Source organism: Pistacia vera, unplaced genomic scaffold, assembly GCF_008641045.1.
Source record: "Pistacia vera cultivar Batoury unplaced genomic scaffold, PisVer_v2 Contig412, whole genome shotgun sequence".
Lineage (NCBI taxonomy): Eukaryota > Viridiplantae > Streptophyta > Magnoliopsida > Sapindales > Anacardiaceae > Pistacia > Pistacia vera.
Genome location: NW_022196238.1, coordinates 488,318 through 547,093, shown reverse-complemented (window position 1 = coordinate 547,093; position 58,776 = coordinate 488,318). Strand labels below are relative to the sequence as shown.

The following is a 58,776-nucleotide window of genomic DNA, read 5'->3' as shown; positions in this document are numbered from 1 at the left end:
TTGAGTTTAGATGGTGTTAATGGCTTGGTTGTGTAGTTTAGGTTGTGAACATGGTGGAGAACAATGCGGTTGTTTGTTTTTTTTCACCGACACCCAGGTGTTAGGCGATGTTGATCACATTTAGACCAAATAGCCTTCTGGTCAAGTGACCAATACCTAGGTGTCGATCAATTAATTACGATAATTTACAGTACCCATTAAGACATTTATTAGAGATGACTAACAGTGACTGTAGATGTAAAAATCTACCTGTACGGAAGGGGGGTCTGATCCCGTGAGGTTGAGGTCACTAGCGATCTGCTGCACCTGCACACGTAGAGAAACACACGCGTGAAGCGAACGGGAAACACCGGGGTGGTGTTTGCCGTAGGCACTCTGACGCTCAAGTCAGCAAGGCTGAAAGGCTAATATAGTGAAGGTTAGGGAGTAAAAGGTTACCGGAAGTCTAATCGGGGACTGTGACTACGACAGTGATGTGAAGCTCTCAAGTCAGAGCTTTCAGTGTGAAGGTATATTGTCGTCCCCTTTGTGAGAGGGCTAGCCTCTACTTACATAGTGACTGTCTGGTCTCCCAATCCTGGTAGAAGTAGGAGTCCTAGTATGACTCTGATGCAAACCCTAGAAGAATTAGGGCCATGGTAAGCTGTTTTACCAGTGTCCGAATAGGAAGGTGATTCTGATTAGGAGAGTAACTTCGAGCAGGAAAGTGATTAGGAATAGGAAGGTGACTTTGAATGGGAGATTGATCAGGAGTAAAAAAATATTTTGAGGGGGTCATGGGCTCTGGATTCACCCATGGACCTAGGAAATAAACTGGGATTAGGAGGCTCGTGCCCATGTGATTTGGGCCGGCTATATCTTGTACCGAATGGGCCTAATCCGGTTGGGTAATATCGGGATTGGACCTGACTTCTTCTTCAGTGTCGAGCCCGTTTTTCTATTTGGGCAAAGGACTAACAGTGACCACTAATAACCGATAGGGGATAACATCTAACCATTATCTCCTATCAATTAGATATTGTCTTCAATTTTAAGACTTAGTTTTAACTGATGTGACCGAAACTATCGACACACATATCCAGATTTCGTGAAAAACACCCAAATCCATCCATTTTAATTATGCCCAATCAAATATAAATTAAAACAGCATATAAAAACAATCATCTAACAAAAAGTATCTTCATTTACATGTTTTCTAGACAATATATCTTGACATGTTAAAAAAAATTAAATGTTTTCAAATTTCCAATAACATAACATATTTTCTCTCTTGTGGAGATTTTAATAAAGAAATATGCATAGAAAATCATTCAATGGCGTCCTATTCAGATCATAAAAGGAAGATTTGGTACAGTTTGAAGATCTGAAGAATAAGTTTTAATTTAGGGTTTAAGGAATTGTGAATTTCTACCCATACAGGAGAGAAGTATCCCAAATTGCCCAAATCTTGTCAGATTCCTCAGAAAAAGAACATTGACTAATCCCATATACCCCCAGACATCTCCTTCAGCTCCCAATCGTGCAACTGTGGGGCACTCATTTTCACCGTTTCCAGATTTCCAATGATATGCTTGTTTCTTCTGTTTCCCCAAATGAAAGGAATTCCCAAAATTTTCTGTTCATTTCTCAATCTCAAGAGGGCGAACAACAATGCCACCAAACCCATTTTCTCCTTCAGAAGTACAATCCAGGATCGATTAATGTCCCTGAGGAGAAAAGGATATGTCTGGTGTATAGACCCAGTCCAGGATTTTTTCTTTTCCTGAAAATGTCCCTATACGAACTGGACTGGTGGAAAGCAATACTGGTGATATGGGATCTGAGGATCATGCTAAGAGCGCGAGTGGCAGGATGGGCAGATCAATTGATCTGTTGAGGATGGTCAGACCCGAATTGGAGCGAAATTCTTGCCAATGTGATGCTGCCGAGGCAAGACCAAAGGTTAGTTCCTCAATTTAATTAATCTTGGAACACTTGGGGAACATCTTACTCCCGTTAAATTCTTGTTTGATGCTTAAAATGCATCATACATGAAGCAAATATAGAATTTCATTAATGCAGTTGGAACTTTAATAAATATCTGGATTTGTGTTATTCATCCTATAATTCCTGGACTATTTTTAGCTATATGTCACATTGTAAATTTTTTAATTGATGCTAAAGGGTTATGGAAGGTGGCTGAGCTTAAAACCGTCTCTTTGGAAATGTTTGGTTACCATAATTATGCATTATTGATCATGAATTCCTTTCAATCATATGGTCTTGTATATGTTTTAGTGCAATTGTAGAGAATTTTTTCACAAAACTCAATTCTTCTGCACGTTTTTATTTCCCTTTCCTTAAATTGAAGAGCAGTATGGTGTTACCTTTTTTCCCCAAGTAAAGAATCATTTATCTTATTCATGTGCTTCAATTTTTGTTCTCTGTCCATTTGGCTTTTAATAGTTCTTGACAAATGTGCTAGGTGCTGAAACCTCTACAAGTATCTCAGTGCAAAAACCCCAAATTCATCAGCATCAGCCGTTGCCAAGTGAAGAATTTCATGCTGTTGCTAACCCATTGTCCACAGTAACCCAAACCAAAGCAGAATGCGATGGACTCCAGAACTTCATGAGTCATTCGTGGAGGCTGTGAATCAGCTGGGTGGTAGTGAACGTGAGTGGCCCTTTCAGTAAAATTGTCCCTGATCTAGTATGACCTGGGATATTATTTGTTTCACTCATTTTCGCCAATAACTTAATTTACAGGAGCTACTCCAAAGGGGTCTTAAAGGTCATGAATGTTGAAGGCTGACAATCTATCATGTTAAAGCCACCTGCAGGTCTGTGTATACTCTTATTTATTTAATTCCATCTTTCAACCTTGTTTAGTGGTTTATCGATTTAGCTAAAAATTAAAATTTTGAATTTCAGAAATATAGGACAGCCGACACCAACCAAGTCTCAGAAGGGATGAGCTATTGTTCACACTTGTTTTCTGTTCCTTGGTCATGCCATTGCCATACAAGTTATGATTAAGTTTGGTAGAATACAATTGGTTGAAAAGTATTGTTCTCTTGCAGAAACACAGAGAAGAATTGACCCCTACGAAGAGATGAAATCAATGGACCTGAAAACGTAAGCAAAATCCTTTACATTAAGTCATTATACTATCTAAAAGCCTCATTAGTGGACACCAACAAGAGGTTTATTACCATCATCTAACCCTAAAACACAAAAATTAGATGTGATTTTTGCATCGAAAACTGTAGAATTTGTCTTCTAATGTATTATTACTGTCGCTAATGGAGGTCGGATTTTAAAAAAAATGCAGATGTTTATCTGAGAATTCTTGTTTGTGTGTGTGTGTGTGTGTACTTGTGCCATTCTCTTATCATGTGGCTCAGAGTACTTATTTTCTTTTTTCAGTCTTCTAGTTACCATATCAGTTAATATATCTGAGAACTAGGCAAATTGCCATTCACACTATGATTAGATTCTTAAGACACTTTATCAAGTATAAACTTTATGGCAAAGCAGAAATCAGGAAGTTGCTTAATGGGAATAGAGAGTCCTGACTATATTGCCTCATTTTCTTGAGGAATTAAGTTCAGTCAATCCCTTTGATACTGCTAACTTTGCCCCTGTTAGCTTAATATAGCGGGTTTGGTGGGTGCAGGAACCTGTTTGAGAAATTAAATCTGGACATTCCCTTGACTGTCTAACTTTAACTCCTTATTATCCTTAGCTTTACATACTGGTTCTGGTGAATGCAGGGTCCTGTTTCTTGAAGACTTCTTTGTTGTCCTTCATGCTCCTGAATGCTTACATTGGTGGCCCCTGTAATGACGATCCATCAGTATATAAAAAAACTCTTTTAGTTAATCTAAAAGAAAGCTTATAGATAAAACTATATGCATAAACCATCACCCAAAATAGTTATGACCATTAGAAACTATGTTTTGCATACTGTTCATATAATTTTGATGAAGTGCCAGATATTATTTGACTTTTAGTACCATAAAAATGCCCTTTTTTTTTATCTAGAATGCTATACTTTCCGTTGTTGCTTCTCTGTGTTTGCCTCTATAAATTAACCATAGCAGCTCTTCTATAACTTTTCACTTCCAATGCAATGGTGAACAGTTAGTGTAATTTCAGTGTTGAAATCATACTATGTTGGTTTGATAACAGGACAATGAGCATCACTGAAGCATTGCGAATGCAGATGGAAGTTCAGAAGCGTCCATGAACAGCTTGAGGTACATTATTGATATCTAGGGTCAGTTTTTGGACCTAAAAATGCAGGTAAATTTTAGGGATAAGTTCAAGATAATGCAGTGACTGTTGATGGGATGAAAATAAAGTTGCTCCTGGTAGTTAAACCTGGCAAATCTTCCATATTGCTCTTAGAGTAATATCGTTTACAACCAAACTCACAACTCTCTTACAACCGCGAGTGACTGATACAATTGGTCAGCTCGCAAAAAATTCCGCTGTCCAATTGCGGCGCGCTGTCATGCGATGGTTGTGAAGAAAGTTGAGTTTGGGTTGTAAAGTAGATTATTCATTGCTCTTAATAGTTTGATGAAAACAATGAATTGTTGAGAAGAAAGATGTCACATAGTTGTCAATGTGATAAAGTCACTGAAAATAATGATGTGATAGCAAGAAGGTAAAGCGAGGGAGGATGGGTGAGAATTGTAGTTTGAAGTTCATAAATTTAATTTTGAGACCCTTTTCTTCTCTAATAAAATTTTGTAGAAAATCTGTTAATGTCACACCTACAGTTCTTATATTCGGTGTCATACTATTCAACAGATTCAGAGAAATTTGCAGTTGCGAATTGAAGAACAGGGGAAGTATCTTCAAGAGATGTTTGAGCAACAAAGAAAATTGGAGAATGATAAGCCAATGCTCTTCATCCAACCATGACAATCCTTCCTCTCCAACGGCAAGCCAAAGCAGCATTCACCCAAAAATGAAAAAACAGAAGCTGCAGAGCTGGATCTGACCAAAACAGGAAGAAGTACAGGTACGTCAACACTTCATCGGAAGAAAGTCCACGAGTTCAACAGGAAACAGAAGTCCCCTGAACCCAAACCTGTCGACTGGATGATGAAGTCGGGTCACACTAACACAAAACGAGCAAGAACAAATGAAACAGCAGAATGTTCAGCGGCATAGCATCGGATGACTGAACACCTTATGATGATATTATCTAATTTAGACAGAAGATCATTCAATCCAGGAGTTTCTGACAGTAGGTAATATTTCATCTTAGCAAAGACATATGAAGACTCAGATTTCAATATCATGTTCAATGTGGGGTTGAATTTGCACTGAAAGCTGACAGTAGGAGATGGATGTTCTGTAGAATGTTTGTGGTCTCTCTTCATGGAATAATGGTTCAAGTAATGTGACTGTTTATATGTATATAGATACAACTAATTTGAACCTCTTTTCTTATTTGCCTCTCAAATAAGCAAGTAAAATGCAAATCTCAAAACCACTTGGTTGTGGTGGATGCAAGATTTTAGGTTACCCAGGGTTTGTGTTCGAGTCCCACCAAGTAGTCATATCACATGTGAATTAATCATTGGACTTGTAAGTGTTCATGAACCAAAAAATAATTAAATACGGCAAAACAATTCGGAAGTCACAAACCAAACAGAAAGTTGTTATGTCCAATTGGCAAAGAATGTAAGGTTGAATTTGGCTGTATTCATTAATAATGAAATAATCTTAAATATATATTCTTCTATTTTTATATAAAAAATCGTTTTAAAGATGTTTTATTTTTCAAATTAAAAGGCGCACTTTGTCTGTCCTTCTCCCTTTTGTCATGGCCCAGTCTCCTTTGTTTCTCTTATCTTATCTTATCTTATCTCTTCCCCTCTCCTCCCTCTTCCATATTTTCCATCGCCCGCTTCTTCTTTCTCTGCGCTGGTCTTTGTTCCTGGTCCATTTGATATAGAATTTAAATATAGTTTTTTATTATTTTTGTTCTTAAAAATATTTTTTGTATAAACTAGTGTAATATTAAAAAAATGATTAAAAATTGTTTTTACAGTTTTTTAGAACTTTTGATCTGAAAACGATTTTTAAATTTTATATCAAATACATTTTTATTTATTAAAAATATTAAAATATACTTTAAATTTTTTAATAGTAGTTTAGTTTTTAAAAATTATTTTTGAATCAGCCCTAAATATTTTTACAATTTTAGAAGAATATTTTTTATTAAATTAAACAATGAGGTGTGACTCAATTGGTAACTGAGTTTTAAGTGGGACGAAATTTAACTGTAAAGTAAGGGGTTCAAATCACACTGAAAACACCTTGTGACCTCCAGTACTTACCAAAACCTTGATCATGATTAGTCTTATAATTTCGAGTATGGGGTAACCCGAATTCAAATCACACTAGAAGCACCTTATGGTTAAGGGTACTTATCTGGGGTTCGGACTACAATTGAAATACCTTGTGGCCAAGGATACATACCCGAGCCCCGATCAGGATTAGTCTTATATTTTCGAGTATGGGGTGACTTGACTCAAATTCAAAATGCACTAAAAGCACCTTATATCTAGGGATACTTATCCGAGCCCTGATGAGGGTTAGTCTCATAACTTTATGCATGGAGTGATCCAAGGCTTTCACCTTAAAAAAAAAAAACAAAAAGAGAAAGCAATTTAACTTATGCGTGACGTGAACACTTCAGAAATTACAGTTCTTTTTCTCTTTCACTTTCTTACCCGAGCGGCAATAACCCTTTGACCAAAGAACTCAAGTGGACTCAGCAACCACAAAAAGTACCACAAGAAACATCCAATTGTACTTGGCCCTACGTGTTTCCTTACAAAAGCAGCCATTCTTCATCGCCTACATCACTCCACCACTTCAATCAAATCCCTCCCCACACCATCACCGTTCAAGAAGTCATCAAACTTTGATCACGGGAACTAAACGGCTAAGAATCATGAAGTTAGAAACATTACAAACACGTTAAGCTTGGTAATGATTAATAGAAAGATAAATGAAGCCAAATACGTATTCTCCTCTCAAAAAGTTGTGACATCGTTGTCGAAATCTAGAAGACAATAGCTGTATTGTTTGTCAATCAAGAATATTTTTGTCTGTCTGCGTTTCAGCTCCTAGTCCTAGACATCGGCTTTCTATCCAATCATAAGCTGCTCACTGTTCAATCTTGATTTTAACGTAGTTTAGAGTAAGTTTCATCAGTACCCTTTTGGATTTATTGAGTTATGTTGTGTGTGGACAGGCTTTAAAACCCATTATCTGAAATACCCTTGTTGAATTTGGTGCCTTTTTGGTCTGTTTTGGATAAGTTTGAATCTGGGTTGTGTTTGTTTTTTGATTGAGAATTCGCAAGTTTGGTGCTTTTCTGTTGTGGGATTGATTTCACTATTTTCTTTGAGTTTCTGTGATGGTAAATACATAGCTCTTTCTGTAAAGTTTTGATTTTTGATGATGGGAACTTGATTGTCATTCACTATTCAGTGATTTTATTATGATTTTAAGCTCATGTTCTGTATCTGTCTGGGCTTAAAGGTTTCATTTCAGAATCGAACTTCGAATTTGGCACTTTGATACTCTCTCTTTGTGTTATGATTGGCCCGCAAAAGTATTTGTTTAATTTTGTATGAACAATATAATTTGAGTTGGATAGTATATTATGATTGATTCCATATATAGTGGTTACAAATAATTTTTTTCTGCTTTCCATCAGTCTAAAGCACAATTTCTTCTTTTTAATATTTTGTATCACTTAAACTTGGCGATTTGCTTAATCTAATCGGCTTTCTCTTGGAAACTTCAGTTCTAGTTCAGGAGATGAGGTACTTGGCTAATAAAGCTATGGCCATGAATAAAGAATACATCTAAAATGGCTTGTAAATTAAGTTTGAGTAAATCATTCGGTCTTGTGTAAATTATAGTACTGCTGATTTTTTAACATAACTGTGTTCACCTGATTGTCTATGTAAACTTCTAACTTTGAGTGATCGACTCAATTTACGGTAATAAAAATTATCTCTGAAGGGTTAAAGCCTTGAGAATAAGTTTCATCCTATATCCGTTGATGATGAGCATTTAATATGATTAATTTCTTATTTGATTAGAGTTCTTTTTGTTATCTGGTTATTTATGTTTGTAATGGTATAATTCATTGTTTATTTTTCTTACAGTTTCCACAGTTGTGCTTTACTGTGACTGTGGCCTTCTGAAGTAGTGATAATGAGCTTCAGAAACTGAATTTGACAATTGCATCCACAGCACACAGTAAGTTCTAGTGAGGCTTTAGTTGCTAACATTGGTTGAAACATACAATTTATGGCAGTAATGAGTATGCCCCGTTTTGTTTATTCAGGGACCAGTTGCAAAATAGCTGAGTGATTTGAGGATTCTGTGGCTATGTCTTCATCTTTTCCTTTTCTTCCTACCCATACAGGAGAGAAGTATCCCAAATTGCCCAACTCTTGTCAGATTTCCTCAGAAAAAGAACATATGACTAATCCCATATACCCCCAGACATCTCCTTCAGCTCCCAATCGTGCAACTGCTGGGCACTCATTTTCACCGTCTTCCAGATTTCCCAATGATATGCTTGTTTCTTCTGTTTCACCAAATGAAAGGAATTCCCAAAATTTTCCGTTCATTTCTCAATCGTCAAGAGGGCGAACAACAATGCCACCAACCCATTTTTCTCCTTCAGAAGTACAATCCACAGGTTCGATTAATGTCCCTGAGGAGAATAAGGATATGTCCTGGTGTATAGACCCAGTCCAGGATTTTCTTCATTTTCCTGAAAATGTCCCTATACGAACTGGACTGGTGGAAAGCAATACTGGTGATATGGGATCTGAGGATCATGCTAAGAGCGCTGAGTGGCAGGAGTGGGCAGATCAATTGATCTCTGTTGAGGATGGTCCAGACCCGAATTGGAGCGAAATTCTTGCCAATGTTGATGCTGCCGAGGCAAGACCAAAGGTTAGTTCCTCAATTTAATTTAATCTTGGAACACTTGGGGAACATCTTACTCCCGGTTAAATTCTTTGTCTTGATGCTTAAAATGCATCATACATGAAGCAAATATAGAATTTCATTAATGCAGTTGGAACTTTAATAAATATCTGGATTTTGTGTTATTCATCCCTATAATTCCTAGGACTATTCTTAGCTCATATGTCACATTGTAAATTTTTTTAATTGATGCTAAAGGGTTAGTGGAAGGTGGCCTGAGCTTAATACCGATAGTCTCTTTGGAAATGTTTGGTTACCATAATTATGCATTATTGATCATGAATTCCTTCCATCCAATATGGTGGTCTTGTATATGTTTTAGTGCAATTGTAGAGAATTTTTTACACTAAACTCAATTCTTCTGCACGTTTAGTATTTCCCTTTCCCTTAAATTTGAAGAGCAGTATGGTGTTACCTTTTTTCCCCCAAGTAAAGAATCATTTATCTTATTCATGTGCTTCAATTTTTGTTCTCTGCTTCCATTTGGCTTTTAATAGTTCTTGACAATGTGCTAGGTGCTGAAACCATCTACAAGTATCTCAGTGCAACAACCCCAAATTCATCAGCATCAGCCGTTGCCAAGTGAAGAATTTCATGCTGTTGCTAACCCATTGTCCACAGTACCCCAAACCAAAGCAAGAATGCGATGGACTCCAGAACTTCATGAGTCATTCGTGGAGGCTGTGAATCAGCTGGGTGGTAGTGAACGTGAGTGGCCCTTTCAGTAAAATTGTCCCCTTGATCTAGTATGACCTGGGATATTATTTGTTTTCACTCATTTTCGCCAATAACTTAATTTACAGGAGCTACTCCAAAGGGTGTCTTAAAGGTCATGAATGTTGAAGGCTTGACAATCTATCATGTTAAAAGCCACCTGCAGGTCTGTGTATACTCTTTATCTTTTATTTAAATTCCATCTTTCAACCTTGTTTAGTGGTTTATCGATTTAGCTAAAAATTAAAATTTTGAATTTCAGAAATATAGGACAGCACGACACCAACCACAGTCTTCAGAAGGTATGAGCTATTGTTTCACACTTGTTTTTCTGTTCCTTGGTCATGCCATTGCCATACAAGTATGATTAAGTTTGGTAGAATACAATTGGTTGAAAAGTATTGTTCTCATTGCAGAAACATCAGAGAAGAAATTGACCCCTACCGAAGAGATGAAATCAATGGACCTGAAAACGTAAGCAAAATCCTTTACATTAAGTATAAAGTCATTTATATCTATCTAAAAGCCTCATTAGAGGACACCAACAAGAGGTTTATTACCATCATCTAACCCTAAAACACAAAAATTCAGATGTGAATTTTTGCATCGAAAACTGTAGAATTTGTCTTCTAATGTATTATTACTGTCGGCTAATGGAGGTCTGGATTTTAAAAAAAATGCAGATGTTCATATCTGAGAATTCTTTTGTGTGTGTGTGTGTGTGTGTGTGTGTGTACTTGTGCCATTCTCTTATCATGTGGCTCAGAGTACTTATTTTTCTTTTTTCAGTCTTCTAGTTACCATATCAGTTAATATATCTGAGAACTAGGCAAAATTTGCCATTCACACTATGATTAGATTCTTAAGACACTTTATCAAGTATAAACTTTATGGCAAAGCAGAAATCAGGAAGTTGCTTAATGGGAATAGAGAGTCCTGACTATATTTGCCTAATTTTCTTGAGGAATTAAGTTCAGTCAATCCCTTTGATACTGCTAACTTTGCCCCTTGTTAGCTTAATATAGCGGTTTTGGTGGGTGCAGGAACCTGTTTGAGAAATTAAATCTAGGCATTCCCTTGACTGTCTAACTTTAACCTCCTTATTATCCTTAGCTTTACATACTGGTTCTGGTGAATGCAGGGTCCTGTTTCTTGAAGACTTCTTTTGTTGTCCTTTTCATGCTCCCTGAATGCTTACATTGGTGGCCCTTGTAATGACGATCCATCAGTTATCATAAAGAAAACTCTTATTTAGTTAATCTAAAAGAAAGCTTTATAGATAAACTATATGCATGAAACCATCACCCAAAATAGTTATGAACATTAGAAACTATGTATTGCATACGTGTTCATATAATTTTGATGAAGTGCCAGATTATTATTTGACTTTTAGTACCATAAAAATGCCCTTTTTTTCTATCTAGAATGCTATACTTTCTGGTTGTTGCTTTCTGTGTGTTTGCCTCTATAAATTACCCATAGCAGCTCTTCTATAACTTTACTTCCAATGCAATGGTGAACAGTTGAGTGTAATTTCAGTTTGAAATTCATACTATGTTGGTTTGATAACAGGACAATGAGCATCACTGAAGCATTGCGAATGCAGATGGAAGTTCAGAAGCGGCTCCATGAACAGCTTGAGGTACATTATTGACTATCCTAGGGTCAGCTTTTTGGACCTAAAAATGCAAGGTAAATTTTAGGGATAAGATTCAAGATAATGCAGTGACTGTTGATGGGATGAAAATAAGTTGCTCCTGGTAGTTAAACCTGGCAAATCTTCCATATTGCTCTTAGAGTAATAGTACGTTTACAATTCAAACTCACAACTCTCTTACAACCGCCGATGTGACTGCATACAATTGGTCAGCTCGCAAAATGGGTCCCGCTTGTCCAATTGCGGCTGATTAATTGCGCACTGTCATGTCGATGGTTGTGAGAGAAAGTTGAGTTTGAGTTGTAAACGTAGTATTATTCATTGCTCTTAATAGTTTGATGAAAACAATGAATTGTTGAGAAGAAAGATGTCACATAGTTGTCAACTGTGATAAAGTCACTGAAAATAATGATGTGATTATGCAAGAAGGTAAAGCGAGGGAGGACTGGGTGAGAATTTGTAGTTTGAAGTTCAATAAATTTAATTTTTGAGACCCTTTTCTTCTCTAATAAAATTTTGTTAGAAAATACTGTTAATGTCACACCTACAGTCTCTTATATTTGCGGTGTCATACTATTCAACAGATTCAGAGAAATTTGCAGTTGCGAATTGAAGAACAGGGGAAGTATCTTCAAGAGATGTTTGAGCAACAAAGAAAATTGGAGAATGATAAGCCCAATGTCTCTTCATCCAACCATGACAATCCTTCCTCTCCAACGGCAAAGCCAAAGCAGCATTCACCCAAAAATGAAAAACCAGAAGCTGCAGAGCTGGATCTGACCAAAACAGGAAGAAGTACAGGTACCGTCAACACTTCATCGGAAGAAAGTCCCCAGAGTTCAAGCAGGAAACAGAAGTCCCCTGAACCCAAACCTGTCGACCTGGATGATGAAAAGTCGGGTCACACTAACACAAAACGAGCAAGAACAAATGAAACAGCAGAATGTTCAGCGAAATCTGCATTGGACTGAACACCTTATAGAATTATCTAATTTAGACAGAAGATCATTCAATCCAGGAGTTTCTGACAGTTAGGCTAATATTTCATCTTAGCAAAGACATATGAAGACTCAGATTTCAATATCATGTTCAATGTGGGGTTGAATTTGCACTGAAAGCTGACAGTAGAAGATGGATGTTCTGTAGATGTTTTGTGTCTCTCCTTCATGGAATAATGGTTCAAGTAATGTGACTGTTTATATGTATATAGATACAACTAATTTGAACCTCTTTTCTTATTTGCCTCTCAAATAATGCAAGTAAAATGCAAATCTCAAAACCACTTGGCTTGTGGTCGGATAGCAAGATCTTAGGTTACCCAGTGGTTTTGTGTTCGAGTCCCACCAAGTAGTTACCTATCACATTTGTGACTTATCTGACCCATTAGACTTGTAGGGTGTTTACTGAACCACAAGAATTAATTAAAATACGCGCAAGCAGACTCGAACAATCTGGTCACAAACACAAATACAAACAGAAAGTTGCTATGTCCAATTGGCAAAGAATGTAAGGTTGAATTTGGCTGTATCTCATTAATAATGAAATAATCTTAAAATATTATATTAGTTTGTATTATTATATATCATAATACATTTTTATGAACTTTATTAATGTAAATATGAAAGAAATACCCATCAAAATCACAATTTTATACATATATAGCTTGAAAGTATTTTTTTTTTTTTTTAGTCAATAAGAAAACTCTTCACTTAATTCCTCAATTTATATCATAAAAAAGTTCCCAATTATAAATTAGATTAATATTAATTTCTCAATATTTAACTAAAATACAAATGGATCCAATTAATTCAAAAGAGTAATCTCAATGCAAAAATTTTGAAAGGAATTATGCAACAATCGAATTATTAGAATTAGTCCCTTTTTTTCTGTTAACAAAATGTCGTAGAGAAAAATGAAATAATTTTATGAGAAATTATATTATTTAGTCCAAATTGGGGGCATGAATTGAAAACTAGCCTTAAAGTGGAAAGTATCTCAAAAAATTAGCCTAACCCAATCTTCCAAATTTTCAAAGACGAAATTGCCCCTCCATATAAAAGCTTCATTCAACCAAGCCAGCTCTCTAACCCTTGGTAACCCTAATACTCTTTCCCTCCTCTCCAAAATCAATAGATTTTCTTAAAATTTCACCGGATTTGATCGAAAATCATCAAACTAGGGATGTTGATTTTGATTTGTGAGAAGAAAATGAGACATGTTTAGACTTGGATAGATTAAGATTTGAGTTTAGATGGTGTTAATGGCTTGGTTGTGTAGTTTAGGTAGTGAACATGGTGGAGAACAACGCGGTTGTTTGTTTTTTTTCACCGACACCCAGGTGTTAGGCGATGTTGATCACATTTAGACCAAATAGCCTTCTGGTCAAGTGACCAATACCTAGGTGTCGATCAATTAATTACGATGATTTATAGTATCTATTAAGGCATTTATTAGAGATGACTAATAGTGACCACTAATAACGGATAAGGAATAACATCTAACCAACATCTCCTATCAATTAAATATTGTCTTCAACCTTAGGACCTAGTTTCAACCGATATGTCCGAAACCATCGACACTCATGCCCATATTTCGTGAAAAAACACCCAAATCCATCCATTTTAATTAGGCCCAATCAAATATAAATTAAAATGGCATATAAAAGCAATCATTTAACAAAAAATATCTTCATTTACATGTTTTCTAGACAATATATCTTGACATGTTAAAAAAAATTAAATGTTTTCAAATTTCCAATAACATAACATATTTTCTCTCTTGTGGAGATTTTAATAAAGAAATATGCATAGAAAATCATTCAATAGCGTCCTATTCAGATCATAAAAGGAAGATTTGGTACAGTTTGAAGATCTGAAGAATGAGTTTTAATTTAGGGTTTAAGGAATTGTGAATGAGGGTAATTTTGTCCTTGAAATTTTGGAAATTGGGGATAGGCTAATTGATGAGAGACATTTTCCACTTTAGGGCTAGATTTTAATTCCCACATCCAATTTGGAGTAGATAATCATTTCTCCTATATTTTTATTTTATTTTTTTTATTTATTTTTTTTTATGATCAAGGGTATTCAGATTAGTTTACACATTCTTCAACTAATCTTTTGAAACTCTAAAGTTATGAATCGGGTACGAGTTCCAACAGCTATCTCTAGTAACAATTGAAGAAGAATTTAAACTTAAAACATCTTAAGTAATACATCAAAGTGTTTTTATCGAATCAATCGATCAATTTCTCCTATCTTTATTACCTTATAAAGTACCATATAAAAAATAATAAAAATAAAATAAGTGAGTATTTTTTTTTATTTTAAAGCATGGCTGTGCTGGGTTTCTTCATCAAGAACAAGATACAGCAAACACAGAAATTTATTTTTCCTTTCGAGGCATAATTCAAATTATTGGCGAGAAATCTGAATCATCAAAACGAAGATGTTGTTTCAAGTGGGAGGACAAGGGACACGTCCCACCTTCTTCGAGATGGCCGCTGCTCAACAGCTCCCCGCAAGTCTTCGAGCCGCTCTTACTTACTCTATTGGCGTAAGCCCTTTTCTTATTTTCCTTTTTTTTTTTCCTCTTTCTTCTAACTGTAATTATTGTCTACCCATTTGAGTTTTGGTGATTTTTTTCAAGTTTCTCACTGAATTTCCCTTCCCTTTTAAGTCGTGATATGAAGTGTATTTTACTGTAATTGTTTAATTCTCAAAATCTTTACTGTTTTCAGCTGAAATTTAACTTAAAAACTGAAAATTAAAGCTGATTTTGCTTCCGAAAGCCTTAAAATTACTTGCCTTTTGATGTTTGACCTAAGCTCTGCTATGGTAACTTCGTTGGTGAATTACACATTTGCACATGATTTCTAATTGTTAACTTTGTTTAAAGATTTTCTATAATTTATTTACTCACTGAAGTTCTGCATTTTGATATCAATAGCCAATTTGTTTTAAGCTTGATTGTTGTGTTTAACTTCAGGTGATCAAATGTTAGCCTTTATTTGTGTGTGGTGTTGCAGGTGTTGGCATTAAGAAGACCGTTTCTCCACAAGGTTTTAGACTATGAAGATGAATTCTTTGCTTTACTTATGCTGGTTCTTGAAACCCATAGTTTACGAAACACAGGTTTACGTCTTCAATAATGCTAGACATACAAAGAAATTTACAAATATTTTTTGTACAAAGTGATGTGACAAGAGATTAATAGAAGAGTGAATACAAAAAGTCAAATTCATTATATTCACTCTTCCATTTATCTCTTGCTATATCACTTTGTACAAGAAATCTTTGTAAATTTCTTTGTATGTATGGTATTACCCTTACGTCTTATTTCTCTCTTGAGTTTGTTGATGTGAATTTAATGAATTCTTGTTGTTGCTATTAGTGTTTAGTGCGCTATGGATTGTGTGATTTCCTGTTATTAGAAACCATATTCTTTATTTGGCAAATGTTAATGTTCCTGCTGTTTGAACTCTGCAAATTCCGTCTGAACTGCCTGATTTGAGCCATTATTTGTACAAATAGTATTTGGCTCTTCCATTTAACAAAAAAGATTTCTTGGATATTCAACCATTTCTCTTACATGAATACAGTGAACTCTATTGTTCCAGGTCTATGTAGTATCTTTCCATCAACACCCTAGTCTATAATTTCAAAATCTTATAGGAAGTCACAATCATCCCTAACAAATTCCCACTTAGGTATTAATGTCCATCCTATACTTAGTGATCCTCTGCATGCCGTATCACAACAGATATTATTTTCAATAACCATGCTCTGCATGTAAGCCGGGCATGCTTTTGGGTCATTTGCTGTTGTAATAGTCGTGGTTTCAGGTTGCTAAATCTCATTTTTTTGCTTAATTTTTTCAGATGCCTCTTTTTCTGAGTCACTCTATGGTTTGCGAAGGCGAGCAGTGAAAATAAAGGTAAAAAAGGATGATGCCAAACTGAAGATGAATGATGAAATTCATCATTCTGGATTAGAAAAGCGCCAAAAAGTTCTTTCAGTTGTATTTATGGTATTGTGTTCTTCTTCTTTGTCTGGCTATGTGTTTTTCCAAGTATTTGTTTGGCTTTTGATTAATTGATTGCTTTGAGAAATTCATCTACTTCTTCCCTTGATTTCATGGCTAGATGAGGAATTTTGACTTGTGGCTTTTATCTTATTGTTTAGGTTGTCTTGCCGTATCTTAAGTCGAAGTTGCATTCAGTATATAACAAAGAAAGGGAAGCCAGGTTGCAAGCCAGTTTATGGGGTCCTGGTGCTGAAAGATTTGGTGATGCAGACTATTTTGATGATGGGGGAGGTTCTCTTGTTTCTAGTGAAACTTTGGATACAGTAACATCAGTTAGAACACGTTTGACGAGGAAAATTCAGAAAGTCATATTTGCTTGCTATCCATGGGTACATGCTAGCTGTGAAGGTATATGGAACTTTAAGTTCTCATCATGTCTTTATTGGTAAATTGCTGATCGCTTATAAACTTAGATTTTCTCTTAGCAGATCTTTACTTTCAGAAAAATTAGTATGAACAGAAAATTGCAATAGTTAATTCATTCTTCAATCATAAGAGATTGAATATTCTTTTTATTTAAAAACAAAAATCAAGCATGAGCTGTAATAAAAATCCTTCTTATTGTTTTATGGTCTTATTAGTATTTAAAACCCAAAATATGCTATAAACCTAAAAAATAAAAGTTAGTTTCTTTATAGAAGAATGAAAGTGAAAATTTTGACTAGTGTACTGAACCTTTTTTCCTATCATATTTTAAAAATTTAAGTTATTAGTGCCTGATTATATTTGTGGTGTATAAGCTATGGCAACATTAAAATGATATACTTATCCAAGAATCTTTAAAGTATTATTTTTTCTTTATTTGGTATTATTTTTTCTTTATTTGGTATTATATTTTCTTTATATGGTATTATTTTTTGGTACAACACTTGGCTGGCTAACCATGTAAATCTCATTTAAACTCTTCTTCCATCCAGCAGGATTTTTTTCCTATAGTGAATCAATATTAATGCTCTGAATTAGTACTGATAGGTTTTGAAACTGTGACATTGTTTGATTCAGAGTGTGATCAAATGCAATCACGATCTTTGGCATAAGTTTGCTTTGAAGTAATACATCTGTGTTTTTGCCGTCTTCAAATATATTTTGTTTAATCTGAATAAAATCTCTATTTTAATCTAGTCTTTCATAATGCAGGATTATCATTTACTTACCAGCTCTTATATCTGCTGGATGCTACTGGGTTCTATTCTGTAGGGTTGCATGCTTTAGGAATTCATGTTTGTCGAGCTACAGGGCAAGAACTGGTAATAGATTCAGTTAGAATGGCTATACCAAATTTAAGTAGCAACGTGTGAACCCACACATAAAACTTTAATCTCCACTATTGATTAGAATCCAAGTTTTTGTTTATTATGTATCTCAATATTTTCTTCTTGACTTTTTTGATGTCAAGGTAGATGGATAATTCTTCTAGAATTTCAAAGATACGTACCCGTGAACGTGACAGACTTCATGGCCCTCTTTGGTTGAAGGTATAATTTCAATTTCTTTGTTTACTTGGTGACTTTAGGTAAACTTTCATACCACAGTGAATATATGTTTGCACAATTCTGAAAAGTGAAACAATTTAACTTGAAATCATTATTGAGATTATAGCATATTGAACAGCAACTATAAATGCTTACAGAAATTACAGGGAGCGTTGCTTAGCTGTACGTATGCCATGCTCGACTATGCACAGACTGGCTTGATTGCAGCAGTGTTCGTTTTTAAAGTGAGTGACTTACATGCATACAATATTATGTCCCTTTTGAAGTGGTAATTACTGTAAAAAGCTTAAATAATGCAAAACCTTTTAAGGGTTATTGTTGTTGTTTGGTGATACATTAAAGAAATTATTAGTTTTGAAAGTATCTTTGAACTTCATGTTACAATTATCATTATCTTCACCTCTATAGTGCTTGACTGATTGTTGTTTAAGAAACTAGGAAATAGAAAGTGGAGTAGGAAAGGTGACAGTCTATTTAGATGTAACTACCGGGTATCTTTATCTCCATCAAGATTCACAATACAATGACTTGTGAATGAACTTGTTTTATTTGGAATTCACCTATACTGGTTTCTAGCAGAATTATTTTATTATATTTTGATAAGATCCCAACTCATCCAACTCAAATTTACAAAAGGAATAATAAGGGCAAATGGCATGGTGTGCAAGTGGGAGTTGGTTATCCACGTGGCAATTACAATGGAATTGGTGTGACGTTTGTGAGTATAAATTGAGGGTTAGGAATTGTAGAGGGTAGAGAATATTTTGGTGGGATATTGGAAGGGAGGCCCCTAGCTCCTCGAATTGCTAGGTTATCTTTACATTCAGTACTGTTTTCTTAATTGTTCTTCATTATTGTTGTTATCCATTTCTGTATCAATCAATATAGAGGTGTATTCATATTAGTGCTTTCTCAATTGTCTCTGATCTGTGTTGGAATATTGTTCTGTTTGGGTATATTGTACTTTGTTTGGGTTGTGTTGAGTGTTAAGAGTCCAGATTCCTATCAATTGGTATCAGAGCATGATCCTGCGCCTATGTGGCAGCGCATGCGTGGCAGCCTGACCTATGGCAGGCTGACCTTGGGCTCGAGCTACTACCTCGAGAAAGGGTATGGAGGCCCGAGGGAAAGGGGATCTGCATAGTCACCCAAGGGGTAAAGAGGCCGACGTGGACGTTGGTTGCGGAAGCGTGGTGGAATGTTAGGATTTCACATTGAAAGGGAAAAGGGTGGGCGTGTGGGTTATAAAGGCTTGGGCACCCTCCCTTGGAAAGCCGGTTTTCCAAGGAGAGTTCTACCCAAGCCCATGAAAGACCCATGGCCCAGCCCAAATTGTTGAGTTATTAGAGTGGGTTCCTATCATATTTTAATATATGTCTTCCTCTATGAAATCTTTTTAATTCAATTAAATGGAGTTTCTCTTAGCACTTCTAGAGTTTGTTAAATTGTTCTCAGAATTTATATTCTTTTGTATGCTGTCCATAACTCTTGGAGCTAAGTTGATGTCTCCTTGTTTCATTTTTGCTCTATTTTCTTGGAACTAAATATGCATCTATGCAACGGGACAGTTTGAAATTAATCCTATTCATATCCTCTCATGCATTTTTTTTATTCAAATTTCATTTCCAGATATAAATCAGTGATGTTAAAATTTTTAATCAATGTCAATTACACAGATGATGGAGTGGTGGTATCAATCTGCTGAGGAGAGAATGTCAGCCCCAACTGTATACCCACCTCCACCACCGCCTCCACCCCCACAGGTCAAACAACAATCTGCTAATTATTTTTATCATCTTTGTTTCAATCTGTCAGACTCATGCACATCATCATCTCATTAAGTAGTTCCCAATGTTAGAAGTATTTAACTACTTTGCAATGGTGGTATTACTTAGTTTAACATACAGAAAAATGATGAACTTGAAAATAGTGTGGAATCAATGATTTGCTGTGCTGTGATTGTGAAGTCATTTTTTTTTACATTAACTTCAGCTCTTTTAGTTTTGTTTGTTTACATCATACATCAATTAAGCAGAAAAGTCAAGAGGCAACTAAATTTGGCTCTATGTAGTCTAAATAACAAGTTTAACTTATAATTTAAGCAGGTTGCCAAGGAGGGTATTCCACTGCCACCTGATAGAACAATCTGTCCACTGTGCTCGCAGAAGCGTGCAAATCCATCTGTAGTTACAGGCTCAGGGTTTGTTTTCTGCTATGCTTGCATATTCAAGTACATTTCTCAGGTGAGACTTCTGGACTGTTATTCTTATCTCTTAATTATTAACATGTACGAAGCTTTCTAGTTCCCTCTAATGTGTTGTAACTTTAGGATCGAATGTTACTAATTTTGAATTTTGTTGCCACAGTATAAGCGCTGCCCAGTGACATTGATGCCGTCGAGCGTTGAGCAGATCCGACGGCTCTTTCACGATGTATAGACATTAGACACAGACACATCTTAGCGAGTAAGCAAATATACCAAGAAATGAGCAGTGCCTGTACAAGCCAAATGAAACTGAAAGTGGCATAGAGTTAACGTTATAGTTGCCATACTACCAATTCTTTTGTCTTTTAAGCCATTTGTAAGCCTGGATTGTCCCTGCCAGAGGGATGATTTTACATATTTGAATCCAGTTTTAGAATGAATTGATGTTTTCTTATCTTAACGGCAATTCGTTGGCTTCCCTTTCCTACAATTTTCGATGAATCAAATCCATTGATCATGTTCTTGAGGGCTTACAGTTGATGGAAGTTAAATCTACATTTCACATTGATAAAGAGAGTTTATAATATAATAGACGTTTTCCTATGAAAGAAAAACCCATAGGACTGGCACAAGCCAAGTACCCAACAGGCTAACACACGATCATTGGGCACGACGGCGACTGGTTTGTATGAAAGATAACCTTTCTTTCTCGTAGGTGATATTAACAAAATAAGAAGATGAAGATTAAGATGAGTGGCTTAATTGAGGAAGCCTGACCTCCCTACATAAAGTAGATACTTGGGATAATTTTCTGATCTCTTATAGCTGACTCATTCAACACATAATTCCCCATTACCTCTCCCCTCTTAACCTCCACATAGTGCTTTCCCTTCCAAAAGCAAAATAACAGCAATAATAAAAATAAAATAACTTACTCTAAATAAACAATAACTGACTGTACATAGTGGAAGTGATTCCTAGGTTCCTCCCCGTGAAACCCGATTTGCATGAGATATAGAGGAAGTGGTAACCACCTTCAGACTTGGCCTTGCAAGGGATACGTAGCTCCCACAACTGAACATGTAACAGCGACGGTTCTCTTACGGAACGGCGCCGTTTGCAATCACATAATCAGGAGACCCTCCAGATACATGCGTCGGCGGCGGTGTAACTGGAGCACTTTCAAAGTGTTGAGGAGCATTGAGGACAGGCGAGGGGGGAGGTGATTGAGAAAACATCCTTTTGGAGGCCTCATAATCAGGAGACCCTCCAGACACGTGTGGCGGCGGCGGCGATGGCGGTGTAAATTGACCGCTTTCAAAGTGTTGAGGAGCATTGAGGACAGGCGAGGGGGGAGGTGATTGAGAAAACACCCTTTTGGAGGCCTCAGAAAATCCAGAAACACCTTGCGTTGCATGAGGAAGCTGAAGAATCAGTAGTACTGCAAACAAAGAAAGTAGGTAATTCAGAAACATTTTTTTTTTTTTTATTATTACTATGAGAATAATGTTTGTATCTTCCATGCATGGCCTGCCTTTTTATAGATATAGAGCTACGGAGCGGATGAGCCGTAGAAATACGATACCGTTTAGTGGCTTTTGCCTACTAACGAGTAACGACAAACGTATATAATTAATGTAGGTTCAGTGTCGACTTCGACCGTCGAATACTCAGGTTGGCTATGCGGTGGCTCCTCTTTTTTTATTTTTTTATTCTGCAAAAGATGCCGAAAAGCTTCTGGAAAGATAAGTAATCTAAAGAGTTTGACTCTTATAATTATATGGGTCAAGTCTCAACCAACCATTGTTTTTACCTTTTAGAACATAAAAAAGAAAAAAAGAAAAAGAGATTTCATTTCATGCAGTGCTATTGAGTAAGCAACCCCTCTAAACACGTCTACAACTGGTGGGAAAGGGGGAGTTTGATTTATTTTATGACAAATAAAAATGTAATTGATATTTCAAAATTCTTTCCTTTTTTTTTTTTTTCCTTTGATAACGAGAGATTTGTATTGTAGCCAAACGCAGAGCACGTCTCAAAAAGCTTGTAGCCTTCTAGAACCGTCGTCATCTTCCTTAAAGTACATGAGCAACCTGAAGAGTTTGACTATCGTATCTACCCATTAATATTATATGGCTCAACTAAGCATTGTTTTCATAAGATACAGATAAATTTAATTAGTTTCATCAACACAATTTAGCTCTCAAAGATAACAATTGGAATTATATTAATAGAAAAGAAATGTAATTTTTTAATTGCAGTAAATAATTGTGAATTAAATTATAATTATATAAAGATTTTAAAAGAAATTAAAATATCAGTAAGAGAGTGTTATTGAGTAAAGATTAAGCAACCCCTCTAACATCAGCAAATATGGTGGCACGACGTGGAAGTCAAAAGACTTTTTTTTACTTGCAAGTTGAATTTAATAAATGCTTGTATACTAAACAATTTTCTATTTATTTTATGACAAATTAAAATATATATTTGATATTTCAAAACAATAAAATAAAACAAAATTGGTGATAATGCTTTAGATTTAATAAAATAAAGGTGAGCTAATATTAAGATACAGAGTAAAAGGGTTTAATTAAGTTTTCCAAGTTCAGTGGGGGCATTAGCCCCGTATTCATCCATTAGTGGCTCAGTCTTTGGGTATGTTATTAGATAGTTGTCTTAACGTGTAATCTTATAGCATATGTTAAGAACACTAATTAATGAAATATTTTATTTATTTCAATAGATTTAATGTACAAAATAACACATTTTTCAAAGGGGTGTCTTCCAATGCAAACATGGACCTAAGAGCTAGTTTAGTATCCATAATTCAACTCAATGTGAGAAAAGAGCTCTTTATTCCTTTTCCACACTCGTTTTTATACTTTCCCATAAGATCAACCTCTCTCTTCAAATAGAAACACTTGCTTCATGATAAGTATGAGGTTTCAATCCCCTTTCATAATCACCAACTTTCTTGCTTGATGATAAGTATGAAGTTTCAATCCCCTTTTATAATCACCAACCTTAATATGTCAACAAAAAGTGGACTTTTAATTTAACTAAATTAAATGGTAATGCATTGCCATACAGACATGCACCTATATATACTTTGAATTACATTTTCCCTATATATCCTTTACAAATTCATTTAAAGTTCCTTTTTTCTCCCTTATTAACTTTCTTTGTTACTAACATCTCTTAAAATTTCATCTTAACATCTTTGGAAACTTGACTACATAGAGTTAATGTTATAGTTGCCATACCCATGGCTACCAATTCTTTTGTCTTTTAAGCCATTTGTAAGCCTGGATTGTCCCTGCCAGAGGGATGATTTTACACGTTTGAATCCAGTGTTAGAATGAACTGATGTTTTCTTATCTTAACGGCAATTCATTGGCTTCCCTTTCCCACATTTTTCGATGAATCAATTCCATTGCTCGTGGTCTTGAGGGCTCCCAGTTGCCTCATTCACACATAACTCAAACACTTGCATGTGCCATCAGCTAAAATGGTTGCACGTGCAAGTCAAAAAATGCTAAAACTTTTTTGACTTAAATTTCGTTAGTAAATTTTTGTATACAAAATAATTTTCTATTTATTTTATGGCAAATTAAAATATATTTGATATTCCAAAACAACAAAATATTTAAAGGGCCCGGCTGGAGAATTTGCCCAATGCCCATCCCTTATTAGTGGCTCAGACTTCAGCACGTTATTAAAGGGTTATCTTAACATGTAGTCTTATTCTTATAGCATGTGTTAAGAGCACTAATTAATAAAATATTTACTTATTTCAGTATATTTAATGTACAAAATAACATATTTTCCATATTAATATTCTAACTATTTTGTTTGTTAATAATATTTATGTATGTCTTTAAGACACCCATCAACATAATTCATTATTAAATAATAGAGAGATGCTGTAGATGAAAAGTGTCAATCTTGAAACTTTGAAAGAGAGTAAAAGACTATCAAATCAAACCAATGTTGTAAGATCTGGACCGGGACTCACCCAGTCAAGGGGCTGGTTATCAGGTCGGACCGGTTGGATCGACCGTTCGGATCAATGATGACATGAGCATGGCATAATAAAATTTTAAAATCCTAATAAATTTCTAAAATAATTACATCCAAATCGAAAATCCATATAACAATATAATATAAATAAAATAAATTTAAAATCTCAATCTAAAGATGAAATGATAAATAAAATAAGTCCGAAATCCAAATCCAAATAACAATATAACATAAATAAAATAAATTCAAATCCATTTCAATTTCAATTTCAAAAAAAAAAAAAAAATATGGGCATTATGTGAAGGTGAGTTCTATGTGGCTTTTTGTCGAATAGGTGGTGTGCAGGTTGGAGTCGACAGAAGTTAGGTGGGGAGTGGCCGGCGACCGGTGAACACAACACAACAACACAAACAAACTTCCACAAACAACTCCAAACAATCAACCTCCAACAATTGACTCCAACAACCCAAAACCACAATCTCCGAGCAATAAAAAATCTCACGATTTCAAGGGTTGTCGCACAAACTGACTAAGCGAACTACAATCCATATCGAATATTAGAAGATTTGAAGGAGGGAAGATGAAGAACTATAGATTGAAATTGAAGAATAGAATTTAGGGAATTTAATTTTAGGAATTAGGAATTCGGTTTAGCCACCGATTCTCTAACCAGACGGTTGAACCAACGATTCGACACTGTTTCGTTGGTTCAATCCTAGGTCAATCATGTCCAACTTAGTATGGCAATGGGCGGGGCCAGGACTGGGTACCCCTTAGCCTAGGCCCAAGCTTGACCTCATGACAAAGGCCTAAGCCCGGCCCGGACTCGTCACGGGTATGATAGGTAAAGCCCAAGCCCGTTCGGACGGGCTTTTTGTAACCTCAAGCTGGGCCCAAGCTCACTCATTTTTATAATGTGAATTTTTAAATATTAATAAATTTCAATTTTTTTTTATATTTTTAATTCTAGAAACAATTTTTGAATATTAATTTATTTTTTAATACTCACCAAATATATAAATAACTTTTCACAAAGTGCATCCATCCATCCATGTAGGGTTTGGGAAAAATAAGTATATATATGTAGGATAATCTTGTAATTAAATATATAGTATAAGGGTAATTTAGTATAATTAATACTAAAATTGCCGGGCCGGGCCGGGCCTGAAGACATACCCAGGCTCGGCTTGTACCCGAGGTCAAGCCTTAAAATAAGGCTCAGGCTCAAGCCCAAGCCCAAGCCCGCGAACATCAAGTAAAGCCTGATCTTTTTGGGCTGGGCTGGGCTGGGCCGGGCTGAGTACCCAAAAATATCGGGCCCATTGCCATTTCTAGTCCAACTACTATAACCGGGTTTAGGATGTACCTGGACCGGATAAGGGTCCGATTCTCGGTTGGACCCATTGAACCGGCCGATCCGGTCCGAGTTTTAAAGCCATGAATCAAACCAATCAACTCAAACTCCCAAACCCACACCATCAAATCATCACAAAAGATCATTAAAAAAAAATTTAATTAATTAATGCATGTTAAAAGTAATTCTACAAGTTCGAATCCAAATTTGTGATTAATTGATGTTTATTCTTCTCAACAAATTTATGTGGAGGATAGATTAATGCATATTATCTGAGAGCTGAAAATCCCCAATTAAATTCCAATCAAAAAGTGTTCAGCTATTCAACAGAACCTTATTTTACACATACGCATTTCCACTAAGTTTGCGTTATTCGTTCGTTAAGTTTCATATAACTTCTGTTTCATTGAGCTCAAGGTCATTTTGAAGAACAAAACCAAACATGCAATAATTCTCCAAACCATGTATTTTCGTGGCTAAACCATTAACAATATCATGATCCTGTTTTGAACGTTTCAGGAAATTTATATAATAATAATGTGGAGGATATGTTCTTGTTAACCATCTATAAAAAGCCAACATAAGTTTAACATTTGCATCACAAACTAGATAAAACCACCAATATATTTACAAGACAATTAACAATAGGATCATAATACTACCAAAACACTTTCCCATGCTAAACCATCTCATACTCCATTAGAAAACAAGCTAAACTTCAACAACACCAATTTCCAAAGCTTTCTCCAATCTTGCTTCAAAGGGGGTAGATAGCAACTTCAATCTCTCATCCTGCACAAGCAAAATCAAATTTATCAGTACCTGCATCGACTAATGCATACATGAACACACAAGCCTAACTTCTATTATACCTCACTATTTCTGCTTCTTGTTTTTGGGATTCCATGAGTAGAAGAGCCCGAGTCTGAATCTATAATTTTCCCTGTATGTTTCCAGAAGCTCCCAACAGTCCCTATTACAGGTTCCTGTGGAGTTGTAGATCCAGATAATTGTTTGAGCTCCTCAACTGTCAAGGCTCCTAAAACTGGTTTGTCTTCATGACTTCTTGATGAATTCACAATCTGAGATGGCGAATTCCCGACAGAAACAGAGCTAGTCTTGGACATCGGGGTGGTTTCGGATTCAACCAACCAGCTTGAGAGGCTGGTATCAACTGCAATTTCTTGTTCCACAACCTTCTTATTATTAAAATTCAATTTTGCACTGTGAGTTAATAGCTTGACATTAGGCTCTGGACTAGTGGGAACATCATGATTTTGCACCGAACTGATGTTCTCCTTATCTTGGTACTTTGATACTGGAGGTGTTGCTCTTGCTTTTACCACTTTCCATTGACTAAGATTTTCAACTGGACTCAAGACGGAATGAACAAACTGACTCCTATCTCTAGCATTTTTACTCAATCCAATTTCCTCGAGTTCTGGATTCGCGCAATGAATTGGCATCGGACTACTATTCACCTCCTTTTCACCTGATTCAACTTCAGAAAATTGCTTCCTGGACTCTATTGATAAAGAAAACAATGACTCAGATGACTCTGCTTGAAACAATTTTTTGTCATCACCATCACTGTTAACATCATCTACTTCACATTCTTCAAAGTCTAAATCTTCAATTTCTTCCTCACTACTTGCACAATTTTGGTATCTATGATTTGAAACATGAGGTATTTCAATTGGGGTAATTGAATCAGAATCTAACTTGATTTCTTTTGTTGGATCCTCTCTCTTTTCACTCCCTTCCTTCTCCTTGTTTTCGACTAAATTATCAAAAACATGAACTTCCTCACCCTCTTCCTTCTCCTTACTGGTTTTAACTAAATTATCATTAACATTAACTTCCTCATTAGTTTTAACATTCAAATCAAAACTAACTTCTCTTTCAGTACTACCACTGTTTGGCTCCTCAAGCTTCTCCCTACGTATATACACATAAAAATCAAATGAATACATAAGAAAAAAAAAAGAAATTAAATCATTTATAAAATAGAAAGAAAGCACAAGGAAAAATGTATGTACATTATACATATTATTGCCCTAGTTTTGAGATTGCTACTCTCAATGCTCATATAAACAACTTCGAAAACCCAGAAACCATTGACCTATTTAATACTTTGAAAAAATCAAAACCCGAGAAAAAAAAAATATACAAATAAATATATAAAATAAAAGGTAAAAAAAAAAAACACTAGATTTAGACTTGCTGAAAAGGATAACTCACTTTGATTCTGAAATGGGTTTCTTAGTTTCTGCTTGCTTAATCCATTCAGTCACTTGAAGAACTGCGCTAACCTCATCATGTCTCTGCAACAACAAAATTTCATTAACCAAAACGATTTACTCTGGACAAAAAAAGAAGAATCCCTTTAAAGTATCAAGGTTGGAACTATTCTTACAAGGTCTCTATAGTGATTTGTATTGGCCAAACGCTTGTGCTTTCGATGCTTATTAGCGCTAAAACATGGAAAAAAGCAGACCATTATGAGAAAAAATGCTGACTTGTATGTAAAAAGTGCTTCTTTCTCTTCAACAGAAGCGCTTTTATTTGAGTGGTTTAGAAAATGATGGTCATAGAGAGAGAAGATAAGTGGGGAAAAGATGGATGAGGTTGAAATGGAGGACAGAACGGTAAAAAGATTCTGAAGTATCTGATGAGGATTGAAAATTTGACCGTTAAGATTCTTTTATTTAAAATTTTGTTTGGGCTTTCATTTAAGGCCAGAATGGATTTCTCTGAGTCGCGTTAATTAATACAGCAACTGAGTTACTTAACTAGTTTAAGCGGCTTATTTATTATTGTTACTTTTTATTATTAGAAATTTATTATAAATAATCTTCTATTATTTATTTAAAATTAATATGATACTGAGAGATTAATAATAGTAGTAGACTAAGGGGTGTTTGGATGTGGTTATATGGGATTACTACAAAATGTTATCATATATTACTTATATTATCATGTTTGGTTGTCGAGTAATATAAGATTTTAGTAATCTTATAAAACCAATAGTAATTACTGTTAGTTATATATGTGATAATCTGATTACCATTATTTTTTTAGGTATTTTGAGATTACTTGGTTATATAAGTTTTGTTATAATTCTACCTTTATTAATAAAATTTTAAGACAATAATGTTCTTATTTTGATTTTAATTTACATGAACTTGCCATTACAATTTTACCCCTAATTAATTAAGTTTTTTTTTTTCTTTTTAACAGTATCTCCTTGTATTTAAAACAAATTGTAGGCCATTCAAGACCACCCCCACCCCCCAACAACCATCGTCGGTGACTGCCGACCAACATGTCTGAAACAACGCACGACCGATTAGATCTGGTTGATCATGCGTCGATCTGACTATTTCTAACTAGATTTTCAAACTAGATCCACATTGGATCTAGCCAAAAACGGCCAAATCGAGACACAATTGACCAGATCTGGTTAATCGTGCACCATTCCAACGACTGTTGACTGCCGTCCGACGGTGGTGGCCGGCTATCATCTTGGGTGGCTGAGGTGCTTTAGTTAATTTTTAAACTTTTATTGTGGGGGTATTTAGCTAAATTAACAAATGTAGAGGGTTACAAAAATAATCTAAAATAATAATAATATTAAAATGGAAGGGCAATTTAGTAATTTATATAAAATATCCACTAATTTATTCTTCCCAACCAAATATATAAATATAACATACCTATCAATTTATTTCAATCTAACCAAATACATTTATTTAAATAGTCCTAGTAATCATCAAAGTAATTTATCTTCCCATTAATATGACATTTTTATTTTCCAGTAATACAACATTCCCTGAACGAAACACACCTTTTTAAGATAAGATAGTACTATAATTTTTTGTTTCAAATTTTAAATTTCAAATGCATATTTTCTTTTTGAATTATATGGTTGTAATTGAATAAATTATTGTGTGCATTGATGAAATTAAAATGGTAGCGGTAGGGAGAGGGCTTTAGTATAAGCTAGATTTAGATGGGCTGGCGTGGACCATGTTTGCGTGTATTATGCAGGAGGCCTAGGCCATTTTTCTGTGTTTGGATAAGTAACTTCCTAACTTTGTACGCCAGGCAGAATAGGCCTAACTTTATTTAAACCGTTTGTTAAGCATTTTCACAATATTTTGTCAAGATTTGGTTCACAGTGTTTATAATTGTGTTATTATCATGGACGCGGATGTATTTAGTTGAGCCTAATTTTTGTGTATGTGAAACAAAATCTCCAGTTTATGTAATGTTATTTCTGTAAATATTTAAACTGTTTAATTGTAATATTAATGTTAAATATTTTGATGATGCCGGTCACGCGATTGTTTATAGTTCAGTTGCATGTGTAAAAAATATGTATTTATAACACATAATACATTCAAATTAGTGTTCATCGTATCTGAAAATAATAATGTAAAACATATAAATATCTTTGTATCAAGTAAATTATATTCCTGTATATATCTGTTAGGGCCAAAAATCGTCCTTGGCCCAAATAGGGAAAAAGGACCATTAGCGAAGAAGGACCAAGCCCAGTCCTGCAAAGGCCCACGCCATGTTAGTTCTCTNATTTCTGGTCAGAAGTTAGGTCGTTGTACAAATTCCGGCTATCACCGACGGTGGTTGTCGGAATCTGACAAGTTGGGTTGATGGGGGTGTTTTTGTTAATTTTTAAACTTTTTTTAGGGGGTATTTAGTGAAATTAATAACTTTATGGGGTTTAAAAGTAATTAAAAAAATAGAGTAATATTTCTAGAATAATGTGCCAAACATTATTTGGAGAATAGGACCCAGAATATGGATAAAAATATTAAGCCAAACATGCAGCTAACTATTTTGTTTGTTAAAAATATTAAGACACCCATCAAGATAATTCATTGTTAAATAATAGAGAGATGCTGGTGATGAAAAGTGTAAAACTTGAAACTTTGAAACAGACTAAAAGAATATCAAATCAAACCAATGTTGTAAGATCCGGACCGGACTCACCCAGTCAAGGGGCTGGTTCTTAATCGGACCGGTTGAATCGGCCGTTCGGATCGGTGATGACATAAGCATGGCATAATAAAATTTTAAAATCCTAAAAATTTCTAAAATAATTACATCCAAATCCAAAATCCATATAACAATATAAAATAAATTTAAAATCTCAATTTAAAGATGAACTGATAAATAAAATAAGTCCGAAATCCAAATCCAAATAACAATATAACATAAATAAAAGAAATTCAAATCCATTTCAATTTCAAATAAAATAAAATCTGGGCAGTAGGTGCAGGTGAGTTCTATGTGGCTTTTTGTCGAACAGGTGGTCTGCAGGTTGGAGTCGACAGAAGTTTGGTGGGGAGTGGCCGACGACCGGTGAACACAACACAACAACACAAACAAACTTCCACAAACAAATCCAAACAATCAACCTCCAACAATCGACTCCAACAACCCAAAACCACAATCTCCGAGCAATAAAAAATCTCACGATTTCAAGGGTTGTCGCACAAACTGACTATGGAAAGGTGGAGTTCGGATCGGACTAGCGGAGGCGGGAGGCCAAGTGAACTAAACTGCAGACGGCCGGCGACGCGAAGGCTAAGCGAACTACAATCCAAATCGAATATTAGAAGATTTGAAGGAGGGAAGATGAAGAACTATAGATTGAAATTGAAGATTAGAATTTAGGGAATTTAATTTTAGGAAATAGGACTTCGGTTTAGCCGCCCATTCTCTAACCCGACGGTTGAGCCAACTGTTTCGCCGGTTCAATCTGGGTCAATCATGTCCAACTTAGTGATGGCAATGGGCCGGGCCGGGACTGGGTATCCCTTAGCCTAGGCCCAAGCCCAACCTCATGACAAAGACCCAAACCCGGTCCAGACCTATCATGGGTATGATAGGTAAAGCCCAAACCCGACCTGACAGATTTTTTGTAACCTCAAATCGAGCCTAAGCCCGTTATTTTTATAATGTAAATTTTTAAATATTAATAAATTTTAATTTTTTTTAATATTTTTAATTCTAGAAAGAATTTTTAAATATTAATTTATTTTTTAATATTCACCAAATATATAAATAACTTTCCCCAAAGTGCATTCATCCATCCATGTAGGGTTTGGAAAAAATGAGTATATATATGTAAGATAATCTTGTAATTAAATATATAGTATAAGGGTAATTTAGTATAATTAATACTAAAATTGTCAGGTCGGGCTCGTACCCGAGGTCGGGCCTTAAAATCAGGTCCAGGCCCAAGCCCAAGTCTGCAAACATCGAGTAAAGCACGATCTTTTTGGGCTGGGCCGAGCTGGGTACCAAAAAATATCGGGTCCATTGCCATCTCTAGTCTAACTGCTATAACTGGGTTTAGGATGTACTTGGACTGGATAAGGGTCCGATTCTCGGTTGCACCCATCGAACCGGCCGATCTTGTCCGAGTTTTAAAGCAATGAATCAAACCAATCAACTGAAACTCCCAAACCCACACCATCAAATCAACACAAAAGATCATTAAAAAAATAATAATTAATGTATGTTAAAAGTAATTCAAGGCCGTCTCTAGAATATTTGTGACCCTAGGGAGGAGTTACTTTGGGGCCCTCTAATAATATAAGCATATATTAAAAAAATTATTATTATTATTATTATTTTATTTTTTTGCTTTTTGAGATGAAAAATCACTAGGAGAGGTGGACAGCAACTGGCAGGCTAACAAGGTTAGATTGGTGGGGGGTTTTGGAGAGTAGATGTTGGAGAAGTGATGGTTGATGAAATTGGTGATTTCCAATGCCAAGATTGATAAGAAAATGCTTAAGAAGTCACGGCCCAAAAGGTATCGATGGCCGGCAATTGGCAGAGCAAACAGATAAGATATGAAAGGGGTTTTGGTGAGTGGGCTGAGGGGAGGAAGATGGTGGTGTTGAGGAAGGCCAACAATGTCGAGTACATGCCAAAAAGGCTTAAAATGGCTGTCGTGTGGTGGAGTTGGGTTGCGAGATTCATAAAAAATTAGTCAAATCGAGGGCTATCAAGGTTGGGAAATGATAAAATGATGATTTCGGTCGATTTTGGTGAGAAAATCAACCGGAACCAAAATTGACCGAAATCAACTCCAAACCACTGGCGGCAGAAGAGGATTGGAGATGATTTATGTGAATGTCAAATTTTGGGATTGAATTAGGGGTGAGTAATTTGAGATAAATAAATAACTATTTTAGTCTTCCATTGTTAAAAGAGATTCAATGTGTTAATTTAGGGGTATAAACTAGAATATATAAAACTAGAGGTACAAACTTGCTATTTTGTTAAACTTTGGGTGGGAATATATGTAAAAAGTTTATAATAAATTTAGGTTTTTTTGGCTTTTTTTTGGGGGCCCCTTGGCTTAGATAAGAAATTATAAACCATTTTTGTAAAATATTCAAAAAAAAATTTATAAAAAATTTGGGCCCCCTTTTTTTTGGGGCCCCTTTTTTTTTTGGGGGCCCTACCTGCCTAGCCCTTAAGCCGGCCCTGAAGTAATTCTACAAGTTCGAATCCAAATTTGTGATTAATTGATGTTTATTCTTATCAACAAATATATGTGGAGGATAGATTAATGCATATTATCTGAAAGCTGAAAATCCCCAATTAAATTCCAATCAAAAAGTGTTCAGCTAGTCAACAGAACCTGATTTTACACATACGCTTTTCGACTATTTGCGTTATTCGTTCGATAAGTTTCATATAACTTCTGTTTCATTGAGCTCAAGGTCATTTTGAAGAACAAAACCAAACATGCAATAATTCTCAAAACCATGTATTTTTATGATCCTGTTTTGACCATTTCAGGAAATTTATATAACTAGAATGAGGAGGATTTATTCTTGCTAACCATGTATAAAAGCCAACATAAGTTTAACAGTTGCATCACAAACTAGATAAAACCGCCAATATATTTACAAGACAATTAACAATAGGATCATAATACTACCAAAACACTTCTCCCATGCTAAACCATCTCACACTCCATTAGAAATCAAGCTAAACTTCAGCAACACCAATTTCCAAAGCTTTCTCCAATCTTGCTTCAAAGGGGGTAGATAGCAACTTCAATCTCTCATCCTGCACAAGCAAAAACAAATTTATCAATACCCGCATAGACTAATGCATACGTGAACACACAAGCCTAACTTTTATTATACCTCACTATTTCTGCTTCTTGTTTTTGGGATTCCATGAGTAGAAGAGCCCGAGTCTGAATCTATAATTTTCCCTGTATGTTTCCAGAAGCTCCCAACAGTCCCTATTACAGGTTCCTGTGGAGTTGTAGATCCAGATAATTGTTTGAGCTCCTCAACTGTCAAGGCTCCTAAAACTGGTTTGTCTTCATGACTTCTTGATGAATTCACAATCTGAGATGGCGAATTCCCGACAGAAACAGAGCTAGTCTTGGACATCGGGGTGGTTTCAGATTCAACCAACCAGCTTGAGAGGCTGGTATCAACTGCAATTTCTTGTTCCACAACCTTCTTATTATTAAAATTCAATTTTGCACTGTGAGTTAATAGCTTGACATTAGGCTCTGGACTAGTGGGAACATCATGATTTTGCACCGAACTGATGTTCTCCTTATCTTGGTACTTTGATACTGGAGGTGTTGCTCTTGCTTTTACCACTTTCCATTGACTAAGATTTTCAACTGGACTCAAGACAGAATGAACAAACTGACTCCTATCTCTAGCATTTTTACTCAATCCAATTTCCTCGAGTTCTTGATTCGTGCAATGACTTGGCATCGGACAACTATTCACCTCCTTTTCACCTGATTCAACTTCAGAAAATTGCTTCCTGGACTCTATTGATAAAGAAAACAATGACTCAGATGACTCTGCTTGAACCAATTTTTTGTCATCACCATCACTGTTAACATCATCTACTTCACATTCTTCTAAGTCTAAATCTTCAATTTCTTCCTCACTACTTGCACAATTTTGGTATCTATGATTTGAAACATGAGGTATTTCAATTGGGGTATTTGAATCAGAATCTAACTTGATTTCTTTTGTTGGATTCTCTCTCTTTTCACTCCCTTCCTTCTCCTTGTTTTCGACTAAATTATCAAAAACATGAACTTCCTCACCCTCTTCCTTCTCCTTACTGGTTTTAACTAAATTATCATTAACATTAACTTCCTCATTGGTTTTAACATTCAAATCAAAACTAACTTGCTTTTCGGTACTATCACTGGTTGGCTCCTCAAGCTTCTCCCTACGTATATACACATAAAAATCAAATAAATACATAAGAAAAAAAAAAGAAATTAAATCATTTATAAAATAGAAAGAAAGCACAAGGAAAAATGTATGTACATTATACATATTATTGCCCTAGTTTTGAGATTGCTACTCTCAATGCTCATATAAACAACTTCGAAAACCCAGAAACCATTGACCTATTTAATACTTTGAAAAAATCAAAACCCGAGAAAAAAAAAATATAAAATAAAAGGTAAAAAAAAACACTAGATTTAGACTTGTTGAAAAGGATAACTCACTTTGATTCTGAAATGGGTTTCTTAGTTTCTGCTTGCTTAATCCATTCAGTCACTTGAAGAACTGCGCTAACCTCATCATGTCTCTGCAACAACAAAATTTCATTCAACAAAACGATTTACTCTGGAACAAAAAAAGAAGAATCCCTTTAAAGTATCAAGGTTGGAACTATTCTTACAAGGCCTCTATAGTGATTTGTATTGGCCAAACGCTTGTGCTTTCGATGCTTATTAGCGCTAAAACATGAAAAAAAGCAGACCATTATGAGAAAAAATGCTGACTTATATGTAAAAAGTGCTTCTTTTTCTTCAACAGAAGCGCTTTTAGTTGAGTGGTTTAGAAAATGATGGTCATAGAGAGAGAAGAAAGAAGGGAAGTTAAGTGGGGAAGAGATGGATGAGGTTGAAATGGAGGACAGAACGGTAAAAAGATTCTGAAGTATCTGTGAGGATTGAAAATTTGACCGTTAAGATTCTTTTATTTTAAATTTTGTTTGAGCTTTCATTAAAGGCCCGAATGGATTTCTCTGAGTCGCGTTAATTAATACAGCAACTGAGTTACTTAACTAGTTTAAGCGGCTTATTTATTATTGTTACTTTTTATTATAAATAATCTTCTATTATTTATTTAAAATTAAAGTGATACTGAGAGATTAATAATAGTGCTAGACTAAGGGGTGTTTGGATGGGTTTATGTGGGATTATTGCGATAATGTTACCATATATTATTTATATTACCATGTTTGATTTTCGAGTAATATAAAATTCTAACAATCTTATAAAACTAATAGTAATTATTATTAGTTATATAATGTATGTGGTAATCTGATTACCACCATTTTTTTAGGTATTTTGAAATTACTTTATTATATAATTTTTGTTATAATTTCACTCTTATTAATAAAATTTTAAGACAATAATGCTCTTATTTTGATTTTAATTTACATGTACTTGTCATTACAATTTTACCTCTAATTAATTAAGTTTTTTTTTTTTTTTTTTTAACAGTAATCCCCTTGTATTTAAAACAAATTGCAGGCCATCCAAGACCAACACCACCCGCTAGCAACCACTGTCAGTCATCGCTGACCAACATGTCTGAAACGACGCATAACCGATTAGATCTGGTCAGTCATGTGTCGATCTGGCCGTTTTTTTACTAGATTTTCAAACTAGATCCACATTGGATCTAGCTGAAAACGGCCAGATTGAGACACAATTGACCAGATCCGGTTAATCGTGCACCATTCCAGCGACTGTCAACTGCCGTCCGACGGTGATAGCCGGCTGTCATCTTGGGTGGCTGAGGTGCTTTAGTTAACTTTTAAACTTTTATTGTGAAGGTATTTAGCTAAATTAACAAATGTAGAGGGTTAAAAAAATAATCTAAAATAATAATAATATTAAAATGGAAGAACAATTTAGTAATTTATATAACATACCCTCTAATTTATTCCTCCCAACTAAACATATAAATGTAATATACCTATCAATTTATTTCAATCTAACAAAACACATTTATTTAAATAGTCCTAGTAATCATCAAAGTAATTTATCTTTCCATTAATATGACATTCCCATTTCTTAGTAATTTATTCCAATTTTTTTTTTTTATTTTAAATTTCAAATGCATATTTTTTTTTTTGAATTATATGGTTGTAATTGAATAAATTATTGTGTGTATTGATGAAATTAAAATGGCTAGGGTTAGGGAGAGGGTTTTAGTATAAGCTAGATTTAGATGGCCTGGTGTGGTTCATGTTTGAGTGTATTATGTGGGAGGCCTAGGCCATTTTTCTGTTTTGATTGTACGTATGTAATATGTATGCAGAAAGTTACGAAGAAATCCACCCAATTTTTACCCAAAAGACTAAAATACCCTCATTCATAAATAAAATCCATTACCATCTTCCAAATCTCATAATTCAAACTAAACACTTAGAATTTTTAATTAAAACAAATAAGAAATTTTAAAATGATAATTTAGAATATTTTGGTCTTTTTAATAAAAAAAGTTACTTAAATAAAACCTTATAGTAATGTAATAATATAAATCTTTGTGATGTAATTTTGAATTGGATTTAGAACATTAATGATTGGGTAATTAATTTAGAGTAAACTCACATTTTTTCACCCAAATAATAGGTTAATGACACTTTTCTATTTACATACTTTTAAAATACAACTTTATTACTAAATTTATATTCCGTTTTTCGATTTTGACATTGTTGCGACCCCACACCACCACCATTCTTTTTCTCGATCATCATTTCATCAAAACCTTTCAAACCCTACCCCTGTCGACCCTTCCAATCGTTGATAATCAAGCGACTAGGGTTTGTGCACCCACCCCTCCTAAATCAAATTTCGATCAATCTCATTTCCACCATCAAAACACTCATTGGTCTCCCCTCTTCAAAAGCCCAAACAGTTTAAACCGAGTTTGTTCTCTGTTCGCCGTTAGAATATAAATTTAGATAATAAAATCATATTTTAAAAGTCTGTAAGTAAGAAAGTCTCATTAAACCATTATTTAGGTGGAAAAAAATCTCTAACTCGTTTATTAGTCATAACTAGACATAGGGTCTACGCGTTGTGTGGGTATATTTATCTAATGTTTGTGAAATAGAATGTAAAAAAAATTATTTTAATAGAATAAAGTAATTAGATTAAGAGATGATAATTGTTAAATTATACAAGTTTTACAGTAAATATAAATTTTATATACATATAGAGTTGTGTTGGGCTAAAATTAATAATTGTAGCTTTATAATTATTAATATCAATTAATATTATCAAAATTACTTATTTAAACTTAAAATTTCTCCAATCAAGGTTTGAAAACAAATTTCTGTTTATACAGTTCATTCAAAGGCTTTATTTGTTTTACAGTTGAAAACATGATAAGTCAACTAATTTTTGGGTTAATAATTGTAGAACCATAAAACGGAATATAAAGAGGCTAACTTGCATTTTTATATGTTTCTTTTTTAATTCTTTAGATTTGTTGAATGTCTATGTAATGTACTTATATAATTATTATTAATACTCGTGCAATGTGTGAAAATAGAATAATTAAATCAAAACTAAAGTGTCAAGATGGAGAATTTTTAGTAGATTCATTAAACAGTAAATGCAATGCGTCAATTAAAAGTACACTTTTCAATCAATTAGTGACTAACATTAAAATCAAGATCAAAGTTGAATATAGAGAATAATACTTTTATTATTGTTAGAGTGAAGCACACAAAACGCTGTCGTCGCATTTAGTGGAACACTCTCGTTTTACTCTTGTCATCACAAAGAAATCCAGACCATTGAAGGACATTAAAATCTGATGGCCAGGATTCATTCTACCCAAAACAGAATGCAAAAAACGACTTGCTACTGCGTTTTTCAGTTTTTGCTGCTGGGTTTTATTTTCAGTTTTTGTGTATTCTGCGAAAAATAGATCTGCTCTGTATCGTCTCTTTTCTTGGCTGTAATCTTTGTGTGGTTGGTTGTAATCACTTGTAAGGGTTGCGTTTCCCTTGAGTCTTGAGGATCTAAGTTTAGAGTTCTCATAGGAAGATTTCAGTTTGTTGTGTGAGAGATATACACTGTTTTAGAGTGGATTTGGGTGTAGAATCTGTTTGTATCAGGTTGTATTAATCTTTAGTGCAGCGAGCTCCTGAGTTTCTTGAGCTCAATGTGGATGTAGTTTATCCTATATAGGATAAGCGAACCATGGTAAAAATTCATGTGTCTTTTGTTCTTGATTTCTTTGCATTCTTTGTTTGTGTGTTGTGTGTGAAATTGGTGGATGATTTTGAGTGATAGTAATACAGATGATCTCAACGGTGGTATCAGAGCCATCAATTTAGGGTTCGTCAATTTTAGGGTTTACTATTGAAATTAGGGTTTGATAAATTTTGGGGGTTTCTTTATTTCAAGATTCAGTGAGGTCTAGAGTTAGGAAATCTTCGAAAATTAGTCCTTAATTTCTTGTGATAACCACAAATTCGAGTGAAACCCTTGTTCTTCAAATATGTCTAAAAATTATCAAACACCATTACCATCAGTTACACAAAACGAGTACCACACGGGTTGAAATCACACACTATGATGGCAAAGTTGATTTCAACACATGGAAGAAGAAAATGAAGGCACTTCTGTCACATAACAAAGTGGCAGTCGCACTGGAGAAGGACCAGACCAAATGGCTCGAGGAAAAGCTGAAAAAGAAAGCCAAAATTGACGAGGAGGCGTACAATCTCATCGTCATGAATCTGGCCGACAACATTCAGCGAAAGGTCGATGGTGCTGAGACACCGTTAACTCTCTGGGGTAAGCTAGAATCACTCTATGCAGTTCAATCTGCCCCTAATCTTGCTTATTTGAAAGGTATACTGTTTTCTTATAAGATGGATAGTGCTAGGACCATAGAAGAGAACCTAGATGAGTTCTTGAAAATGACACTTGTACTCAAGGGCACTGATCAAGAACTCAGTGAGTCTAGTTTAGCCATGATTCTCTTAAATTCCATTACTGAAGAATATATGGTTGTCAAGAATGCCCTATTGCACACTGGAACTATCCCTAGTATAGACCTAATTACATCAGGTTTAAAGGCTAGAGAACTAGAGCTTAGGGTCCAGAAGAAAAATAACAGTAGTCTGTTTGTGAAAGGAAAGGGAGATTCTAGGTAGTCTGGGGGTAATTCTCAGTTTAATACTGGTTCTAGAAATAAAAAAAAAAACAAGAATACTTATAAGGGAAAAGGAGAAATAAGGAAATGTTTTTTCTATAACAAGACTGGTCACCTAAAGAAAAACTGTTATGAGTGGACCAGGAAACAAAAATAGAATAGTACAGAGAGCAATCTAGCCTCTAGTAAAACTGATATCCAAGAATCTGAAGTGTTGACTGTATCTAGGTCTGAAAATGTAGAAGAATGGGTATTAGATTCTGGGTGCTCATTCCATATGAGCCCCAATAGGGAGTGGTTTCAGGAGTTTGAAGCTGGTGAGTTAGAGACTATTTACATAGGGAATAATAATGCCTACAAGGTTCAAGGGATTGGAAGTATAGTTCTAAGTCTTGATAATGGTAAATCTGTCAAATTAACTAGGGTGAGATATATACCAGAACTGAAAAGAAACTTGATTTCCCTAGGTACATTAGATGAAATAGGATGCTGTTATAAGGATGAAGATGGTTGCCTAAATGTGTATAAGAATAAGAACCTAGTTCTGAAAGGTGTCAAACAGAATGGCCTCTACATCCTGTGTGGTAATTACTGTTCAAATTATGTTAATTCTGCTTTGTTCACTACTAATCTTACTATTACAGAAAAGTGGCACCTCAGAATGGGCCACATGAGTCAGAAATGACTCAACATTCTGAGCTAGCAAGGTATGTTTGGTAAGGATTCTATTGATACTTTAAATATTTATGAGACATGCATATTAGGGAAACAACATAGGGTGAGCTTCCAGAAAGGAACTCACCTAGCCACCAATAACCTAGAATATCTTCATGCTGGTTTATGGGGGCCTGAAAAAACCAAAACACATGGGGGAAGTAGTTACTTTCTGTCTATAGTTGATGACTATAGCAGAAAAGTTTGGGTTTATCTGCTTAAGACCAAAGATGAGGCTCTACCTAGGTTTAAGAGTTGGAAAGCATTAGTAGAGAACCAAACTGATAGGAGAGTTAAAGCTCTCATAACTGACAACGGCCTAAAATTCTATAATAGTGAGTTTGACCAATTCTGTAGTGATCAAGGAATACTTAGACATAGGACTGTGAGGAAGACTCCACAACAGAATGGAGTTGCTGAGAGAATGAACAGGTTTCTGTTAGAAAAAATTAGATGTCTATTGTTCACATCAGGTTTACCAAAATCCTTCTGGGGTGAGGCCCTTAATACTGCAGCTTATTTGGTTAATAGGAGTCCCTCTAGTGCCATTAATTTCACATGCCCAGAAGAAAAATGGACTAATAGGAAGCCCAACCTAGTCACCTTAGAGCTTTTGGATGTGTTGCTTATGCACAAACCAGTGAGGGAAAATTAGAACCTAAGTCCTTGAGATGTATATTCTTAGGTTACCAAGAGGGGACTAAAGGGTACAGGTTGTGGGAAAAAAAGGCACCAGGGGTAAAAGTTATTATAAGTAGAGATGTTATTTTTAACGAAAATCTTTTTCCTTGTAGAATCTCTAATAATCCTGTAGGTACCTCTACCACTGAGGAAATTAGTCAAGATCAGTATAATGGAACACAAATTGAGGTGGAGCAGGTCAAAGTTCAAACTGAACTGGAAAACCAAGAGCAAACACCTGAAATTTCAGATCTGGAACATGAATCAGAGGATGATCAAACTAAAATTTCATAACAACCCCAACAAGAGTCACTGGCACAATACCAACTCACCAGAGACAGAACCAGGAGAGAAATCAGACCTCCTGCAAGATACTCATATGCTGACTTAGTGTTTACAGCTTTGGTTGCAGGTGCTAAAATTCAGAGAACTGAACCAGACAACTATGATGAAGCAATAAAGTCCAAAGACAGGGAGAAATGGCAAGCTGCCATGGAAGAGGAGATGCACTCCTTGAAGGTAAATAGGACCTGGTCCCTAGTACCCTGTCCTAAAAATCAGAAGCTTATTGATTGCAGATGGCTGTATAAGGTAAAAGAATGTATGACTTCTATTGATCCTCCTAGATTTAAAGCTAGGCTTGTAGCAAAAGGCTACACCCAAAGGGAAGGGATTGATTTCAATGAAATCTTCTCCCCTGTAGTCAAATATAAAACCATTAGGATCAAGCTATCTATAGTTGCACATCTAGACCTAGAACTAGAACAGTTAGATGTAAAAACTGCTTTCTTGCATGGTAATCTAGATGAAAAATTCCTCATGAAAAAGCCTATGGGGTTTATAGATAAAAACTGTCATGAACATGTTTGACTGATACACAAATCCTTGTATGGGCTTAAACAAGCCCCTAGACAATGGTATAAAAGGTTTGACACCTTCATTACCAGTATAGGATTCAAAAGAAGTGAGTATGACAGCTGTTTTTACTATGATTTAAATTCTGACATGCCTGGGTATTTACTGCTTTATGTAGATGACATGTTGCTAATTAGTAAATAAAAAACCAGAATAAATGACTTGAAGTCTAGGCTGAATTTTGAGTTTGACATGAAGAACTTAGGTAGTGCTAAAAAGATCCTAGGGATAGTTATTGACAGAAAAAGAGAGGACTGTGAACTAAAACTTCAGCAGTCCTCCTACTTACTGAAACCGGTATCCAGATTTGGAATGTTAGATTTTCCAAGCCACTATCCATGCCTTTAGCTAGCCATTTTACACTTAGTAAGACACAAAGTCCCAAGACTGAATATGAATTCATTAATATGGAAAAAATTCTTTATGCTAATGTGATAGGATCAATCATGTATGCCATGATTAGCACCAGACCTGGCCTATCTTATTCCATTTCACTTCTTAGTCGTTTTATGTCCAATCCAGGTATAGAACACTGGTTAGCATTGAAATGGTTACTGAAATATATTAATAGTACAATAGATGTTGGGCTGGAATATAAGAAAAGAGGAAACTCACTTGATCTTGTGGGATATGTAGACTCTGATTTTGCAGGAGACAGGGACACAAGGAAGTTTACTACCTCATACTACTTCACATTGGGAGGAAATTGCATAAGCTGGAAGTCCCAGCTTCAACCCATTGTTGCCCTCTCCTCCACTGAGGCAAAATACATTGCCGTAGCAGATGTATTCAAAGAAGGATTATGGCTTAAGGGGATCCTATCTGAGGTGGAGCTGATTGATGAGAAGACAATAGTGTTTTCGGACAATCAGAGTGCACTTCACCTAAGTAGAAATCCAGTTTACCACGAAAGGACGAAGCACATGGATGTTAGATATCATTTCGTGAGGGACTTAGTGGCTAAAGGAATCATAGACTTGAAGAAGATATCAACTGAGGACAATCCAGCTGACATGGGCACAAAGGTAGTAACTATCACAAAGTTCAAACACTGTTTGAACCTGCTGTTTATAAAATAAGTAGCAAATAATAGAGCTGAGAAGGATTCTTGGGAGGTAGCTGCACTAGAGAGAATTAGACTAAGCTGTTTGGTTGTGTTTGTGTTTTTTGAGCTTCAAGGTGGAGAATGTTAGAGTGAAGCACACAAAACGCTGCCGTCGCATTTAGTGGAACACTCTCATTTTACTCTTGTCATCACAAAGAAATCCAGACCATTGAAGGACATTAAAATCTAATGACCAGGATTCATTCTACCCAAAACAGAATGCAAAAAACGACTTTACCTTGCTGTTGCGTTTTTCAGTTTTTGCTACTGGGTTTTATTTTCAGTTTTTGTGTATTCTGTGAAAAATAGATCTGCTCTGTATCGTCTCTTTTCTTGGCTGTAATCTTTGTGTGGTTGGTTGTAATCACTTGTAAGGGTTGCATTTCCTTGAGTCTTGAGGATCTAAGTTTAGAGTTCTCATAGGAAGATTTCAGTTTGTTGTGTGAGAGATATACACTGTTTTAGAGTGGATTTGGGTGTAGAATCTGTTTGTATCAGGTTTTATTAATCTTTAGTGCAGCGAGCTCCTGAGTTTCTTGAGCTCAACGTGGATGTAGTTTATCCTATATAGGATAAGCGAACCACGGTAAAAATTCGTGTGTCTTTTGTTCTTGATTTCTTTACATTCTTTGTTTGTGTGTTGTGTGTGAAATTGGTGGATGATTTTGAGTGATAGTAATACAGATTATCTCAACAATTATACAAGCAATGAGTACATCAGTTTTTGATACTGTGAAGCGGGTTTGGACAGTGTAGATGATGTTTATTTTCTATTCTTCTTATGCCTGTTTAGTTCCTCTAGAGCATATTCGTGCTCTCTTTTGTTTAGGTTATAGATAATATCCATGGAAGATTGCAAGATTTCTAACAACTGCTCAATGACTTCTTTGAATTTGTTTCTGGTAGTATGTAGATCTTCCAGATTGGTCTCAACCTTTTTGAAAATGTCCCTCAATTCTGTCATTTCCTAAGAAGCGTTTAAACCAATTGCAGAAACAATATATAATCAAGTTTTATAAATATATGGAAACGGTAATTTTTGTGAATATATGTAGATGATACCTTTCGGTTGCTTTGGTGGAGAATTATTGTTATCGAGGTTGTTGCTGATATTCGTTGCAGATTCTTTTGGTTGTGATGTTTTGTCAACCATTTTTGAATTAAGCTGTTGAGAAGAAATGAACAATGAAAGTGTATAGAATGTGAAGAAAGTTAAATCGATGATTGATGTCAGGGTAATATTTATAGGAGGTTAGGATGCAGAGAAGTGGAATTTGAACAGACAACTGGTAATAAATAAATGTTTCGATCGAAACAATGTTAATAATTGTTTGGATAAGGTGATACGAAACATTAGTAGACTATCTGTACAATATTAAAGAAAACTATAATAAATATTTTGTTAAGTGTGCAACACATTAATAAGGTAGTTAATGATGGTTCGGCAAGATGTTAAGTTATTATAATAAATAAACACCGTGATTTGATAATAATAAAATCTTATTGATATGATTCTAAAGGAAGGGCAATAAATATTTTGTTAAGTATCCAAGTCAGAGATTGTATGATGATGTGATGATATATTTATTAATTTATTAATTGTCGTTCGGCAATATGGTTATGAAACATGTATATAGTTCAGCTTGGATCTTGTTTGATCAATAATGGTACAAAAGTTTTTTTAAATCTGTGGTATAAATGGTTATTTATAGTTTTTTTAAATTAAGATTATAATATATCTAGATTGATCTTTTTTGAATATGTTTTAATTTTTAATATTTTTATAAACAGTTTTGTCTAATATTGTTATTAAATGTCTATTAAAATATTAAATATTGTTTATATTTTATCTAGTGTTTTAGTCTTGTACTTAAAATTTTGTTACTTCACTTTAGAATATATATTGACTTGTTTTATCTAAATAGAGATAGAAAATAAACAGACGGAATAATTTTGAACTCATGTTTTATGCGAGAATTTTGGTTACAATATAAAAATCGCTATGGGAAAATTAACAGACATTTAGTAAAAGATAGTCACATTAATTGAAAAAGTGTTGACAACTTATTGGGCGATGAGATATGAAACGATAGCAAACTGTTTGTAAAGCATGAAAGGAAAGCGTAATAAATAGTTGACAATGGTTGGGTAGGCGGGTTTCTAGAAAATGTTTTGGTTCAGCGTGGGAATCAATTTAATGAATACTGGAGTGGAAATTTATCTTGATATGTTATAGGAACAGTATTTAGATTACTGTTGTCGAACGTGTTTAATTATCTGAAATTCTCATAATCATCGGTGTTTAATATTTTTATTAAATATTGTTTACGTTTTATTGCTCATTGTAATTTTATGATCATTTTTTCTTTATAAGTTAACAAATATTTTGATCAATTGTGGATAATTGAGTGAGCTTTAAATTTTATTTTTAGATTAAACTAAAAAGCATTTACACTTTCATATGTGCAAGAAATTACATAATCCACAACAAATTAAATTTCATACAGACTATTTGGTAATCCACATTACATCTGTGATATGTGATATTTTCTGGTGACGTTGATTTGTCCCAGTGTATACAATTTTGATTCTCCTTGTTGCAAGTCCCAAATATTCGTCTTTTAATGAGAATTGTGGCAGTTGTTGTCAAGGACTTGAATTCTTCCTTGCAATATTTCAGTTTGTAGAAATGATTAGGTAGTTTTACTAATTTCATCATAATTTGTATACCTTTGTTGTCATGTAGAGTAAGCAGGGCAACGACAGTATTATATATTCCTTGCATGTTATATTTTTGGCAAACTGCAATTAGTAGTTGTAATCCCATATGTGTATTACGTTCGATGAAGAAAAAATGTGTTCCCAGCAATAGCAAAGCTTGTTTATTTTCTGCTTGTGCAAGTGTCTTCAGAATTGAGAGTCCCGCTATTGTTATTGTCGGTAGTTTGTGCTGTTGTCTTGAAATGTTTATTCTTTGTAATATTTGTTTTATGTTTGATTCCTTGTTAAGAGACTTGCACCTAAAAATTGTACTGTAAATATTGGTTTTTGAAGCACAAGATTTGTAATAATTAAAACAAAAAATCCATAGTTGGGAATCAGAATACCATGGCCTTATGATTAAGCAATTAAGAATAAATAAGCGTAACAAATATGACTCGGTTAAATATGGATTCTAAAATGTATTTTGCTTTTTGTGTATTATAAAATTATTAACAACTAAAGATGCACATGGTTCGCCACAATCATTTGTATGGTTAACCATTATTGTTATAAGACTCCTGCGGAATAAATCACTATCCTATTGTTATTAGTTGCATGTCTAACCATTTTGTATAATATCATTTTCTGCATGACTAAAAAAATAATGAAATCAATAGATTAATGAAATACAATGGTTTCAGTAAAACTTACGTTAACCGTATTGCTTGTAAAGCAATGTCATCTTTGTTGGTTGCTTTTATGATGATTCATTGTAGAATTTCTAATGGTAACTGTAACAGACTTTTGTTTTTGTATTTCAACTTTTTAGATAATGTTTTGTTAATTATTGATGACAGTCAGTGTTGTCATTTGAGTCTGGTTTTTAATAGTTTTGTAAATTAATGATGGTTGTATTAATGATTCAATGTTAAGTATTACTTAAATTTAAATGTAAACGGTCCGCATTCATGCAAACTTCTATATAGGTATATTAAGCATTTGATCAACAGTTGAGAATGGAGTAAGATTCATCAATGTGGTTTACTTATCTCAACTTCAGTTAACGTTAACAATCCAGTTAAATACTTTTTGGATAAGAGAATTTGAAATGGTAGCAAATGTAATAAATATTCCATTACACATTGGTTGGATAGTGATTGTTCGACAATCATGCTTCAAAGGAATGTAATCGTTCGGCAAACTGATCGTGTCTAATCAAAATAAATGTTTGCTTTTATGATTTCTATTAATATCGTTTAAGTATCTACATAAATAGTATCATTTATTTGATCAACACTTTCACAAAAGGAGTCACACCAATAAAAACTAAGTACATTAATCCATAATTAAAACCAAGTTTTAATATCCTGATTTTTAGTAGTAATGTGACATTAAAAATATTATATAATAGTACAATGCACGGATCAACAATAAATAAACATGCTGATCTACTAATAATGATATCTTATCGGCACAGTTTTAAATGAAATAGTAATAAATAATTTGTTAAATATCAAAGTCGGAGATGTTGTGATGATGTGATAATATATTAATTAATATAAAATATTTATATGTATCAGCCAAAGACAGGTCTGTGAAAATAATATCGATTGTACGATTAGGCCATATAATATTCGGGTAGTCTTCTCAACTTCATGAGTGATTTAATAACATCTGTCTACAATTGATATTAATAATTATATAGGTATAATTATTAATCTTAACATCTGGTCAATGATTTCTCTGAATTTGTGTTCGTATCATTTTAGTATTATGTAAATTATTTATTTGAAATTTGAAATTATTTATTTGTTTTTTGAGAATATAAAAGCTGCTTCGGGAAAACAAATAAATGTCTAGTAATAAGTAAACATGTTGATTGAAAAAATGTTAATAACTTTTTGGATAAGAGGATATGAACCACTAGCAAACGTAATAAATATTTTATTAATATTCAAGTCAGAAACGTCATGACGATATTATAATATAGTAGTTCGATCTTCAATAATGGTTAGTCAGTCGTGCTCCAAATGCATGTTATTGTTCGGCGTGGCGTTTAATTTGGTTGGTAATAGAATCAAAGTTTTTTTCGATGTGGGATAGGAACGTTTATGTATAAATTTTGTTAGTTTATATTATAATGTATTTAAATTCATGTTTGTCAAACATGTGTAGATAATCCAATAACTTTTAATTTCTATTTTCAGAATAAATTAAAAAGTATTTAATTTTTTACAAAAAGAGGTTGTCTTAACATGATTAGATGGGCTATTGGTAACGGTCTTCTCTTCAACCTCAGAGGCGACTTGTCATTAGATATTATAATATATTGGTTGGATAATGAATAATGATTCAGTAACCATGTCCCAAATGAATGTTATTGTTCGGCATGAGATATAATTTGATTGATAAAAAAAATGATTTATATTAAAATATGGTGAATAACTTCTCTGAATTTGTCTTCGTATCAGTTTAATATTATGAGAGTTATTTATCTAGAATTTTAAATTTTTTTTTTTTGAGAATAAAAAAGCTACTTCGGGAAAACAAATAAGTGTCTAGTAATAAGTAAGCATGTTGATTGAAAAAAATGTTAATAACTTTTTTCGCAAGAGCATATGAAACAGTGGCAAACGTAATAAATATTTTGTTAGGTATTCAAGTCAGAAACGTCATGACGATATTATTATATATTGGTTGGATCGTCAATCATGGTTCGACAGCTATGATCCAAATGAATGTTATCGTTCGACGTGGGATTTAATTTGGTTGGTAATACAATGGAAGTTCTTTTCAATCTGTGATAAAAGCACTTATTCATAGATTTTGTTAAGTTATATTATAATGTAGCTAGATTGATGTTTGTCAAACATGTGTAGACAATGCAATGAGTTTTAACTTGTATTTTCAGATCAAATTAAAAAACATTTAAATTTTTACATGTGTAATAAATCGTATAACAAATGTACTAAAAATTATATTTCATACATACTATCTGGTAATCTATGTTACATCTTGGACATGTGATACTTTTTGGCGATGTTGATTTGTCCCAATGCATACGATGTTGCTTTTGTTTGTTGCAAATCCGAAACATTCTTCTTTTAATGAGAATTGTTGCAGTTGGAGTCATGGATTTGAAAACTTCCCTGTAATTTTTCAGTTTGTGGAATTGATTGCCTAGTTTCGCTAATTTCATTAGAATTTTTATACCTCTATTGTCATGCATAGTGATTAGAGCAATAGCGGTTTGATACATTGCTTGCTGGTCATCTTGTTTGCAAGTTGCAATGAGTAGTTGTAATCCTCTATTTCTATCATGTCCCACGAAGAACAAATGTGTTCCAAGCAGTAGCAAAACATGCTTATTATCTACTTCTACAAGGATCTTCAAAATGGAAAGACCTACTGTTGTTATTGCTGGTAGTTTGTATAGTTGTTTGAAGATGTTTCTTCTATGTAAGACTTCCTTTACGTTTGTTTATTCATTTAGAGTTTTGCATTTGTAGTTTGTAAGGTAAATAATGATTTTCAAACACAAGATCCACAATAATAATAATAAAAAAAAGGTGTTTTCGAAACAAAAGATCCACAACAACAACAAAAAAAGTGTAAATAATGGTTTCGAGAGTTGGTAATCATAATATCATTACCTGTAGTGTCAAGAAATTAACAATTAAAAAGTGTTAAGAAAAATGTATTAGAAAACTGTTAAGAACTAAAAACACAAGTGATTCGGCATAATTGGTTTCAATTATTGGAAGTTGAAGTACGGTTTTCTGTATGACTAAGGAAATAATGAAATGAACAGATTAACGAAATGAGATGATATTAGTAAAAATTATGACAATCGTATTGCTTGAAGGGTGGTGTTGTTATTCTGAGTTGCTTTTGCAATGATTCATTGCACAATTTGAGATGGTAATTGTAATAGATTTGTGAGTTGTGTTTTCGTTTTTTTGTAAGGAATCAGGATGTTTTGGCGGCGGCTTTCTTGGGTGTTAGTATATGGAATTTATGATGTTATTACGGTCTTAGTGGTTTATATAATTTTTGTGTGGGTACTGGATAGCGAATAGTTTTCTATGTGTTTGGATTTGGTAGATAATATCGTGTTAATTATTAATTTTGAATATGTTTTATTTTTTAACATTTTTATAAACAGTTTTGTCTAATATTGTTATTAAATGTCTATTTAAATATTAAATATTGTTTATGTTTTTTCCAGTAATTTAGTCTTCTAATTAAAATTTTGTTACTTCACATTAGAATATATATTGACTTGTTTTATCTAAATAGAAATAGAAACAGAAAATAAACGGACGAAATAAATTTGAACTCATGTTTGACGCGAGAATTTTTGTTACAATATAATAGTTGCTCTGGGAAAATTAATAGACATTTAATAAAAGATAGATATGTTGATTGAAAAAGTGTTGACAACTTATTGGGTGATAAGACACGAAACAGTAGCAAATCGTTTGTAACGCATGAAAGGAAAGTGTAATCAATAGTATTTTTGTAAATTAATGATGGTATTTCTATTTTTTTGAACATTAATTATTTGGTTTTGTTATGTATATCAAAGTTGTTTTATTGTTGTTTCTATTGAGAAAAACTGATTATTGTATTCAACGATTTTAGACTTTTTTGGCCATAATCATTTAAACGTTTGCATTCATCTATATCTCTACACAAGTATATTAAGTATTTGATACATTTGATTAGTATGAATCTTTTTAAATTTATATAAATTAATGTATTGATTGATATTTTTATTCATTGCATATGCATTATGTGGGTATCTTATGCAGGTGTGCTGATGCTCTGAAATTTCTATGAGATAATTGGACAATTGGTCAAATGAAAGAGGGTGCCTATGCTGTAAGAAGATGGGAGGAGCTAGACACTAACATATTGGTGAAAATCTTCCTGTCTTTTGATGTCTTCCAGTTGACTTTAAGGATTGCTCATGTTTATAATTCACGGCGTTCAACTTGTTGTGATCCTTTGCTTTGGAAAACTCTTGATTTGTCAATGTTGAGATCAAATTTCATCAAAATCTCGTTAGAGTCATATGTTTACGTGGATGAGTGTTCTGATAAGACATTGACTCGTTTGTTGAAGATTTCGTTGAATCTTAGCTGGGAACACATAAGAACCTCGATTTTTCACTTCAATTTGTACGTAGGGGACGAACAATTCATTTATATTGCTGAAAGGTAATGTTTTTTATGTTTTTGTTTAAAACCTTGCTGGAAGGTAATTTTTTTTTTAATTCTCACTGTTTATTGGCTGAGTCTTTTCGATCGCCTTTGGTAACAATGATCATCATCTTTAATTTTTTTTTGGTTGCATAGTGAACTAGGAAGTAATTTACCATATATTGTTGTCTACAGATGCCCGCGGTTGAGGCGCCTTGTTATGCCAGCTTGGAACAGAATAAAAAAGGACGTAATTTGCAAGGTCATTTGTACATCGAGATGTCTTGAATCTCTGACAATGCCTAGTATAGCAAATCCTCCTTATCTTATAGAGGAAATAGCCCTAAATTGCAAGAACTTTAGTGAACTCAAGGTCATAGGTCCTTTTGACATTCTCTTTGCTTTTAGGATAGCCAAATTTCTTCCAAATTTGAAGGTTTTGAGCTTGAGATGTTCCATGATAGTTAAGGATGCCCTATTGCTTATACTGGATGACGTACCAAACTTGGAAGTCCTTAACATATCACATTGTCTTCTTATAGATTGTCAAATACTTCCTCCACCGATGCCCGAAAAAATTATTAAGAAGTTAGATAAAATTATCCTGTAGAAGGCTACTTGATTACGTGAGTGTATTGAGTCCTCGTGCATCATGTGCCATCATACTTGAAGTGATGAAGGCTTTCTGAGGCAGTACAAGTATGAGGAAGGCCTATGGAAAATGGATGAGACGAAGTCTCTTGCTATTTGATTAGAACAGTGTAGAGACTAAAATTTAGTGGTCACAAACTATAGCCTATGTACCTCTTCTTTACATGTTTTGCTTGTATATAATATCTACACAATATGTTCCTGAATAGGCATATACAGAATTGGTCCGTTGGGTTTTAGGTTGTCATCCCCCTAACACTTTTGTCTTAGCTCGTCGACAGTGTAACACTTGTGTGATGATCTTCTCCCATTGGAAAAGCATTATCTGTTTGCATGATTTTGTACATATGGTCAAATTTCACTTCCTATTGCTTCAAGTTGATCTTCTGTTGTTGATTAATACATAATGAAGTGATTTATCTGTCACTTACGTTATTAGAATTAAATTATGAAGGATTTCTCTATTTTTAATTTATTATATTTATATAGTTACATTTTTTCCACCTTGAATTGGAAATATTGTTTCCGATTTATGTTATTTTATGTAGGGAATTGTTATTGGTTATGTTATTGAATTTGAAATTCTATTGGTTCTATAAACATTAGTGTCAAATTCATTTGTATCGTGACAATAAGTATTTGATAGTGAGATTTTGAAGGAATATTTTATTTTCCTTCCTTTATAGTTTTATATTAAGTGGTATTGATATTGCTAGACTAAAATGGTAATATTAAAATTTTACAGTGCCCTATCGTTTAATAATAAGAACGTTTTTCATTACTTATGAATTTTACAAAATCATTTCTCTAGCCCACTTAATGGCACTTCTGTACCTTTCTCTGGTCCACTTAATGGCACTTCTGTAGATATTTAAACCGTTTGTTAAGCATTTTCACAATATTTTGTCAAGATTTGGCTCATAGTGTTTATAATTGTGTTATTATCATGGACGTGGAGGTATTCAGTTGATGCTAATTTTTGTGTATGTGAAACAAAATCTCCAGTTTATGTAATGTTATTTCTGTAAACATTTAAACTGTTTAACTGTAATATTAATGTTAAATATTTTGCTAATGTCGGTCACGCGATAGTTTATAGTTCAGTTGCATGTGTAAAAAATATGTATTTATAACACATAATACATTCAATGTAGTGTTCATCATATCTGACAATAATAATGTAAAACATATAAATATATTTGTGTCAAGTAAATTATCCTGTGTATATCTAAACATTTAATGTGACATTTTCATATTCATATAAATATGTTTAATTTTTCACATCAATCTCTCATAAATAATTTCTTATATTATATACAATGTATCGATCCTTTTTGCTATAAACAATGAATTATATAATATAGAACATATTAATCTCTACAGTTAAAGACTTCTTTGAAAACAATATTTGTCAATGTCTCCACCGGTTCATCTTCTTGCAGGGCTAGCAGAATCTTGATACCTTGTCTTGAAGTTATTCTTGATAGGGCCATGTACAATTGACCATGTGTAAAGACTTGATGTTTCATATACAATCCTACTGTTTTGAGTCATTGACCCTGGCTTTTGTTTATTGCCATACAAAAGCTAACTGTCACAGGTAACTGTCTTCTCTTCAACCTAAAAGGCCACTTCATATCTGCATTTGACATTATTATTCTGGGAATTTTGACAATATCCCTAATGTTTGACCTAGTGATAATCATTGCTTGTATGGACCACTTTCCAAAATGGGTTATGATCAATCTGATTCCATTGCAAAGACCGTCAGATTGATTCAAATTACGTAGCAACATAATTGGAATGTCAATTTTCAGATGCAATTCATGTTTGGGAATGCCGGAGCAAATCAGATAATTAAGAAATTCGGTGGGATAGAGAATGTCATCATCGTTTGAGATACCTACTGCTTTGCAAGTGCTGTCTGAGCTGAAATACGTCTTTCCATCTGTTGGCAGACTCTGGGTGATATAGTCATTCAATCTATGTACTGTCTCATTTTTGGGTGTCGATATTACTCTCTCTCTCTCTCTCTCTCTCTCATATAATCAATATTATTTATTTGGGCAGATAAATCTGGAAAAATAGCGTTCATAATCATTTCTTTATGACTGGCATGTTGATCGATTTTCAAGTCTTCAAGAATTTGGATGTAACTTTCATCTTCTACAACGCCCCTTCATTCTCTGATATTAAGTAACCATTTGTCAAAAGTCTTCAAGTTATCCAATTCTATTGGGTTCACCAAGTTTGTTTTCAACCTCATGTTCTCTGTAAGTGTCAACACTGTTACATGTTTCCAAAGGGAAGATGACAATAAATAAGCCTGTATTATGTATGTTTTTTGCCTTTTGGTATAACTGGTAGAATCTGTCTAAAATCACCACCTAGGGCAACAGTGAGGCCGCCAAATATTCTATCTGCGTTTGATTGATCTTTTTCAGACAAAATATCTTTCAGATTCTGTCAAGAGCTTCAAAGCAATACCTATTTGCCATAGGTGCTTCATCCCAAATGATCAAAGTTGTTTACGCAAGTAGTTTTGCCAATTGTGTCCCCTTTTTGATATCGCATGTACTCTCCTCAGTGATATTTAAAGGAATTCGAAAACATGAATTTGATGTTCTTCCACCGAATAGCAATTCCTGTTCCACCATGTCCGTAAATAAAAAATGGTGTTCCACTTTGACTGTTGACGAAATCAAGGATCAAATCGTATACGCATCTCTAGCCATTGTTGAGACCCTTGCATATATCATTGTGCAGTTATTTCATGTTGTCGATATCATAATCCAATTCCTCAGCAATTAATCTATTCTGTGAATTCTCAAAAACGAAATAGTCCGAAATACGTCTAGACACATATCTTGATCAAGGTAATGTAGTATATCCAACAAGTAAGATTTCAAGAAACTGACCATTACCTACTGTAAGATGATCAGCAACTTTGTACTCAATTTGAAAGGAAAGATTACTCAGCTCCGAAGTAATGTGGTCCGAGGTGCCACTATCAAGGTACCATGCTGAATCAATACTGTGGTAGGGGAAGCTACAAAAGCCTGAGAGATAGCAGCAGGAACTTGTGATCCAGATGAGGAAGCTATATAAGCTTGTGACTGTGAAGAGTTTGATTTCTGTTGAAAGGAATGTGGAGGCATAGACTGAGTTTGAAAACCAGAAGATGATTGAGGTTTTTGATAGTTTATATCAAACCCATGATAACACAGTACAACATTACGACATGGCCTAATTTGCCACAAAGTTGACAAATAGGCTTGCCTCGGCCTCCACCAAAACGGTCACAACCATGACCTCTAGCATTGTACTGAAATGAAGCATGCTTATGGAAAATGAGCAGAATTTGGAGGCCTTTTGGCAACATAAAAGGCTGAACCTCCTCCTTGCAAATTGTTGAAAGTTGAATCATTTTGGTAGATGATGAAGATGATGCTGCAGAGTTTATCTAGAAGATGAAGATTGGCAGCAAATTAGAAGTTGAAGATGTCGTGGCTTGAGAAAAGGAATGCCTTAATCAAGAGTGAAGATGAAGTTCTCTGAAGTCATGGATTTGAACATTCAGTTTTAGAACAACAGTTGAGTTCGGTTGTAACTCCTTGTTTCAATCTTAAAGGCAGTTATTTAATGTAATCTTAACCCTTTATGAATCCATAAAAAGGGATTGAATGTAAAGTTGTATTATGACACATGTACGAGGTTTTTTATGAATGAAATTTATCTTTTCTCATACATGTGTTCATCTTTATGAAATTGGAAGCCTGAGACTTGATTTATTTGGCTTCCAATTTCCAACACAAATCAATTGAATAAAATGATTGTTGACCAGCTAATCTACTCTTATGAGCTTAGGGTAAAAACTGAGCTTCTTCAACAGAAATCGACTCACAGCAAGATGTCAAATTTATCACTACAGCATCGAACTCAAGACCAAGTCCTCTAAGTATGTATGACACCAATTCAGAATCAGTAACATTAATTCTAGATTTAATAATGCATCAGCCGCATCTTTCATTTTGTGTATATAGTCATCAACAGACGAAAAACCTATGCAAGTTGTTTGAAGAAAATACCTAAGATGCATAACCTGAGATTTTTCTTTAGTTAAAATGAGTTTCTCAAGAGCAATCCAAATTTCCTGTGCACTATTACTCTTTACAACATGACGCATCATCAATTCAGAGATGGACAAAATTAACCAGTTTACATGAAGTTGATCCATTCTACTCCATATATCATAATCGAGATTAAACTGAGTAACAGAGTTTGTGTGTGTACCATTACCTTGACCAGAAGTTATTGAAATGAATTATAGAGGGGGAGGTCTAGATTCGACGAGAAAATGTTCTAGATCGAATGCCCTTACGAGAGAGAACTTGGGACTTCCAGAAAGAATAGTTTTTCTAAACCAACTTAATGGTTATCGGAGGCAGAGTAGATGCATTCAATGGGGAAAAGTCAGCTGTGACCTAATGAGGTTTCAGTTGCTATATTCTCTGGCGAACTGTTGTGGCATCCCAACCCCAGAAGTCAAAAGCTTAAATTTCTTTATGTTGCATCATAACAATAATGTACGAAGTATATACTTACCACACATAATCCTTCGCTATGAGATTTTAAAGCTCTTTAAAAATTTATTATGATGAAAAAAGAATTAATTATGATGAAGGACGTACATACTCTGGCACACACATAATATCCTCTGCTGCAAAGATATGAAAACTCTTTAAAATTTTATTGTGGTTACGATTTTATATTGATCTCAAAAACAAACAAACTAGCTGCGGATTGTCGAAAATATGGTGATCACGTAGTCCTAAGTTAAATAAAATTGTGTCAAATGTGAATGGAGTTAATATATAAGACTTAACTATATTCATAAAAGTAGTGCCCAATTGATTTATTTGAACCATGGAAATGATGAGCATATTACACTTAAAAATATACAACAAGACTATAGTACAAGAATTCAAAGTTCAAATTCAAAAATACACATTGAAAATAAATCTATCTCCTAATACAATTACTGAAATCACACAACTTGCTTCATGGAACAAATGGTTTGTATTAAAGTTAGCAGTAGCAGTGTAATTCCAGCAATAGTTCCTGTGCCTTTCCATGGATTGCTGAAATAAACTCTTTTCAAGGTTGCCCTTGCACGGTTCCAGCCATCTTCATAATGGTCTTTTAGATCCCTGATAATGCCACTATAACAGGACGGACTTAAATTAACGTTAAGGCAAAGTCTGTTAAACATCCGTGCGATTGTAGCACTGTCGCCCATCAAATTTGAAATAATTCTTTCTTCAATAAGCAAATCTACATCCTTCTCCGTGTCGATAAGAGAATCCATGAAAATGATATAGTTACAAACGTGAGTTTTGAATGGATAATGACATTGTTCAAATGCCATCACATTCCGTATCACAGTTTCCGTGTTGTCAACTACTTGCAAAACGGGAATTTTTAACTCAATTCCACTAAAGTATGGAATTGGGATTTTAAAATTTCTCTGTCTTCGTTTTATATCGAGTAAACGCTCTTCTTTAAGAGCTGTAAACTTCACTCCTGATTCTTGCAGTCTGACTGCTGAAGGTAAATATGAATGGGGAGAATCATTGTCTTCAGGGTTGATATTCAACAACATATTTCTTATCAAATCAGTGAAATGATTAACGTTTCGATGATCAAGAATCTCTTGTCGTCCAGTGATCATACTACTGTCATTGAAGAAATGAATAGAAAGAGAAATGAAGTCACGGCACTCTCGTACTTGAATTCTAGATAACCTGTATAATTCTAGGAGGACGAAGAGTGGGAGTTGATTTTCAAGTAATTGTAAGTCTCGCTCTAAACCAAATTTGAAGTGTAGTTTCTTTAGCAAAAAATCATCTATCCCATCTCCAAATTTCAAGAAAAGCTCAATGATGAAGATTGCATCATACAAAATCATTGTTATAAAATCAAGACTTTTAAGAGGGGAAGTCTCTGAATAGCAATTACGAATGTGTTGCTCCTCCCTTTCAATGAAGGCAATTAAATCCTCCCATCTCTCCTCACTGATTCGTTCACCAAAGTCTTTTTTATATCTTACTTTTTGTTTTTCCATTTCAGCCAAACCCTTGTTGCCATGATGGAAAGGACCTATTGAAACTAATTGAGGAATATATGCTGCTTTATTTATTTTGCGAAGCTCTTTAGGAACCCTATAAATACAACACGCAGAGTCAGGTTCTAACTGTTCGCCTATATCAATTTTCAACACTGTGAGTTTACGCGCTTCAATGAAAGGATTTGAGAACCTCGGCCTGACTCTATCCATTTACCCTAGTAAACCATATAATATGCAAAAGTTAACAATTTATCCAAGAGCATTAACTTGAGAAAAATGAATATGCAACTTCTGATCTAACTTTCTCTTATCACAAATAACTTGTACATATTATGACGGAATGAAAGATTAATTACTAAAATACAAGTAATACTATACATCAATGTATGAATTTTTTATCTTTAATAAATTATCATCATACTGTCAAAGGTTTCTAAAAAAGAAAAATTGTATAATTTATTCAATTTTCTTGTTTCACTATAGCTGATTATCAACACTTATAAAAGAAATATAATCATACAGGGGTGAAAGTAAAATTAATTTTCCGGAGGGCTAATAAAACTCTTGAGGATTTATAAGAAAAATATAATATCCAAATTATAAGTTTAAATTTATTATAATCTAGTCCAGAAAAGAGATAGAGTTATTTTTTAATTTAAAATTGTAGATAAATAAAGAAGAGAGGTGTTGGAAGTTTCGAACAAGAGAAAAAAAAAAGCAGTATAAATTGAATTCTAACAAAAACATGTTGAGAATTTAGATAATTAAAATTATTTATTAGAGCTAATAATTAAATATTATATAATAAATAAATGCATTTTATTTATTTCTTTAAAAAATAAAAATTATTCGACTATTGTATATAACAAATTAAGCATTTTGTTAAATTT

At 34.1% G+C, this 58,776-nt stretch overlaps 5 protein-coding genes, 1 long non-coding RNA gene and 1 pseudogene across 7 annotated transcripts; 3 read left to right on the top strand and 4 right to left on the bottom strand.

Moving 5' to 3' along the window:
• Positions 1-1,812: 1,812 nt before the first annotated feature.
• LOC116142573 lies at positions 1,813-4,913 on the top strand (annotated as a pseudogene).
• A 1,968-nt stretch (positions 4,914-6,881) lies between these two features.
• Positions 6,882-12,375, top strand: LOC116142542 (protein PHR1-LIKE 1-like). Of its 2 annotated transcripts, none has more exons than XM_031427977.1 (9): positions 6,882-7,209; positions 8,189-8,282; positions 8,371-8,990; positions 9,539-9,731; positions 9,827-9,903; positions 10,000-10,039; positions 10,154-10,211; positions 11,310-11,379; positions 11,979-12,375. In XM_031427977.1, exons 3-9 carry the CDS (start codon positions 8,415-8,417, stop codon positions 12,363-12,365), a joined length of 1,401 nt encoding a protein of 466 aa, XP_031283837.1. In that variant the 5' UTR covers positions 6,882-7,209; positions 8,189-8,282; positions 8,371-8,414; the 3' UTR covers positions 12,366-12,375. The 2 variants fall into 2 exon arrangements, with proteins under 2 accessions (XP_031283837.1, XP_031283838.1); XM_031427978.1 differs by lacking the exon at positions 6,882-7,209 and adding an exon at positions 7,221-7,431.
• Positions 12,376-14,736: 2,361 nt separating this feature from the next.
• On the top strand, positions 14,737-20,695 carry LOC116142529 (peroxisome biogenesis protein 12). Its single transcript, XM_031427960.1, has 10 exons — positions 14,737-14,949; positions 15,422-15,527; positions 16,274-16,422; positions 16,578-16,827; positions 17,617-17,726; positions 17,880-17,954; positions 18,110-18,196; positions 19,649-19,735; positions 20,078-20,215; positions 20,339-20,695. The coding sequence occupies exons 1-10, from the start codon at positions 14,842-14,844 to the stop codon at positions 20,408-20,410; spliced, it is 1,182 nt and encodes a 393-aa protein (XP_031283820.1). The 5' UTR covers positions 14,737-14,841; the 3' UTR covers positions 20,411-20,695.
• Positions 20,696-21,278: 583 nt separating this feature from the next.
• LOC116142572 lies at positions 21,279-28,079 on the bottom strand. Its single transcript, XM_031428010.1, has 5 exons — positions 27,969-28,079; positions 27,794-27,876; positions 26,425-27,490; positions 26,281-26,344; positions 21,279-21,619 (listed from the first exon to the last, which is right to left on the bottom strand). Exons 1-5 carry the CDS (start codon positions 28,050-28,052, stop codon positions 21,279-21,281), a joined length of 1,638 nt encoding a protein of 545 aa, XP_031283870.1. The 5' UTR covers positions 28,053-28,079.
• Positions 28,080-33,425: 5,346 nt separating this feature from the next.
• LOC116142571 lies at positions 33,426-34,745 on the bottom strand. Its single transcript, XM_031428009.1, has 3 exons — positions 34,738-34,745; positions 33,751-34,705; positions 33,426-33,670 (listed from the first exon to the last, which is right to left on the bottom strand). Exons 1-3 carry the CDS (start codon positions 34,743-34,745, stop codon positions 33,590-33,592), a joined length of 1,044 nt encoding a protein of 347 aa, XP_031283869.1. The 3' UTR covers positions 33,426-33,589.
• A 51-nt stretch (positions 34,746-34,796) lies between these two features.
• Positions 34,797-35,409, bottom strand: LOC116142534. The gene is made up of 3 exons (XR_004130001.1): positions 35,279-35,409; positions 35,103-35,185; positions 34,797-34,816 (listed from the first exon to the last, which is right to left on the bottom strand). It is a non-coding gene; the product is annotated as an uncharacterized LOC116142534 (long non-coding RNA).
• A 21,397-nt stretch (positions 35,410-56,806) lies between these two features.
• LOC116142570 (UPF0481 protein At3g47200-like) lies at positions 56,807-57,490 on the bottom strand. Its single transcript, XM_031428008.1, has one exon. The coding sequence runs from the start codon at positions 57,488-57,490 to the stop codon at positions 56,807-56,809; it is 684 nt and encodes a 227-aa protein (XP_031283868.1).
• Between the last annotated feature and the right edge of the window lie 1,286 nt (positions 57,491-58,776).

Coding starts and splice junctions, on each gene's coding strand:
- LOC116142570 (XM_031428008.1), bottom strand. CDS start 57,490: ATGATCACTGGACGACAAGAGATTCTTGATCATCGAAACGTTAATCAT.
- LOC116142542 (XM_031427977.1), top strand. CDS start 8,415: ATGTCTTCATCTTTTCCTTTTCTTCCTACCCATACAGGAGAGAAGTAT. Junction 9,904..9,999: donor ATGTTAAAAGCCACCTGCAG/GTCTGTGTATAC, acceptor TTTGAATTTCAG/AAATATAGGACAGCACGACA. Junction 11,380..11,978: donor GGCTCCATGAACAGCTTGAG/GTACATTATTGA, acceptor ACTATTCAACAG/ATTCAGAGAAATTTGCAGTT.
- LOC116142572 (XM_031428010.1), bottom strand. CDS start 28,052: ATGGTCTGCTTTTTTCCATGTTTTAGCGCTAATAAGCATCGAAAGCAC. Junction 27,877..27,968: donor CAAATCACTATAGAGACCTT/GTAAGAATAGTT, acceptor TTGTTGTTGCAG/AGACATGATGAGGTTAGCGC. Junction 21,620..26,280: donor GGAGAAAGCTTTGGAAATTG/GTGTTGTTGAAG, acceptor CTTTGTTTGCAG/TACTACTGATTCTTCAGCTT.
- LOC116142529 (XM_031427960.1), top strand. CDS start 14,842: ATGTTGTTTCAAGTGGGAGGACAAGGGACACGTCCCACCTTCTTCGAG. Junction 16,828..17,616: donor GGTACATGCTAGCTGTGAAG/GTATATGGAACT, acceptor TTCATAATGCAG/GATTATCATTTACTTACCAG. Junction 19,736..20,077: donor CACCGCCTCCACCCCCACAG/GTCAAACAACAA, acceptor TAATTTAAGCAG/GTTGCCAAGGAGGGTATTCC.
- LOC116142571 (XM_031428009.1), bottom strand. Junction 33,671..33,750: donor CAAGAAGCAGAAATAGTGAG/GTATAATAAAAG, acceptor TTGCTTGTGCAG/GATGAGAGATTGAAGTTGCT.